Source organism: Lampris incognitus, chromosome 11 (assembly GCF_029633865.1).
Source record: "Lampris incognitus isolate fLamInc1 chromosome 11, fLamInc1.hap2, whole genome shotgun sequence".
NCBI lineage: Eukaryota > Metazoa > Chordata > Actinopteri > Lampriformes > Lampridae > Lampris > Lampris incognitus.
In genome coordinates, this window is record NC_079221.1 from 52,009,368 (window position 1) to 52,081,456 (window position 72,089).

Consider the following 72,089-nt stretch of genomic DNA (forward strand, 5'->3'; position numbering starts at 1 on the left):
CAGAGACTGTTAATGAGGCTGATGCGTTTCAATGCAGTGGCTGAATACGCACCAGGCAAAACTTTAGCTGTGGCTGATGCACTCTCCAGAGGCCCAGAGCAGTGCTACGGAGATGGTGCTTCTCATGATGATGTTGCAGCGCACATTGATGCCATCGTGTGCCAGGTGCCTGCCACACCTCAAAGGATGCAGGAGATAAAACAGAGCACGGATGGGGATCTGCAGCTCCAGACAGTGTTGGGCTTCATCAGACACGGCTGGCCTGAGTATGTCGATAAAGTGCCGGAGACAGTCAGAGACTTTTATCAGGTGAGAGGGGAGTTATCTGAGGTAGATGGTTTAGTCATCAGAGGCAGTCGTATCGTCATTCCCACAGAGATGAGGGAGGTGATCTTAGACAGAATACACGACGGGCACCAGGGGATAGTTAAGTGCAGAGAGAGAGCTAGCCAGTCAGTGTGGTGGCCCAAAATGACAGAGCACATTACAACAAAGATACAGCAATGTCAATTCTGCAGAGAACACAAGAACACACAGAGAAAAGAGCCTTTAATGTCAAGTGAGCTCCCATCCAGACCATGGCAGAAAGTTGGCATAGACCTGTGTGAGTACAAAAAGCAAAACTACTTGATAGTGTCTGACTATTATTCCAGGTTTTTGGAGATCCTAAATCTACCAACAACTACTAGCAGTCAGGTTGTAGCTAGGCTGAAGGCTACATTTGCACGTTTTGGTATCCCTGAAATTGTAGTTAGTGATAATGGGCCACAGCTAGTTTCAGAAGAGATGAGGAGGTTCAGTGAGGATTATGATTTCATCCATGTGACTTCAAGCCCACACTACCCCCAGAGTAATGGACAGGCAGAGAGGGCTGTTCAGATAGCCAAAAGCATATTAAGGCAGGAAGACCCTCTCCTCGCCCTGTTGACATACAGAGCTACACCCTCTTCTTCCACTGGAGCCAGTCCAGCGGAATTGCTCATGGGTAGGAGACTCAGAACCACCTTACCCACATTGCAGCATAACCTGAAACCGGCCTGGCCTAAAGAGGAACTGATCAAAACCGCTGACGCCGCAGCCAAATCGAGGCAGGCTTTCTACTACAACCGCAGGAACGGCGTGCGGACACTGCGCCCACTGAACTCGGGTGACGCAGTACTCACCAAACCTGATGGACAGAAAACATGGACAATGCCAGCAGTTGTTCACAGTCAGAGCTCCACTCCCAGATCCTACATAGTGGAGACAGCTCAAGGTGAACATTACAGAAGGAACAGGCGCCACCTGTTGGCTACACCCAAAACACTCACCTCTGTCAGCAGGGATCCTGACCATGTCACTCCAGGGGAGAGTGGAAACATGGATGAGTCCCGAGCAGCAGAAATGCCAACTTCCACACCATATGTTACTCGCTCTGGCAGGGTGAGCAAGCCAGCAATCCGGCTGGATTTGTGAGGCGTATGGACTTGTGTACTGTGGGGGATTTTTTATTTTTTTTGTGAAAAGGGGGGTGATATACAGCTTAGAAAATCATCTTAGAGGGGGAGATGTAATGAATGAAAGGTCACGTGTTTAACTTGACCTACTCACGGGTGTACGTGCAGTGCGCGTGACGTATACAGGAAGTTAGAAGCGCATGTTATGAAGGTTGTAACTCGGATGAACGCTAGTAAAAGCTACACAGTTAAGAACCTACGAAGTCGGCTCGTTCTTGAATTATTCTTATGTCAGTAAGACAAGGCGTCTACGGACATTACAACTACTATTACCACTACTGCCACTACCGCTACTACCACTACTGCTACTACTACTACTGCTACTACCACTACTACCACTACTGCCACTACCGCTACTACCACTACTACTACTACCACTACTACCACTACTACTACTACTACTACTACTTTCGGCTGCTCCCGTTAGGGGGCGCCACAGCGGATCATCTGTTTCCACCTCTTCCTGTCTTCTGCATCTTCCTCTGTCACACCAGCCACCTGCATGTCCTCCCTCACCACATCCATAAACCTCCTCTTTGGCCTTCCTCTTCTCCTCTTCCCTGGCAGCTCCATATTCAGCATCCTTCTCCCAGTATACCCAGCATCTCTCCTCCACACATGTCCAAACCATCCCAATCTTGTCTCTCTTGCTTTGTCTCCAAACCGTCCAACCTGAGCTGTCCCTCTAATATACTCGTTCCTAATCCTGTCCTTCTTCATCACTCCCAATGAAGATCTTTTCATCTTCACCTCTGCCACCTCCATCTCCACCTCCTGTCTTTGCTTCAGTACCACTGTCTCCAAACCATACAACATAGCTGGTCTCACTACCATCTTGTAAACCTTCCCTTTAACTCTTGCTGGTACCCTGCTGTCACACATCACTCCTGACACTCTTCTCCACCCACTCCACCGATCCACATTAATGTGTATTACAGGAACCATAATGTTACTGTCTGTTTTTAGATTTTTTTTACTCATCTGACTGTTCCTGCGACTTATATTCCAAAGCTACTTCCATCCATCCATCCACCCATCCATCCATCCATCCATCCATCCATCCATCCATCCATCCATCCATCATCCATCCACCCATCCATCGTCCATCCACCCATCCATCCATCATCCATCCACCCATCCATCATCCAAACCGCTTATCCTGCTGCCGTTTGGTCATTACTGCAAAACCTGAGAAAAAATCTGCAACTTGCCGTAAGTCGGTTTATATGGCAACAACAACAACAACAACAACAACAACAACAATAATAATAATACCAATCATAACAATATCAATAACAATAATAGGTGGCACGGTGGCGCAGTGGTTAGCACGGTCGCCTCACAGCAAGAAGGTCCTGGGTTCGAGCCCCGGGGTAGTCCAACCTTGGTGGGTCGTCCCGGGTCGTCCTCTGTGTGGAGTTTGCAGGTTCTCCCCGTGTATGTGTGGGTTTCCTCTGGAGGCTCCGGTTTCCTCCCACAGTCCGTAATAATAAGATGAAGTATAGCTACTCATCAATAAAGCCATATTGCAAGAGGTCAAATCGAAAAAAAAAGAACTTGTCAACGTTGGTCTTACAAGCATCGCTTTTTCTCATAATAATAATAATAACAGCAATACTAATAATAATAATAACAATTACAATAATAATAATAATTATAATAACAGCAATACTATTACTAATACTAATAATAATAACAATTACAATGATAACAATAACAGCAATATTATTACTAATACTAATAATAATAACAATTACAATAATAATAATAACAGCAATACTAATATTAATAATAATAATATTAACAATTACAATAATAATAACAGCAATACTAATAATAATAACAATTACAATAATAATAATAATAATAACAGCAATACTACTACTAATAATAATTATAATAATAATAATAACAGCAATAATAATAATAATAACAATTACACTAATAATAATAATAACAGCAATACTAATAATAATAATAACAACAATTACAATAATAATAATAACAGCAATACTAATGCTAATAATAATAATTACAATAATAACGATAATGATAATATTAGCTACTCCTCAATAAAACCATATTGCAAGAGGTCAAATCGAAGGAAAAGAACTTGTCAGCAGCTTGGATTGACTACAGGAAGGCATTTGACAGCATGCCACACTCCTGGAAAGAGAAGAGCCTCAAGATCCACAGAGTCTGCCCAACAACTGTCAAATTCATCACGGAGAGCATGAAGACCTGGAAGACCACCCTGAATCTCCATCATGCAGAGGGGTCGTTAACATCGAGACCGATCAACATCAGAAGTGGAATCTTCCAAGGGGACTCACTATCACCACTGCTCTTTTGCCTTGCACTAGCAACACTCAGCAGTCTACTGAACAACAGCAGCTATGGGTACAAATCACAGAAAGGCAAACTGACCCATCTGTTCTACATTGATGACCTCAAGATGTTTACCAAGGATGACAATCAGCAGAGGCGTAGGACTTGGAAGTTTGGTAGGAAGGTGTCCTACTGATGATTCAGTAACACCTCCAGCAAAAAAATATTCTAACTGATAAACGATGGTTGGGGGAAACAATACAAATACTATGACTTGTGTAATGATGACTTGGCTAACACAACACTGGCAGGCCTCATATCCACCAGCCTTTTCACTACTTCTCACTACTAACTAACACAGACCTTCTTCTTTTTGGTCCCCGCAGGACAAGAGAGGCAACACTTCTAGTCAAGACTGTGATGACAAGTGCATCCCCATGAAGTACAGATACTTTTGGTTGTTTTACACCAGGCTGGGAGGGTCACAAGCAAAGATGAGGGGTCAAGGTGAGTCTGGGAGAGGGTGAAGACCGAGACAGCAAGGCACAAAGTCAGAAAGAGACGTGACGGTAATGAAAGAGAGGAGGAGAAAAAGAGCAGTCGACAGCGTAAGGACAGAAAAGTGGAAACTCCAGAAAAAGGAAGATAAAGTGAAAAGTGAGCTGGAGACAGAAAGACACCCCCCCTCCCCCTTAGTCAGCGTAGTGCATGATGGCCTCAACGTAGCTTCCTGGAAACAGGCCTGTGGTGGCGTTCATCACACCTTCATACCAGCCATCCTCGTTTTTCTTGATTACACAGATAATGGCTCCTCTTGGAAGGACAACTCGTCCTCCTGATCAGCCATGTAGTCATAGATGGCTACCACTAGAGGGAGACAAACACGCAGTTAAGCACGCTGCTGGTTAACAGTAAACCAACAATAACATTAACAACTTGTAGTAAAAGTAATATTCACAGTGCTTATACTACCACTATTATTACTAATTATTAGTACTATTAAAGCTAAGTACTACAAACACAGCTATCACTGCTCCTACGAGAAACACTACCATTATAACTACTGCTGTGACCACTACTCCCACTAATAAATAAAATAGACTGTGATAATAATCACATCTTTAGGTCTGTTACTGCTAGTTCTACTGTGATTACTATTACCACCACCAACACTGCCACTACTATATTTATTAACAACAGCAATAATGAGAAAAAACACAATAATAACAATTCCATGTCTTCTGTGCTGGATAAGATCTAATCTCGTAATGATGACATGGTGTTGACATATTGGCTGCTTTAAGCATCGAAATTGCGATGTTCATCTTCTTTTGTTCTTTACTCTCATCCCAGCTGTTGTCTCGCTTGGTCCATATGTTGTGCAGATGGTTAGCATCTGGTTTTAGAATCAGTCTGTTCGTAAATCCTCTACCTTTCTCAAGGTAGGTTGCTGGAACCCAGGGAGGGTCCTCCTCTGTACAGGGGTCATTGTACTCAACTAAAGCGGACTCCTCCTCTTCCTCACCTTCCTCTAATGGCTGATCACGGGGCCAGACCTCATCAGGCCCCGATTGGCCCTCAACAGCTGAGGAAGGGGAAGAGGATCGTGTGAGACTGGGGAAATGGGTCGGGAGGGAGGAGGTTATTATATGGAGATTCAGATAGTACGACAGTGGCACTCAACCATGTGTCATGAAGAGCTGTGTGTACACAGGTTTTCTTTCAGACCAACACTACAGCTGCTGAGCTCACTGACCATTCCTCCTGTGTTTGGCTGAAGGTGTGTGGTCAGTGAACTCATCTGAAGTACAGTACACTCCAGACGTCTCTCTCCCCAGCAACGCCCTCCAGCTCCTCCTGGGGTTTCCAAGGCGTTCCCCAGGCCAGATTGGACATGTAGTCCCTCCAGCGAGTTCTGGGTCTCCCCCGGGATCTCCTCCCAGTTGGCCGTACCCAGTAAACCTCCAAAGGAAGGCTCCCAGGAGACATCCTAATCAGATGCCTGAACCACCTCCACTGGCTCATTTCGACGCGAAGGAGCAGCGGCTCTACTCTGAGCTCCCTCCGGATGTCCGAGCTCCTCACCCTATCTCTAAGGCTGAGCCCAGACACCCTACGGAGGAAACTCATTCTGTATCCACGATCTCACCCTTTCGGTCACTACCCAAAGCTCATGACCATAGGTGAGGGTTGGAACGAAGATTGACTGGTAAATTGAGAGCTTTGCCTTCCGGCTCAGCTCCTTCTTCACCAAAACGGTTCAGTACGACTTCTGCATTACAGCTGATTCTGCACCAATCCGCCTGTCAATCTCTCGCTCCATCCTACCCTCAGTCATGAACAAGACCCCGAGATACTTGAACTCCTTCACTTGAGGCAACAACTCATCCACAACCCGGAGGGAGCAATCCACCATTTTCCAGTAGAGGACCATGGCCTCAGACTTGGAGGTGCTGACTCTCATCCTGGCCATTTCACACTCCGCTGCAAACCGCCCCAGTGCTCGCTGGAGGTCACGTTCTGATGAAGCCAACAAAACCACATCATCTGCTAAGAGCAGAGACGAAATTCTGAGGTTCCCAAAACGGACACACTCCTCACCTTGGCTGCGCCTTGAGATCCTGTCCATGAATATCACAAACAGAATCGGAGACAAGGGACAACCTTGGCGGAGTCCGACACCCACTGAAAACGTGTTTGACTTTGTACCGAGAATGCAGACAAAGCTCTCACTTTGGTTATACAAGGACCGGATGGCTTGTAGCAACTGCCCCGGTACCCCATACCCCCATTATTTTTATTGTTATTATTGTTATTATTATTATTATTATTATTATTATTATTATTATTGTTATTGTTAATTACTTCCAATGTTTTCTGTTTCCTCCAAAAAACATTTCCCTTGGGATTGAGACTCTTTCTCACTACACATACAACCAAATATTTTTAACACCAGAAATGTTAAAATTGGACACAACATTGGCAAATGATAAAAACCAAAAGAAAAAGAAAAATTCGGTCATTCTAAAATATGACAGCTTTTATTAAACTTTAAATAAATGTCAGCATGATATTTTGAAAAGATATTTGGGCAGCAAATTCTCAATGTTGTTAAGTAAAACTTCTGATTTCAAAACTGAACAAAATATATTCTAATTTATAACTCTTCAAGGAATTATTTTAATTTTGAATTTGATCATACGTTTTATAATTAAACCTAAATAAATATATAACTTGATAGAAAAAAAATCCACTCGACATGTCAATAGGGGATTATTTTGTACACAAAACCAACGAAAATATTTTAAGTGGCAAATTCTTACTTACATACTTGTTTTGGCAGTTTTATGTTAATTTATTTAAAGAAGGTGGTAATCACACCATTAATGATCATTTGATTTAATTATTGCACCATGTAGGTGAACACATCATTAAACATGTTGGTGTATCAGGTAATATTTGGTTAAAATCATAATTGTTTACATTGCTCTCAAACAACAAGGCAACGTGACTGAAAACTCTGAAATCAGCAGTTTTCTAAACATATTGTGTGAAGCACCGACTTTTATCAATGGATGACCACATTTATTTTGTCCATTTTCTGAGGAGGCTAAACTCTGGTTTCAGAGGTTGGGGGATTCAGTAATGTTTCAAAGTAAATATCACACTTTCATGTCATGTAGGATTTACTTTCCATTTTATTGAAATGGTACTTTTTGTGTGATCATAGGATGTATACAGAGGTGAGGACAACAAAAGAGAAACACTGACAAAACTGACAAATTTGAAAAGAATGTTTAATATTTTTTTATTTGTGCATTAGTATGGAACCAGTAATACAATAACAATAATAGAATAGAAAAACAGACAATGCAACTAATACCATATATTAGAAGAAGACCAAGAACAACATATTACTACAATTATATTTTTGTTGTTGTTATTATTATTATTACTATTATTATTATTATGATTATTATTATTATTATTGTTATTATCATTCTTGTTATTAATGGTGATGTTGTTGTTATAGAGCTTACCGTATGTCCCAGCTGGCAGATCAGTCACTGTGAAACAGAGGGAGGTTTTTGTACGGCTCTCTATCACCGTGTGAACACATACTGACTATTGATATAGTGGTAACTCTGACAGTAGTAAACTGCTGTATCCTCAGCCTGGACTCCACTGATGGTCAGGGTGAAGTCAGTCCCAGACCCACTGCCACTAAACCTCGACGGAGTTCCTGACCAAAGAGTGTTTGCGTTATAAATGAGGACTTTAGGAGTTTCTCCAGGTTTCTGTTGGTACCAGGAGAAACAGGGTCTCCTGCCATTATCACAAGCAGTATAAGCAGTTTGACTCAGTTTGCATGCCAGACTGACTGATTCTCCTACATTGGCAGCTTTCATTGAAGGAGTCTGAGTCACAGTGACCTGACTGCTTGATCCTGAAAACACAAACACACAAACAGACTGAAAGTGAAGGCCTTCATTGTCTCACATGTACATCTGGAAATCTCTGTGAAAGGACAGATGTGTTACTCATTACATCACATAAACACATAGAATTCCTTTTTTCAGGTGTTGTTTTAACTGAAACTCAACAGTGTAAAACACAAACAGGGACTTGGTAGAAACAATGAGCAGGTGGGGAAACACAAACTGGTGAGATCAGAGAAAGTTCTTTCAGGAGAGGAAAAGTTGAGATGAGGAAAACAAGGAAGACAGTGAATCATCTCTGCCGGTCTTACCTTGAATAAAGGCAGCACATGTCAGGATGAAAATGCTGCTCCAACACATGGTTTTTACCTTTGCTGTCACAATGAACAAGTGTTGGTGGCTTTGCTTTGGACTTGCAGAGTTATAAAGGTTTCATGAGCACTGAAGCATGTCCTTCAAATAAGAAGGGTCCTCTCTATGCAAATGAGCTTCCTGGTGAGACTGCTGTTAGTAGCAGATGTGTATATCATGTCCTGTGAGGACACACCGTCTTGTGTGTGCTCCAGCCACTTATTACAGTAGTCACCACCACCTTCTGTGACTAATGCCAAGTTAGATGAAGAAGAAATGATCTTGGATTATTGACATGAGAAAGAGTCTAAAAACATTCCTAAAACCATAAGGAGTTGTCTCTTTAATACACCTGTTGTCATGTTGTGATGTTGTTGACTTTGAGCTCGTACCGTTCACACACATTTATAGAAATACTATTCATGATCCAACTCAAACTGCTCTCGTGGGGACTTCTTTTGTGGACAAATATGAGCTGCTCTATCTACGGTGCCATGAACAAGGATTTGCCCCTTCCTGGTTTCCTCTATTTTGGCATATTTGTCAAACTTATTTGATTCAGATCTTCATACAAAATGTAATAGGACGAAGAGAACCCGAGTAAACACACAATCCAGTTGTTAAATGCTCATTTTATCTATTTAAGGAGAACGGTTATCCAACACCAACTGACCCTGTGGGAACAAGTAATTGCCCCCTTAGTTGCTCCATCAACCAACGAAGCAAATGTCATGGATCACTGGGTTCAGGTGGAGCAGACACACCCAGGCTTGATGCCTGCAGCCCTGTTGAGGCTAAACACCACTTCTATAAAACCTGACCATCAGTGTGACGTAGCTACAAGGTGTCACCAGGCAGCACACTATGCTGCTATCAGAAGAACCTCCAGAAGAGGAGAGAAACAAAGTGGTGAGGTATCTCAGTCTGGAAAGGGCTACAAAGCCATCTGCAAGTCTCTGGGACTCCAGAGAACCACAGTGGAGCCATTCTCTCCACATGGAGAGACATTGAACAGTGGTGAATGTGGCACTGTATGTGTGTGTGCTGACCTATCAAGCTCTGCTTCTAGCTGGCAGTAGACTGCATAGGCTACAATATCCTGCTGCCCACAGCGCCCTCTGGTGGCTATTTTCCATATGGTCTGCCTATATAAGCTGCTCCAACCACCATTTTCCTTTGTCATGTAAGTTTAAAGGCCTGTTATGAATATCACTTGTTTTGCTTTATGTGTGTGTGTGTGTGTGTGTGTGTGTGTGTGTGTGTGTGTGACTATGTCTGATCCATTGTACTGCTGTAACATGGGTGTTTATGGGCTGCAGCGTTGTCGGGTGCTGTGCTGAACTGTGTCTCCATCTTTTGCCATGTGTGGAGTTCTTGATAGACACATATAAGTTGTGCGTCCTGCCTTGCTGTAGTTGTGTCCTGCAGTGTGCCGCCTGCAGAATGCCACTTTTCAAGCCCCCTGAGGGTTTTTAGGCAACTCTCCTTCACATTGTCTTTCCAATTACACATTGTGTCTTTTTAACATGTGTAAAATAAAGAAACACAGCCCACTGACGTAGAGGACAAGGTCAGGTCCTTCCCCTCCAGGGCCGTCTCCGGGCCCGATGGGGCCACAAGACTTCTCTGAGTCACTGCACACCTTACATTGCTGGGTCAAAGAAACACACCATCACACCTGAGGAGAATAAAATGACCCTTTTACCCAGAACCAAGCCCAGCTGTTTGGGCAGGCTTATACAGTAGTCCATCACAGCCCTGTAGCCTTTAACATGTCATTAGAAACAGCCCAGCTGATGGGATTATGGCTGTGATTCTTCTTCATTGGTATTATTTTTTGTAGTAGTAATGGATGGAGATACAGCAGATTTAGGCTCCACACCTGTTCTAGTTTCATTGCTTTGTCATTGACAAAATGGTCAATTCTGAAGGGTTCAGTGTGTAAAAGTCCTGCAGATACTGAATGATGAAGTTCAGACAACACGTCGCTTAATACATTTGGAAATCCTCCAAATCATTTGGGTACTGTCCTTAAAGAGACCTTTCTGTCCAGTCCTGTTGTGATATGCATTGTTCCACATGTTGTCAAGCCGTCATGGCACGCTGTAGCAAAACACTGCACAGTACTATATATATATATATATATATATATATATATATATATATATATATATATATATAGAGAGAGAGAGAGAGAGAGAGAGAGAGAGAGAGAGAGAGAGAGAGAGAGAGAGAGAGACAGAGACAGAGACAGAGACAGAGACAGAGACAGAGAGAGAGAGAGGATGCAGCTTGAAAAATGAAGCACAATTTAAAAAAAATCTCTTTCCACTCCTCACCTGTAGATGGTGGTGTTGTACTTGGCCACGGCGGGTGACCGCTGCACGTGCCTGAACGTGCGCATGCGCATTGTCTGTGACGAGACAGAGATAGTGTATAAAGTCACACTGAGGTTAGCTTAACCTTAAGTCATAACGGTTCAAGTCAGATAATGTACAAGTTAAGGAAAATGGCAGTGATGGGCAACATATGAGAGGTTTTGTTCTTGCTGCTTTATGGCCAACCTGCTCTCACAAAACAATCTCCATCTTGGCAGGAAAGGCACTTTGTATGTCCATGGAGTCTTACAGCCATGAACACAACACGCGTGTGGTTTGAATGCTACAAGTCCTACTCGAGCCATTAAGGAAATGTCACATCATTAGTCATCATGTTTTGTGTTTCTTGTCTCTTCTCCCGCGTATTTGAATGGTGTGACGTCAGACTCCCCCGTGTGCACGTGTAGTCTGTCCATCTGTCAGGTCTACATGGTGGTGGTGTGGTGGTCACGTGGCTCAAGTCCTGGGCTGTTCCGGAGGCATCTGGACACTGCTTGGAATCCTCATCATCATATTCTTCATGTATCTTATAATTCCATTGTAATTGTGTTACAATTGTGTTCATTAAAAGAGAATGACACCTTCACCCTGTGTCCACTGCAAAAGGGAAAAAGAGCAGTGGGGGAGCGTTGGGTTTTTGCTGTCAAAGAAAGCCCTGACCAACCTGAGACTTTCAAAGCTAGATATGTAGCAAAGGGGTACAGCCAGGTAGAAGGTATAGATTACAAGGAGACCTTCTCTCCGACCGCTAGCATGACCTCAGTGAGGATTCTCATACAGAAAGCCGCACAGGATGACCTTGTGCTCCACCAAATGGATGTCAAAACAGCTTATTTACACGCTCCAATAGATTGTGAGGTTTACATCGAGCAACCTGAGGGATTTGAAGTAAAGTCTAAAACTAATGAACATTTAGTATGTAAACTCAACAAGTCTTTGTATGGTCTAAAGCAATCTGGACGTAATTGGAATAAGCTATTTCATGATCACCTGGTAGAAAATGGTTTTGAACAGAACGCAGCAGACAATTGTGTCTCTGAAAAACAGTCTACTGGTGTATGGGATCATGGGTGACATTATTTTGTTTCTGTTTTTTTGTTATTTTGACACTGCTATAAAGATGAGCCTGAGTGGGGGTGTTGAACATGTGATCTAATGCAGTCTCATCCACGCATTGTCAATGACCAGCTTTTTGATCCTGTGAGGACCCGTATTGTATATATAGATCTGCGCATGTGTCAAATAACTATTCTTCTTCTCTTGTTCGAACGCAAGAGCACAGTGTGGGTGTGTGTCATTTTCCGCCTGAATGGCACACTTTATGTTTATGTCTTGGCAAGACAATTAATTCGCTGTAGGATGGCTAACGTTAATTCAGCACATTCCCAGGCCAGATTGGACATGAAGTCCCTCCAGCGAGTTCTGGGTCTACCCCGGGATCTCCTCCCAGTTGGCCGTACCCAGTAAACCTCCAAAGGAAGGCGCCCAGGAGGCATCCTAATCAGATGCCTGAACCACCTCCACTGGCTCATTTCGACGCGAAGGAGCAGCGGCTCTACTCTGAGCTCCCTCCGGATGTCCGAGCTCCTCACCCTATCTCTAAGGCTGAGCCCAGACACCCTACGGAGGAAACTCATTTCAGCTCATGACCATAGGTGAGGGTTGGAACGAAGATTGACTGGTAAATTGAGAGCTTTGCCTTCCGGCTCAGCTCCGTCCTCACCACAACAGTCCAGTACAACGTCCACATTACTGCTGATGTTGCACCAATCCGCCTGTCAATCTCCCGCTCCATCCTACCCTCACTCGTGAACAAGACCCCGAGATACTTGAACTCCTTCACTTGAGGCAACAACTCATCCACAACCCGGAGGGAGCAATCCACCATTTTCCGGTAGAGGACCATGGCCTCAGACTTGGAGGTGCTGACTCTCATCCCGGCCATTTCACACTCCGCTGCAAACCGCCCCAGTGCTCGCTGGAGGTCACGTTCTGATGAAGCCAACAAAACCACATCATCTGCTAAGAGCAGAGACGCAATTCTGAGGTTTCTAAAACGGACACACTCCTCACCTTGGCTGCGCCTTGAGATCCTGTCCATGAATATCACAAACAGAATCGGAGACAAGGGACAACCTTGGCGGAGTCCGACACCCACTGAAAACGTGTTTGACTTTGTGCCGAGAATGCAGACACAGCTCTCACTTTGGTTATACAAGGACCGGATGGCTTGTAGCAACTGTCCCGGTACCCCATACCCCCATTATTATTATTATTGTTATTATTATTATTATTATTATTATTATTATTATTATTGTTATTGTTATTGTTATTGTTAATTATTTCCAGTGTTTTCTGTTTCCTCCAAAAAACATTTCCCTTGGGATTGAGACTTTTTCTCACTACACATACAACCAAATAGTTTTAAAACCAGAAATGTTAAAATTGGACACAACATTGATAAATGATAAAAACCAAAAGAAAAAGAAAAATTAGGTCATTCTAAAATATGACTGCTTTTATTAAACTTTAAATAAATGTCAGGATGATATTTTGAAAAGATATTTGGGCAGCAAATTCTCAGTGTTGTTAAGTAAAACTTCTGCTTTCAAAACTGAACAAAACATATTCTAATTTATAACTTTTCAAGGAATTACTTTAATTTTGAATTTGATTATACGTTTTATAATTACCACTAAATACATATATAACTTGATAGAAAAAAAAATCCAGTAAATATGTCAATAGGAGATTATTTTGTACACAAAACCAATGAAAATATTTTAAGCGGCAAATTCTTACTTACATACTTGTTGTGGCAGTTTTATGTTAATTTATTTAAAGAAGGTAATAATCACACCATTAATGATCATTAACTAATTATTGCACCATGTAGGTGAACACATCATTAAACATGTTGGTGCATCAGGTTATATTTGGTTAAAATCATAACTCTTTTCTCTCAAACAACAAGGCAACGTGACTGAAAACTCTGAAATCAGCAGTTTTCTAAACATATTGTGTGAAGCACCGACTTTTATCAATGGATGACCACATTTATTTTGTCCATTTTCTGAGGAGACTAAACTCTGGTTTCAGAGGTTGGGGGATTCAGTAATTTCTCAAAGTAAATCTCACACTTTCATGTCATGTAGGATTTATTTTCCATTTTATTGAAATGGTACTTTTTGTGTGATCATAGGATGTATACAGATGTGAGGACAACAAAAGAGAAACACTGACAAAACTGACAAATTTGAAAAGAATATTTAATATTTTTTATTTGTGCATTAGTATGAAACCAGTAATACAATAACAATAATAGAATAGAAAAACAGACAATGCAACTAATACCATATATTAGAAGAAGACCAAGAACAACATAGTACTACAATTATATTTTTGTTATTATTATTATTATTATTATTATTACTATTATTATTGTTATTATTATTATTGTTATTAATGGTGATGTTGTTGTTATAGAGCTTACCGTATGTCCCAGCTGGCAGATCAGTCACTGTGAAACAGAGGGAGGTTTTTGTACGGCTCTCTATCACCGTGTGAACACAACTTGACTACTGATATAGTGGCGACTCTGACAGTAGTAAACTGCTGTATCCTCAGCCTGGACTCCACTGATGGTCAGGGTGAAGTCAGTCCCAGACCCACTGCCACTAAACCTCGATGGAGTTCCTGACTCAAGAGTGTTTGCGTAATAAATGAGGAGTTTAGGAGTTTCTCCAGGTTTCTGTTGGTACCAGGAGATAAGTATATTGCTCTGATAAGTATAAACAGTATCAGCAGGTTGACTCAGTTTGCATGCCAGACTGACTGATTCTCCTACTTTGGCAGCTTTCATTGAAGGAGTCTGAGTCACAGTGACCTGACTGCTTGATCCTGAAAACAGAAACACACAAACAGACTGAAAGTGAAGGCCTTCATTGTCTCACATGTACATCTGGAAATCTCTGTGAAAGGACAGATGTGTTACTCATTACATCACATAAACACATAGAATTCCTTTTTCCAGGTGTTGTTTTAACTGAAACTCAACAGTGTAAAACACAAACAGGGACTTGGTAGAAACAATGTGCAGGTGGGGAAACACAAACTGGTGAGATCAGAGAAAGTTCTTTCAGGAGAGGAAAAGTTGAGATGAGGAAAACAAGGAAGACAGTGAATCATCTCTGCCGGTCTTACCTTGAATAAAGGCAGCACATGTCAGGATGAAAATGCTGCTCCAACACATGGTTTTTACCTTTGCTGTCACAATGAACAAGTGTTGGTGGCTTTGCTTTGGACTTGCAGAGTTATAAAGGTTTCATGAGCACTGAAGCATGTCCTTCAAATAAGAAGTGTCCTCTCTATGCAAATGAGCTTCCTGGTGAGACTGCTGTTAGTAGCAGATGTGTATATCATGTCCTGTGAGGACACACCGTCTTGTGTGTGCTCCAGCCACTTATTACAGTAGTCACCACCACCTTCTGTGACTAATGCCAAGTTAGATGAAGAAGAAATGATCTTGGATTATTGACGTGAGAAAGAGTCTAAAAACATTCCTAAAACCATAAGGAGTTGTCTCTTTAATACACGTGTTGTCATGTTGTGGTATTGTTGACTTTGAGCTCGTACCGTTCACACACATTTATAGAAATACTTTTCATGATCCAACTCAAACTGCTCTCGTGGGGACTTCTTTTGTGGACAAATATGAGCTGCCCTATCTACGTTGCCATGAACAAGGATTTGCCCCTTCCTGGTTTCCTCTATTTTGGCATATTTGTCAAACTTATTTGATTCAGATCTTCATACAAAATGTAATAGGACGAAGAGAACCCGAGTAAACACACAATCCAGTTGTTAAATGCTCATTTTATCTATTTAAGGAGAACGGTTATCCAACACCAACTGACCCTGTGGGAACAAGTAATTGCCCCCTTAGTTGCTCCATCAACCAACGAAGCAAATGTAATGGATCACTGGGTTCAGCTGGAGCAGACACACCCAGGCTTGATGCCTGCAGCCCTGTTGAGGCTAAACACTACTTCTATAAAACCTGACCATCAATGTGACGTAGCTACAAGGTGTCACCAGGCAGCACACTATGCTGCTATCAGAAGAACCTCCAGAAGAGGAGAGAAACAAAGTGGTGAGGTATCTCAGTCTGGAAAGGGCTACAAAGCCATCTGCAAGTCTCTGGGACTCCAGAGAACCACAGTGGAGCCATTCTCTCCACATGGAGAGACATTGAACAGTGGTGAATGTGGCACTGTATGTGTGTGTGCTGACCTATCAAGCTCTGCTTCTAGCTGGCAGTAGACTGCATAGGCTACAATATCCTGCTGCCCACAGCGCCCTCTGGTGGCCATTTTCCATATGGTCTGCCTATATAAGCTGCTCCAACCACCATTTTCCTTTGTCATGTAAGTTTAAAGGCCTGTTATGAACATCACTTGTTTTGCTTTATATGTGTGTGTGTGTGTGTGTGTGTGTGTGTGTGTGTGTGTGTGTGTGTGTGTGTGTGTGTGTGTGTGTGTGTGTGTGTGTTGTGACTATGTCTGATCCATTGTACTGCTGTAACATGGGTGTTTATGGGCTGCAGCGTTGTCGGGTGCTGTGCTGAACTGTGTCTCCATCTTTTGCCATGTGTGGAGTTCTTGATAGACACATATAAATTGTGCGTCCTGCCTTGCTGTAGTTGTGTCCTGCAGTGTGCCGCCTGCAGAATGCCACTTTTCAAGCCCCCTGAGGGTTTTTAGGCAACTCTCCTTCACATTGTCTTTCCAGTTACACATTGTGTCTTTTTAACATGTGTAAAATAAAGAAACACAGCCCACTGACGTAGAGGACAAGGTCAGGTCCTTCCCCTCCAGGGCCGTCTCCGGGCCCGATGGGGCCACAAGACTTCTGAGTCACTGCACACCTTACATTGCTGGGTCAAAGAAACACACCATCACACCTGAGGAGAATAAAATGACCCTTTTACCCAGAACCAAGCCCAGCTGTTTGGACAGGCTTATACAGTAGTCCATCACAGCCCTGTAGCCTTTAACATGTCATTAGAAACAGCCCAGCTGATGGGATTATGGCTGTGATTCTTCTTCATTGGTATTATGTTTTGCAGTAGTAATGGATGGAGATACAGCAGATTTAGGCTCCACACCTGTTCTCACTTCATTGCTTTGTCATTGACAAAATGGTCAATTCTGAAGGGTTCAGTGTGTAAAAGTCTTGCAGATACTGAATGATGAAGTTCAGACAACACGTCACTTAATACATTTGGAAATCCTCCAAATCATTTGGGTACTGTCCTTAAAGAGACCTTTCTGTCCAGTCCTGTTGTGATATGCATTGTTCCACATGTTGTCAAGCCGTCATGGCACGCTGTAGCAAAACACTGCACAGTACTAAATATATATACATATATATATATATATATAGAGAGAGAGAGAGAGAGAGAGAGAGAGAGAGAGAGAGAGAGAGAGAGAGAGAGAGAGAGAGAGAGAGGATGCAGCTTGAAAAATGAAGCACAATTTAAAAAAAAATCTCTTTCCACTCCTCACCTGTAGGTGGTGGTGTTGTACAATGACTTGGCCACGGCGGGTGACCGCTGCAGGTGCCTGAACGTGCGCATGCGCATTGTCTGTGACGAGACAGAGATTGTGTATAAAGTCACACTGAGGTTAGCTTAACCTTAAGTCATAACGGCTCAAGTCAGATAATGTACAAGTTAAGGAAAATGGCAGTGATGGGCAACATATGAGAGGTTTTGTTCTTGCTGCTTTATGGCCAACCTGCTCTCACAAAACAATCTCCATCTTGGCAGGAAAGGCACTTTGTACGTCCATGGAGTCTTACAGCCATGAACACAACACGCGTGTGGTTTGAATGCTACAAGTCCTACTCGAGCCATTAAGGAAATGTCACGTCATTAGTCATCATGTGTGACTCATGTTTTGTGTTTCTTGTCTCTTCTCCCGCGTATTTGAATGGTGTGACGTCAGACTCCCCCGTGTGCACGTGTAGTCCGTCCATCTGTCAGGTCTACATGGTGGTGGTGGTGGTCACGTGGCTCAAGTCCTGGGCTGTTCCGGTGGCATCTGGACACTGCTTGGAATCCTCATCATCATATTCTTCATGTATCTTATAATTCCATTATAATTGTGTTATCCTCTTCCAGTGTTGTGTTGTGTACATTGTGTAAACACAACATCATTGCTCGTTGTCAGTCCTGGGAGAGAGATCCTCCTCTGTTGCTCTCCCTGAGGTTTCTTCCTGCTTTTTCTCCCCGTTAAAGGGATTTATTTGTTTATTTGCTTGTTTGTTTGTTTGTTTGTTAGCTTGTTTGTTTGTTTGTTTTAGGGAGGTGTTCCTTATCCTATGCCAGGGTGTAAGGACAGCATGTTGTGTTGCTGTAAAGCCCAGTGGGGCAGATTCGTGATCATGGCCTATACAAATAAACTTGACTTGACTAAGTCCGTGTTTTGGGGCCATCTCTTGTACCATTGCATCTTGCCTTCATAGGATTGTCCCATCAAGCTGCCATTGTTCTTTGTGTTGTGCAAGATAATCACGACACACAAAAGACAAAGGCGGCAGAAGGTTGACTCGTGTGTCAAGTGGGGTCATGTAAGTGGAGTCCTAATGTCCCACTGCGACAACTCCGCCCTTATTACCGCCCTGTTCTGCTGGGTGACGGTAGACAGGTGCAGCACACACCAACCCCAGGGAGACACGAAGAAGTTGTCAGTGACGTCACACAGATGAACAGTCCAATAAAACCAGAACACGTTTTACAGCCACTAAAACGTCTGACGTCATCACTGAATAACAGGACATGTTTATGACTTTAGTATGGCATGACACCACACTAGAACGACCAAGACGGTCATTATGACCGTTTCGGATTTTCAGAGTTTAATAACCATGCAGGTGGCTGGTGTGACAGAGGAAGACGCAGAAGACAGGAAAACATGGGAACGGATGATCCGCTATGGTGACCCCTACCGGGAGCAGCCGAAAGTAGTAGTAGTAGAATAACTTTGTAAAAAAAAAATAAGAAAGAAAAAGATACAGACCTGCCGCTCCCTGAATGCTCCTAAAATTACATATACATATTTGCATTAGAAAGAGTTTTAGATCATTGCACAGAAAAAGGTTACAAGACCTACCTAAAACTATGAGACGGAACTTGAACAGAAGAACTAGTTTTTAGACCAGCCGCATATACTCGCACATGCATGGAAGTCAGTATGGTGGGTGACTCCATATGATGCATTGTAGCGACTGGGGGAGGCGGTCGCTCTGAATGTAGGCGGAGCTGTGCTGGGGGAGCGCAAGGACTCATGGGACTTTTAATGTGTGAGTTGGGATTGTTGTTGATTGTGTTGAATTGTTTGCGGGTTCGGGTGTCCTGCTCATGTTGGGGTGTGTTGTTGTTGGGGGTTTGACTCGGACTGGGTAGAGGACTGTTACCCACTGACTGACCTTATGAGCGAGACTCAGACTGGTGTCCCCAGTTGCGACACCGAGGGGAAACCGGTGTGTTGTTGTCTTTGGCTGGTGTGTGAATAAAAAGCACCCCGGGGTGGTGCGGTGTAGGAGCACGGGAGGTGGGACTAAAAGAGAGCCCTGCCTCTCCACTCGTTTTTCCGTTTCAAAGGTGGCTGCAGTTTCAAGGGGTCGTTGCGTAATAGTCACTGGTCGGATGTGTAATAGTCTGGTTATTCTAGCCATCATGTACGCTCCCATTTGAAGGTCGAGTCAAGATGGCGACCCGTGCGGTCACTGGGAGAAGGGTCCAGCTGCGGCCTGGAGCCACATCCAGCCACGCCCACATTCAGCCACGCCCACTTCCAGCCACGCCCACTTCCAGCCGCGCCCACGTCCAGTCACGCCCACATTCAGTAACGCCCACCTCCACTCACGCCCGCCTCCAGCCTCGCTCCCTTCCCCGAGAAGGGTCCTGCTGCGGCCTGGAGCCACCTTCAGCCACGCCCACCCCAGCCACGCCCACCTTCAGCCACGCCCACCTCCAGACACGCCCACCTCCAGTCCCGCCCCCTTCCCCCTGCACTCGAGCCAAGAAAGGTAACGGGCATTTGAGCTCAGAAGAACGTGGAAAGATTGAGCAATGGCGCAGCAGAAGCAGCAGGTAAGTAATCATTAGATGCGTCCATGTTAGTCTTGGCGTGTGTGTGAGATGGAGAGAGGCGTTTGACGTTATTGCACAAATAAGTGAAATAATAAACATTTTAAATAGAAAAGTTCTTTATTGCAGCGGTTTAACGTTAGCTAGGTTAGGTGGTCGATGTTAGTCTTGGCGTATATGTGAGAGAGGTACCACAGTATACATAAGTTGATATTGTACAAATAGTAAACGCTATAGCGCAAGGTTCAATATTACCAGCTTTAGGATTAATGTTACTAGCTTTAGGATCAATGTTACCAGCTTTAGGATCAATGTTACCAGCTTTAGGATTAATGTTACCAGCTTTAGGATTAATGTTACCAGCTTTAGGATTAATGTTACCAGCTTTAGGATTAATGTTACCAGCTTTAGGATTAATGTTACCAGCTTTAGGATTAATGTTACCAGCTTTAGGATCAATGTTACCAGCTTTAGGATCAATGTTACCAGCTTTAGGATCAATGTTACCAGCTTTAGGATCAATGTTACCAGCTTTAGGATTAATGTTACCAGCTTTAGGATTAATGTTACCAGCTTTAGGATCAATGTTACCAGCTTTAGGTTCAATGTTACCAGCTTTAGGATTAATGTTACCAGCTTTAGGATTAATGTTACCAGCTTTAGGATTAATGTTACCAGCTTTAGGATCAATGTTACCAGCTTTAGGATCAATGTTACCAGCTTTAGGATCAATGTTACCAGCTTTAGGTTCAATGTTACCAGCTTTAGGATGAATGTTACCAGCTTTAGGATGAATGTTACCAGCTTTAGGATCAATGTTACCAGCTTTAGGATCAATGTTACCAGCTTTAGGATCAATGTTACCAGCTTTAGGATCAATGTTACCAGCTTTAGGATCAATGTTACCAGCTTTAGGATGAATGTTACCAGCTTTAGGATGAATGTTACCAGCTTTAGGATCAATGTTACCAGCTTTAGGATTAATGTTACCAGCTTTAGGATCAATGTTACCAGCTTTAGGATTAATGTTATCAGCTTTAGGATCAATGTTACCAGCTTTAGGATTAATGTTACCAGCTTTAGGATTAATGTTACCAATTTAAGGATTAATGTTACCAGCTTTAGGATCAATGTTACCAGCTCTAGCGACTAATGCTATTGAAGCTAGATTAACGCTAGTTTAGTTAATACCAGCTGCCAGTAGGAGCTGAGTGAGTGAGTGAATGAGTGTGTGACAGACGATGGCTATTATTACAATATTCTTAGTAATATTTTTTTAATTAGAGATTTAAATAACATGATGGAAATGTTTTCACTGTAAAAAATATTTTACACATTTTACGTACTTTGTTTTTAATTCTCTACTTGATTGGCTGGGCTCTTGATACAAGGACTAACTTTAAACTATAGCTTGTGGCTGTAAAAGGTTTGTTTACACTGGTAACGTTTGTAAACACTGGATTAAAATGGATCAAGCCACAGATAAATCAGTTCAAAATTGTTTGTGGATATACCCCACACTGATAGGGTCCAAAATTCACTGCTGGGGCTTTAAGGTTTACACCGTTTATGAGTTTTCCTATAACAGGAAGTTAATACATGAGGGACATTTTACATTGTTACAGAGGAAATATACACACAAGTGACTTTATTCACCTGACACCCTGATGAAGACATATTCACACCTGACACCCTGATGAAGACATATTCACACCTGACACCCTGATGAAGACATATTCACACCTGACACCCTGATGAAGACATATTCACACCTGACACCCTGATGAAGACATATTCACACCTGACACCCTGATGAAGACATATTCACACCTGACACCCTGATGAAGACATATTCACACCTGACACCCTGATGAAGACATATTCACACCTGACACCCTGATGAAGACATATTCACAGACCTAATATCCAGTGAGTCCATAGTGTTGAACTTGTTTCCTCCAATCCTCTTCCTTTGTGGATTAGGGCCTCCCAAGTCAGGAGAATTCTCATGGCTGTGGAATCTTCATGTTGATGGTATGACCAATGCATAAAATAAATTTAATATTGGAACATATTTTTATATATCTATAATTCATATTGTATGCAGGACTCAAAGTAACCATACAATGGTTTTTCCATAGTCTGTGCTGTATGTGGTCCTGGACGCCCCCCTTTGATTTTACTGAGGTATTCAATTCAATTCAATTATATTCAATTATATTGTCATTATAAACAATGTGCGGGCACATGTTAAAAATGAAATGAGGGCTGTGGCTTCACCAATCAGTGCAAGACAGACACAGACAAACACAGTATAAGATATACACACATGAAGACCAAAAGCTAAAATAAGTTAAAAGAGAGCTGGAGTACAAAATATTTAAAAATATCTACAGACATCCAGTGGGTATCCAGGTTCAGGTGGGCAGCAGCTTGTGGAAAGAAGCTGTTTTTGAGCCTGGTAGTGTGGGCTCTGAGGCTCCTGTAGCACCTCCCAGAGTGCAGGGGGGAGAACAGTCCATGGTTGGGGTGGGTGGGATCTCTGCTGATGCTCAGACCCCTTCCAAGGCAGCGTTTGTGATAAATGTCTTTTATGGCTGGGAGCTGGGTACCGGTGATGTGCTGGGCCTCCTTGACGACCCGCTGCAGAGCTTTCTGGTCTACTGAGGAGCAGTTGCCGTACCACATGGAGGTGCAGATGGTCAGGATGCTCTCTATGGTGCACTGGTAGAAGTTGGGGAGAATTTTGGGGGGTAGACGGGTGCTCCTCAGCCTCCTCAGGAAATGCAGGCGTTGTTGGGCCTTTTTCACAAGGGCCTGGGTGTTTAATGTCCAGGAAAGGTCCTCGCTGATGTGGACTCCAAGGAATTTAAAGCTGGAGACACGCTCCACTTCCACCCCATTGATGTGTATGGGGGAGTGGCTGCTGCTTCGAGACCTCCTGAAGTCCACAATCAGCTCCTTTGTCTTCTGCACATTAAGGACCAGATTGGTGGTAGTACACCATATATTTCAACTTGTGTGTTTCATGCTGTCATTATAGTGTTAGTGGTAGTGATGTGCAGGCTGACTCAGTATTTTGGGTTATACCTGTAGTTTTAGTCTGTTGGTGGGTCAATTCTTTGGCACATTTTTAAAAAATGGGTCGGGTGTGGGCTGTCCATTTAAACCATTATAAAGTTGAGTAGCTTTTATTGGCTCCACGGCTAACCTGTGCATGACTATTTTGCAGTATTATAGAAAAACCTTCCTTTCATAATTCATACATTCAAATACATGTTGATAGTGTTCTGCATTACCCAGATTATATTATAACGTGAACCCCCCCCCACACACACACACCTATTCTGTCCCAGTCTCCTGTTCATATGCAGGTTTCAGGTGCCGTGAAGTCTGGTGCCACAGATATGGGACTTTCATGGCTAGCCTACCATTTGCCTATCACATTTATGAAACATCCTACAGAGATGTCCAAGTCGTTTTAACACTATTCTATGATATACTTCAGTCACCAGATATACTTCAGCTGCCACAGTGTCACCTGGAGGAAATACTCCTTGAAGTGGTCCTGCAGGACGGCAGTGGAGCTCTCCTGACCTTGGCCCTGCTGTGCTCACACTTCAGAAATGTAGTTGATACTGACAATGTCAGGGGGCGAGCACATTTTAAGTGGCCTGATAGTAAGTGGGACAAAGTAATGATCCTGATGGTGGTTCACCCTTTGGGGTATGATGTTTATTTAAGGAAGCATAGTGCTCAGTTTTTAATGCTCACCATTTTTATATGCAGGTGTTTCTAGCTGGAGTCAATGTTCAGCAGCCTACCAGAAAGTGCTCTATACAATGTGCACCCTGGAGACCTGTTTGCAGTGCGGAGAGGTCTACAGAAACTGCACACCGGGTATGCATTCAGTACTTGTAAACATGACTGTTTCAGTAGTCACTTGTTAGTAACAAAAGTGGAAAAAACACGAATACGTGTGCACTGTATGTATTGTATTATGCTGTATCCCAAATCCAGAGTATCCCCCCCCCCCACAGGCTATGTTGGAGATGGCAGAAGGGGAAATCTGCGGGGGATCTACTCCGAGAATTCACCTACTGGGTTCTGCAGGGAATTCTGCAAATGATGTGCTGGGATGGATTAAAGCCTTTTAATCAATACTAGTCAATGTAGAGTTAAATGAGACATGTCAGACCCGTGAGGCTTTACCAGGCTTGGCTGTTACATCTCCATGATGTGTCACATACTACTTAAAAAGACACCTTCATGACACAATAGACACTGAGGCATCCAAAGCTGTTGTTGGTTGGTAGTCGGTAGTGTTTGTGATGTAACGAGCATCTACCTGCATCTGATGTGGCATGTTGTGCTCCCAAACACATCACAACCAGATTCACACGCCGTGATATATTTAATGAAACGTGCTTCAAGCAGACAGTTAATTTAACACCACATAATAGTGGAGCACTTACTAGAATGACACGACAACGCTGCGCTGTCTCATTCGCCGTGTTACCAATTATGCAGCTTTGGGAGTGACGCGAGATGAGTAATGGGACGGTGACGAGTATGTGGGCGTGGCTGGAGGTGGGCGTGACAGGAGGTGGGCGCGACTGGAGGTGGGCGTGACTGGAGGTGGGCGTGACTGGAGGTGGGCGCGACTGGAGGTGGGCGCGACTGGAGGTGGACGCGACTGGAGATGGGCGTGACTGGAGGTGGGCGTGACTGAAGGTGGGCGTGACTGGAGGTGGGCGCGACTGGAGGTGGGCGTCACTGAAGGTGGGCGTGACTGGAGGTGGACGTGACGAGGTGGACGTGACTGGAGGTGGGCGCGTCTGAAGGTGGACGCGACTGGAGGTGGGCGCGACTGGAGGTGGGCGTGTCTGGAGGAGGGCGCGACTGGAGGTGGGCGTGTCTGTAGGTGGGCGTGTCTGGAGGTGGCTCCAGGCCGCAGCTGGACCCATTGAATGATTTGCTGACCAGCGAAATGCGACTGACTTCTCCTTTACTCTCAAAACTCATACTGGCACTGCCTTTTCTAGTTCAACTGTGCGCATGCGCAGCTCAAATATACGGTTGACCGAGATCGGGCAGTGACAGAGCAGTGGCGGTCGAGTGAGCTCGAGACCGAATAAGAGAGGGAGCGAGAATTTTTTTTTTCTTTTTTTAAGATTGTGAATCACTGCAACCACGAGAGGTTATTGATCATACAGTCATAACTGTGCACAACAAATACATAAATATCAGGCTGATAGGTCCAGCAGTATGCAAGCTGAGCTGCTGACACATACACACACAAGCACACACAGACGCACGCGTATCAAACGTATCATCCTCTACAGGCTGCTGACTGGCCCAGATAATTTTTGTAAACAGGAACAAAGGTGAATTTTTCTGGACGATTTTTTTTTTTGCAAGTAGTGAATTTACAATAACGTCTCGTGGCAGTCAGAATAGCAACTATTGTTTAAAAATAGTTACTATAGTCTAATGTTTAGTGATTAGACCCTTAAAATGAATAAACGAAACGGCCTGCCATAGTCTCTCACACAAGCAGAACACAGCACAACGAAGCCTCCATGTCCAATCAGCTTCTCTTTCACAATAGAATGTTGCCTGTTGCCATGGTTTCTGATATTCACGCATGGCGTTGTAGCGACATTTTCTCCAAAAATCATTAATTTTCGCTAATATTCAATAAAAGATTAGCGTAAAAAGTGGTCGGTTAGTTAAAGCGTTATAATCTCCAAGTAATGAGCAAATAATTTAACGTTCAGGTATTTATTGCACCCTGATTGAGTTTCGTAGTGGTTTGTCGCCCCATAAATAGCCGACGGCCCCATTTGGCTGTTATGGAGAGCGGGTTGCGTCATCGCGAACGGCTCTTAGATTAGAGATTAGTGGCTCCCTCGGGTTGCGTTGTCGCGAGCGGGTCTGAGATAGAGGTGATTGGCTCCTAGACAGAGATTAGAGCGAACGAGACATGCGCGTGTGAGGACGTCCCTGCCGGAGGGGCCCTCTCCCCTCCGCGAGCGGCCCCCAGATAGCCTGTCGCACCCGGCAGCTGGTGTCTGATGAGGGAATGAGAAAACTATATATATGTGCGAATGAGTGCGTGGATGTCCCTGCCGGAGGGGCCCTCGCTGACTGACGTAGCCTCTCTCCTTTTCTTTTTCTTAATTCATTGTAGGCCAGCTGCCGGTGTGGAAAAACACTGGCTGCGCTACATGGCCGATAGAAACGGAAATGGTTCGACGTCACTTCCTCCTTCGGTGGGTTGATGCTTGTGGGTCCGTGGACGTCACTGCCAGCTGTTTCCGGCGTCCGCCTTCATGACATCTGCTGTTTATTTTTATTTTTTTATTATCTCTTCTCTATATTCTGCATGTTATGTATGCACACATCGACAGTGCTGCATTTGATTTGGTACTGTTCTATTATGCTGGGATCGATTGGTGATGCCTGCGGGCTCTGGGTTGTTTGATCGGGTCTGCCTTTGATGCTGTTTCAGTCTAAATAAAGAATGCCACGGAGAGGTTGTGTCGAGCGACAGCGCTGTGTCCTGACGTGATTTCTAAATACAATATTGGCGACGAGGATGGCTGATATCTCTCTCCCACCACCTGCCCCCTTCCTGGCATTACCTGGCGAGCCTCCGGTACCATGGACTCGCTGGCTACATAGTTTTGAAAATTACATCCTCGCCTCAGGGCTCGACGACGTGAGCCAGGCTAGGAAGACGGCTCTGTTGCTACACTGCTTGGGAGCAGAGGGTCATCGTGTGCTCGGGACTCTGGGGAACGTCACAAGCTTTGACGAAGCTGTGGGACTTATGAGCACCCATTTCGCTGCTCCACAGAGTGCCCTCCTTCGGCGATTTATATTCCGTCAGCGACACCAACTGCCTGGTGAGTCTGTGCGGCAGTACGTAGCTAATTTGCGAGGGCTAGCTAGCTCATGCAAGTTTGGCGCGCTTCAGGACGAGATGGTTCGCGACCAGCTTATCGAACACACCAACAACGCAAAGGTGCGTGAGACTCTCCTGCTGGAAAAAGACGATCTGCTGCTGTCCAGAGCAATTACCATCGCACTACAGGTTGAGGGAGCAGCTGAGTGTGCTGCTATGCTAAATACACAGCAAGTGGCCACCTCCAGTCAAGCTGCCAACGACTCCTCCCTCTACTCATGGCTGCCCCTCGGGACGCAACCCAACCAGAGCGAGGCGGGCGCCGACTCCACTGGGGACGTCTTGCAACTGCAACGACGGCGTTCTCGGCCCCGCCCTCAACAGTCCTGTGGTAACTATGGGTCTCGGTCTCATGTTTCAAGGGCTCAGAACTGCCCTGCCCGTGGCCAGACATGCCGTAGCTGCGGTAAGCACAATCACTTTGCCAACGTCTGTCGATCTTCCCCGGCTGGGTCAGAGGGCCACACCCCCCAGTCTTCAACCGCCGTCATTCACAAGGTGAGCTCTGGGCCAGTGTCATTCAAATCATGCACAGTCAACATTAATGATGTGTGCATCCCCCTGCTGTTGGACACCGGTGCAAATGTGTCTCTCCTGAATGTTGATACCTACAGTCAATTTTTCGGTTCACTGCCACTGTCCGCACCCTCAGCTGTCCTCTGTGGGTATGGTGACTCCAAAATCGATCTGGTTGGCTCTCTCCAAGTGACTGTCCGCTATGGAACTAAGCTGGTGCCCAATGCAGTTTTTCATGTGGCACGCCGTGGGGCCAACCTGATGGGCCTGGACCTGTTCTCCCTCTTAGACACAAGGGGGCCAGCAATCCTGACTGTTGCCACACCTTGGCAGCAGAAGTAGCCATCACTGTTTATGGGGCTGGGCTGCCTCTCCGCCTTCGCCCATCAACCTCTCCTCAACCCTGCTGTGAAATCTGTCATCCAACCACTGCGCCGCATCCCGTTGGCTCTCCGTGATGGGGTCTCCGCCGAGCTGCAACAACTGCTGGAAGCTGGCATCATTGAACCGGTGGACGCGTCACCTTGGGTCTCAAACCTCGTGGTGGCTAAGAAGAAGTCGGGGGGCCTGCGTGTCTGCGTCGATCTACGTGCAGTAAATAAGGCAGTGGTCCCTGATAAGTATCCACTGCCCACCTCAGAAGAACTCACTGCTCAGTTCTATGGCTCTGAGGTGTTCTCCAAGCTCGACCTCAGACAGGGGTACTTACAGGTGCCCCTCCACCCCAGCAGCCGAAACCTCACAGCCTTTGTGACACATGCAGGAGTGTTTCGCTACACCAGGATGCCTTTCGGTCTCAGCTCCGCCCCTAGCTGCTTCCAGAAAATCATGGTCTCCATGCTGGCTGGCATACTGGGCGTGGCCATTTATCTGGACGATATAGTGGTACACGGGCCCACCAGTGAAATCCACGACAAGCGCCTCAACATGGTCTTCGCAGCCCTGTCCAAGCACAAGCTAACTCTCAATGCTTAGAAATGTGTCCTCTCTGTGCCAGCCATCGAGTTCGTGGGGTTCCGGCTGTCAGCGAGCGGTGTAACTCCACTACAATCTAACGTGGATGCCATTCAGACCATCCCTGAGCCCAGCTCGGCCGCCCAGGTCGCCTCCTTCCTGGGTATGACAAGTTACTACCTCAGGTTTCTTCCCCAGTACTCTGCGACCACAGCCCCCCTGCGCCAGCTGCTGCGTAAGGACGACCCATGGGTGTGGTCAAAGGTATGCAGTGACGCTGTGCGTGATCTCAAGACTCAACTGACTTCACCACGAGTGTTGGCTCACTTCGACATCTCCAGCTCCACCTTTGTGACCTGTGATGCATCAGCCACAGCGATAGGGGCTGTGCAGTCTCAAACCCAGAACGGTGTGGAGAAGCCCATCGCCTTCGCCTCCCGTGCCCTCAACCTGACCGAGCAGCGGTACTCCGTGGGTGAGCGTGAGACGTTAGCCTGTATCTGGGCTTGTGAAAGGTGGCACCTCTAAGGCCGCTCCATCACCCTCAGGACAGATCACCAGGCCCTGACAGCGCTGCTGTCCACATCTGGGACAGGCCACAAACTCCTGGAGGCTGCACCGCTGGTCTGACCGCCTCCGCCAGTACAACTTCAGCCTGCAATTCACCCCAGGCAGATACAATGTTGTCGCCGACCTGCTCTCTCGCTCTGTCTCCACCCCAGCTCTACAGACGGACACTGACTGTGTGGAAAAGGACATTGTCCAAATGCTACACACACCCCTTCTCTCCTGCAGAGAGACAGTGGCCACTGACAACGGCCCTCAGCTGGTCTCTGCTGAGTTCCCTGCTTATCTCGAAAACAAGGGCATCCGTCATATATGCACTGCGTACTACCACCCCCAGGCCAATGGCGGCGTTGAACGTTTTCACCAGTCACTGAAGAACGGCCTTAGAGCACACATGGCTCAAGGGTGCTCTTTCACGCAGGCCATCCGTCACACTCTGCTGCACTATCGGGCCACACAGCACTCGACCACAGACGTCTCCCCAGCCTCTCTCATGCTAGGCCGGGAACTGTGCATGCCCCTTGACAGGCCCCGCCCCTCCACACCCCAGGCACCTCCCTCTGGGGTCAGAGCCTCAGTCACTCATCAGCAGACGCGGATGAAGCAACGGTTTGACCAGTCAAAACGAATCAGTGTGCCAGACATCAATGTGTCAGACTGGTTCAGGGTCCGCAGTTCCCACAGGGACAATAAAATGGCTTTATACTGGTCCTCTCCTGTCCAAGTCACCCGTCAGCTGGGCCTAGCCACTTACCTCCTCAGCGATGGCACTCGGTGGCACTCCAGTCGTCTACGGAAGGTGTCAGCTCCACCACACACAGCTGGTGACACAACCTTAGCCATTCCCTCAGCATGGCGAGACGCCCCGGGGCTTCATGCAGCTCCTACAAGGGCCCCAGACATTCCTGGGCCTCAGCTTCCCCTGCCTTCTCCCTCCCCACCTCGGCCTGCACAGCCTCAGGCCGCCCCGCGACCTGTTCGCACACGTTTACGCCCTGGCCACCTAGAGGACTTTGTGTCAACCTTTCATGTTTGAAATCCTGCCGGGGGGGGGATGTTATGTCTGCACACATCGACAGTGCTGCATTTGATGTGGTGCTGTTCTATTGTGCTGGGATCGATTGGTGATGCCTGCAGGCTCTGGGTTGTTTGATCGGGTCTGCCTGTGATGCTGTGTGAGTCTAAATAAAGAATGCAAGGTAGAGGTTGTGTCGAGCGACAGCGCTGTGTCCTGACGTGATTTCTAAATGCTGTGTCCTGACGTGATTTCTAAATACAATAACAACACTGGCAGGCCTCATATCCACCAGCCTTTTCACTACTTCTCACTACTAACTAACACAGACCTTCTTCTTTTTGGTCCCCGCAGGACAAGAGAGGCAACACTTCTAGTCAAGGCTGTGATGACAAGTGCATCCCCATGAAATACAGATACTTTTGGTTGTTTTACACCAGGCTGGGAGGGTCACAAGCAAAGATGAGGGGTCAAGGTGAGTCTGGGAGTGGGTGAAGACCGAGACAGCAAGGCACAAAGTGAGAAAGAGACGTGACGGTAATGAAAGAGAGGAGGAGAAAAAGAGCAGTCGACAGCGTGAGGACAGAAAAGTGGAAACTCCAGAAAAAGGAAGATAAAGTGAAAAGTGAGCTGGAGACAGAAAGACACCCCCCCCCCTTAGTCAGCGTAGTGCATGATGGCCTCAACGTAGTTTCCTGGAAACAGGCCTGTGGTGGCGTTCATCACACCTTCATACCAGCCATCCTCGTTTTTCTTGATCACACAGACAATGGCTCCTCTTGGAAGAACAACTCGTCCTCCTGATCAGCCATGTAGTCATAGATGGCCACCACTAGAGGGAGACAAACACACAGTTAAGCACGCTGCTGGTTAACAGTAAACCAACAATAACATTAACAACTTGTAGTACAAGTAATATTCACAGTGCTTATACTAACCACTATTATTACTAATTATTAGTACTATTAAAGCTAAGTACTACAAACACAGCTATCACTGCTCCTACGAGAGACACTAACATTATAACTACTGCTGTGACCACTACTCCCACTAATAAAGAACATGGACTGTGATAATAATCACATCTTTAGGTCTGTTACTACTAGTTCTACTGTGATTACTATTACCACCACCAACACTGCCACTACTATATTTATTAACAACAACAATAATGAGAAAAAACACAATAACAATTCGATGTCTTCTGTGCTGGATAAGATCTAATCTCGTAATGATGACATGGTGTTGACATATTGGCTGCTTTAAGCATCGAAATTGCGATGTTCATCTTCTTTTGTTCTTTACTCTCATCCCAGCTGTTGTCTCGCTTGGTCCATATGTTGTGCTGATGGTTAGCATCTGGTTTTAGAATCAGTCTCTTCGTAAATCCTCTACCTTTCTCAAGGTAGGTTGTTGGAGCCCAGGGAGGGTCCTCCTCTGTACAGAGGTCATTGTACTCAACTAAAGCGGACTCCTCCTCTTCCTCACCTTCCTCTAATGGCTGATCACGGGGCCAGACCTCATCAGGCCCTGATTGGCCCTCAACAGCTGAGGAAGGGGAAGAGGATCGTGTGAGACTGGGGAAATGGGTCGGGAGGGAGGGAGGAGGTTATTATATAGCTGGAGATTCAGATCGTACGACAGTGGCACTCAACCATGTGTCATGAAGAGCTGTGTGTACACAGGTTTTCTTTCAGACCAACACTACAGCTGCTGAGCTCACTGACCATTCCTCCTGTGTTTGGCTGAAGGTGTGTGGTCAGTGAACTCATCTGAAGTACAGTACACTCCAGACGTCTCTCTCCCCAGCAACGCCCTCCAGCTCCTCCTGGGGTTTCCAAGGCGTTCCCAGGCCAGATTGGACATGTAGTCCCTCCAGCGAGTTCTGGGTCTCCCCCGGGATCTCCTCCCAGTTGGCCGTACCCAGTAAACCTCCAAAGGAAGGCGCCCAGGAGGCATCCTAATCAGATGCCTGAACCACCTCCACTGGCTCATTTCGACGCGAAGGAACAGCGGCTCTACTCTGAGCTCCCTCCGGATGTCCGAGCTCCTCACCCTATCTCTAAGGCTGAGCCCAGACACCCTACGGAGGAAACTCATTTCAGCTCATGACCATAGGTGAGGGTCGGAACGAAGATTGACTGGTAAATTGAGAGCTTTGCCTTCCGGCTCAGCTCCGTCTTCACCACAACAGTCCGGTACGACGTCCGCATTACAGCTGATGCTGCACCAATCCGCCTGTCAATCTCCCGCTCCGTCCTACCCTCACTCGTGAACAAGACCCCGAGATACTTGAACTCCTTCACTTGAGGCAACAACTCATCCACAACCCGGAGGGAGCAATCCACCATTTTCCAGTAGAGGACCATGGCCTCAGACTTGGAGGTGCTGACTCTCATCCCGGCCATTTCACACTCCGCTGCAAACCGCCCCAGTGCTCGCTGGAGGTCACGTTCTGATGAAGCCAACAAAACCACATCATCTGCTAAGAGCAGAGACGCAATTCTGAGGTTTCTAAAACGGACACACTCCTCAACTTGGCTGCGCCTTGAGATCCTGTCCATGAATATCACAAACAGAATCGGAGACAAGGGACAACCTTGGCGGAATCCGACACCCACCGAAAACCTGTTTGACTTTGTGCCGAGAATGCAGACACAGCTCTCACTTTGGTTATACAAGGACCGGATGGCTTGTAGCAACTGTCCCGGTACCCCATACCCCCATTATTATTATTATTATTATTATTATTATTATTATTATTGTTGTTGTTATTGTTAATTATTTCCAGTGTTTTCTGTTTCTTCCAAAAAACATTTCCCTTGGGATTGAGACTCTTTCTCACTACACATACAACAAAATAGTTTTAACACCAGAAATGTTAAAATTGGAAACAACATTGACAAATGATAAAAACCAAAAGAAAAAGATAAATTCGCTCATTCTAAATTATGACTGTTTTTATTAAACATTAAATAAATTTCAGGATGATATTTTGAAAAGATATTTGGGCAGCAAATTCTCAATGTTGTTAAGTAAAACTTCTGCTTTCAAAACTGAACAAAATATATTCTAATTTGTAACTTTTCAAGGAATTATTTTAATTTTGAGTTTGATTATACGTTTTATAATTACCACTAAATAAATATATAACTTGATCGAAAAAAATCCAATAAATATGTCAACAGGAGATTATTTTGTACACAAAACCAACGAAAATATTTTAAGTGGCAAATTCTTACTTACATACTTGTTTTGGCGGTTTTATGTTAATTTATTTAAAGAAGGTGATAATCACACCATTAATGATCAATTGATTTTAATTATTGCACCGTGTAGGTGAACACATCATTAAACATGTTGGTGCATCAGGTTATATTTGGTTAAAATCATAATTCTTTTACATTGCTCTCAAACAACAAGGCAACGTGACGGAAAACTCTGAAATCAGCAGTTTTCTAAACATATTGTGTGAAGCACCGACTTTTATCAATGGATGACCACATTTATTTTGTCCATTTTCTGAGGAGTCTAAACTCTGGTTTCAGAGGTTGGGGGATTCAGTAATGTTTCAAAGTAAATCTCACACTTTCATGTCATGTAGGATTTACTTTCCATTTTATTGAAATGGTACTTTTTGTGTGATCATAGGATGTATACAGATGTGAGGACAACACAAGAGAAACACTGACAAAACTGACAAATTTGAAAAGAATATTTTTTTTTTATTTGTTCATTAGTATGAAACCAGTAATACAATAAAAATAATAGAATAGAAAAACAGACAATGCAACTAATACCTTATATTAGAAGAAGACCAAGAACAACATAGTACTACAATTATATTTTTGTTATTATTATTATTATTATTATTATTATTCATATTATTGTTATTATCATTATTGTTATTAATGGTGATGTTGTTGTTATAGAGCTTACCGTATGTCCCAGCTGGCAGATCAGTCACTGTGAAACAGAGGGAGGTTTTTGTACGGCTCTCTATCACCGTGTGAACACATCCTGACTATTGATATAGTGTTGACTTAGACAGTAGTAAACTGCTGTATCCTCAGCCTGGACTCCACTGATGGTCAGGGTGAAGTCAGTCCCAGACCCACTGCCACTAAACCTCGATGGAGTTCCTGACAGAAGAGTGTTTGCGTTATAAATGAGGAGTTTAGGAGTTTCTCCAGGTTTCTGTTGGTACCAGGAGATACGTGGATTGCTCTGATAAATATAAGGGGGTTGACTCAGTTTGCATGCCAGACTGACTGATCCTCCTACATTGGCAGCTTTCATTGAAGGAGTCTGAGTCACAGTGACCTGACTGCTTGATCCTGAAAACAGAAACACACAAACAGACTGAAAGTGAAGGCCTTCATTGTCTCACATGTACATCTGGAAATCTCTGTGAAAGGACAGATGTGTTACTCATTACATCACATAAACACATAGAATTCCTTTTTTCAGGTGTTGTTTTAACTGAAACTCAACAGTGTAAAACACAAACAGGGACTTGGTAGAAACAATGTGCAGGTGGGGAAAAACAAACTGGTGAGATCAGAGAAAGTTCTTTCAGGAGAGGAAAAGTTGAGATGAGGAAAACAAGGAAGACAGTGAATCATCTCTGCCGGTCTTACCTTGAATAAAGGCAGCACATGTCAGGATGAAAATGCTGCTCCAACACATGGTTTTTACCTTTGCTGTCACAATGAACAAGTGTTGGTGGCTTTGCTTTGGACTTGCAGAGTTATAAAGGTTTCATGAGCACTGAAGCATGTCCTTCAAATAAGAAGTGTCCTCTCTATGCAAATGAGCTTCCTGGTGAGACTGCTGTTAGTAGCAGATGTGTATATCATGTCTTGTGAGGACACACCGTCTTGTGTGTGCTACAGCCACTTATTACAGTAGTCACCACCACCTTCTGTGACTAATGCCAAGTTAGATGAAGAAGAAATGATCTTGGATTAAGAACACTCTATAACACTTCATAACACCTTGAGAAGTTATGTGAAATTGTCAAGCTTTGATTTCATGATATTCAGATTATACCGTTCACACACTCGAACACAAATCCAGTTCATGATGAAACTGGAAGAAAAAAAAACTTCTCTCAGGGTTTTTCATTTATGTCCAAATACAAGCTCCCCTACATATGCAGATCTTCTTGTTTGTCTTTCAGCTTGTTTCCTGTTTCTCAGGGGTCACCACAGTGGATTTTACAGTTTCCATCGTACTGATGGAAACTGGGCGCAGCACCAATGGAGGCCGTTGTTAATCCAGGCCTTGACAGATCCGGTCTGGTCTTGTCCTCCCCTTTAAGTCCCTTAATAACCTAGCTCCTTCATATCTTTCTGAACTCCTTCATATCCACACGCCCTCCCACACTCTCAGATCCTCTTCTGCTCTCTAACTCACTGCACCTTTGGCCCGCTTGACTACCATGGGGTCTAGAGCCTTCAGTCATTCTGCCCCCCGCCTATGGACCTCTCTCCCACAAGACAGTCACAAGACTGACTCTCTTTCAACCTTCAAATCTCATCTCAAAACGCACCTTTTCAAACTGGCATATTCAGTCTGATCCACGCTTCATTGAGTTTGGTGCAGATGATGATGTTATACTTATCTGTTGTGTTAACTTCTTATTGTCTACCTGCTTTGTTTTGATGCTCTGCTGTCTGATACAGTGCTGCTTGTTTTTTACTGTGTTCTGTAAGGTGCCCACAGATAAAATGTTTTGTTATTATTATCATCGTCATCATCATCATCATCATCATCATCATCATCATTATTTGTTTATTTATTTATGTATTTGCTTCTTTTTTTTTCATCAGCAAAACGATTTGACAAAACTCACGCTGGATACCCTTCCTGACACAACCAGTAACCCTCTGGACGGGGGCACAGGTAAAGCACAGGATGGCGCCACATATACAAATAACCTCCCTGAAATCAGTTGCTATTGTCTAACATTCCTGATTGTTGTGTCCAGAGATGAACTTAATCCCAAATCAAGTATTGTCTGAGAAGATCTGTGCACCAATAAGAAACAAACAGGCGAGAACAAGACTGGGTGCTAACTGAAGCTACAATCTACTACTACTACTACTACTACTACTACTACTACTACTACTACTGCTATTACTACTGCTACTAATACTACTGCTACTACTACTACTACTGCTACTACTACTACTACTACTACTACTACTTCTACTACTACTGCTACTACTACTACTAATAATAATACTAATACTAATACTTCTACTACTACTACTACTACTGCTACTACTACTACTACTACTACTACTACTACTACTGCTACTACTACTGCTACTACTACTAATAATAATAATACTAATACTAATACTTCTACTACTACTACTACTACTACTGCTGCTGCTACTAATACTACTGCTACTAATACTACTGCTACTACTTTTGGCTGCTCCTGTTAGGGGTCATCACAGTGGATTTATCCATTTCAGTCTAAGTCTAAGTCAGTCTAAGTCTAAGACAGGGGCATGGACACACGTGCTGTTGCATCATGGTACTTTTTTGTTTCTAAACTGTGTTGAAACAGTTAAGTTGTGTTCCACTTGATGTCTGACGTCAGAAATTCCAGCTGGTTGGCCACAAAAAGAAGTGCTGCACCTCCCAGTGGCCAGACTGTAAATAACAGGAGACAAATATGGACACCCACAAGAGACTGACGTTAATATGGCTGGCATTATGTCAGTAATATTTGGCAATGTAAACTGGCCCATTACCAAAGAAATGTATCAGCTGTGTTGTAAATTAATATTTCAAACTTGTGTTTGGCCATTTAACACACAGTTTTTATTTTTCATAAAGTTTGAGACCATTCAATGTTGAAAATCGAAATTATATGTATTTAAGAGAAGACATTGTGAATAATGCTGTGTACTATTATGCTATACAGCCTTGCTGAGCTCTAATAAGTGCATCTTGGTGACCTAGAGACTGAAAAGAAACGCTCTGAGTTTCACACTTCAACTTAAAGGACCAGACGACCCCATTTTTCCAGTAAGAAGTTGAAATTTCGGACTTTCCAGCACATCCGGAACACATAAGTGCATAGTGTAGTATATGTTTTTGTGCTCGCATTAAAATGTGTACTCACAACTCTTTTAACAGAGATACGTATGTATGTGTTTATTGAAGACGTTGATCACTTCTCCTACTTCGGCAGCCTTCTCTCCTCATAAACTGACATCGAGTCTGAGGTCAACCATCTCCTGAGTTGTGTCAGTGGTGCTTATGCCAGACTCAGTAAGAGTCTTTGAAGACCGAGACTTAAAGGCCCAAACAAAACTCCTGGTCTACAGAGGGGTGGTTCCCCCCACCCTGCTGTATGAAGCAGAGTCATGGACCACCTACAGCAGGCACCTGAGAGTCCTGGAACAATACTGCCAAAGACAGGAACATGTTATAGGAAATGTTCCATCATCTCAGCCACAATAACATCCTCAAACATGTTATGAATGTTGCAGTGAGAATGTTATTCCTTTATTTTGAAACATTGTGGCAATGTTTCATAAAATAAAATTATATAATCTGCTACCTCAACAACGTCCCCAAAACATCCTCACAATGCTGCAGACAAAACCTTCTACCTGTGTTAGAATACCACACTACAGGAAGTCTGTGAATGTTCTCATTCATCCAGGTCATGGTTGTCCAAAGGAATTGAATCGAGTGCAGCTGGATTTGGTACATATCCGTGAAGACGTTTCGCCTCTCATCCAAGAGGCTTCATCAGTTCGTGCCTTTCTGACTAGACCAAGCTAGTCTGACTGGCTGGTGATGAAACTCAGATATTTATCCTCTTTGGAGTCGTTATCAGAGCTATTGATGTCAATGGCTCTTTGTGATCCGATGTTAAGCAGCGACGGTCGTTGGAGGTGTTAGTTTTGACTTCGTTAGTGCTCCATTCAGTGGTCATGAGTCGTTGGAGCCGTTAGTGAGCGACTGTTGTTCTTGGAGGCTAGGCTTCTTGAGTCTCCTGGGTAGAGATGAAAGGACGGCATTGTAAGTGGGAGGTAGGTGGTGTGGCAGACCTCCTCCTCTGTTGAGGGATGGTTTTTCCAGTTTCACATAGATGGCTTCCTTCACCCCTCTATCAAACTATCTATCTTCCCTGTCCAAAATGTGTACGTTGCTGTCCTGGAAGGAGTGTGTCTTCTCCTTTAGGTGTAGATAGACTGCTGAGTCTTGTCCTGAGAAGTTTGGCCTTCTGTGTTGGGCCATCCGTTTGTGTAGTGGTTGTTTGGTTTCTCCTATGTATAGGTCAGTGCAGTCCTCATTGCATTGTACAGCATACACCAGACTGCTTTTCCGGGTGTGTGGTACACGGTCTTTGGGATGAACCAGTCTTTGTCGGAGTGTGTTGCTGGGTTTGAAGTATACCGGGATGCGGTGTTTGTTAAACATTCTCCTGAGTTTCTCGGAGACCCCAGAAACATACGGGATGACTATGTTATTCCTTCTGTTCCTCTTCTCCTCATCGCTCACCTGGTTGGTCTTTCTGGAACGTGTTGCAGTTTTCACAAAGGTCCAACTGGGGTAGCCACAGGTTTTTAAAGCTCCCCTCAGGTGTTTGACCGTCGCTGCTTAACACCGGATCACAAAGAACTTCTGTTTTCAAAACTGAACAAAATATATTGTAAGTTATAACTTTTCAAGGAACTGTTTTAATTTTGAATTTGATTATACGTTTTATAATTACCACTAAATAAATATATAACTTGATAGAAAAAAATCCACTCAACATGTCAATAGGAGATTATTTTGTACACAAAACCAACGAAAATATTTTAAGTGGCAAATTCTTACTTACAAACTTGTTGTGGCAGTTTTATGTTAATTTATTTAAAGAAGGTAATAATCACACTGTGGTGGACACGTATTGGGGATATAATTCACCCCATGAACTAAGGGTTAAGTCAGGGTTGCCCTGGCAGGTTAACTCAGGGTTAAGTTATGGTTGTTCAGCCAGTTTTCTGGTTATTCTTGCCGCTTCCGCTCAGTCGAGCTGTGGTTTTGTTGTCTCTCTGATTCACCGTGGATTAAACAAAGTTGCCTACACGGCTAAAGTGTGAACCTACGGTCTTCTCCGTTCCTTCGGCTCTACAGTAGAACATTTCATTCCCACTCTGGGACCGCCAGTTTTTGCGCGCGCGCGGCGCCTCGACGCGGTAAAATGGGCTACAGCTAAGGAGGAGTTCGCCATCATGGAGCGTCTGGGTATAGTGAGGCGTTCCAACAGCCCGTGGGCCTCGCCGCTTCACACGGTGCCCAAGGCGGATGGGTCGTGGCGGCCTTGCGGCGACTTTCGCCGCCTGAACAACGTCACCTCCAATGACCGCTATCCCATCCCACACATTCAGGACTTTTCCATACGCCTGGCAGGTACCACTATTTTCTCTAAGGTGGACCTGGTGCGCGGCTATCATCAGGTTCCCGTGCGCGCAGAGGACGTGCCCAAGACCGCAGTGATGACCCCGTTTGGGCTTTTTGAGTTCATGCGCATGCCTTTTGGCTTGAAGGGGGCAGCGCAAACCTTTCAGAGGCTGATGGACTCGGTGTTGCGTGACCTTGCTTTCGTGTTCGTTTATCTCGACGACATATTAGTGGCCAGTCCGTCAGCTGAAGAGCACCTGGCGCACCTGAAACAGGTTTTCCGTCGCCTGGACGAACACGGCCTGATAGTCAACCCGGCCAAGTGTCAGTTTGGACTGCCGGTGATTGACTGCTTGGGTAACCGCATTTCGCCGCAAGGCGCGGTCCCGTTGCCTTCTAAGGTGCAAGCGGTGGCGGAATTTCCCCGCCCAGTCTCTGTCAAGGCATTGCAGGAATTCTTGGGCATGGTGAATTTCTATAACCGTTTCCTCCCTCGCGCTGCCCACCTCCTTCAGCAACTTTACGAAGCCCTGCGGCTTAAGAAGGCTAACGACCCTGTCGACTGGACTCCCGAACGGGTCCAGGCCTTTGACGGAGCTAAGTGCGCCCTGGCTAATGCTGCCCTCCTCGCCCATCCCACACCCACGGCGTCCATAGCTTTAACAACCGATGCGTCTGACATAGCCGTGGGGGCTGTGGTTGAACAGCGCGTGGCGAATGCGTGGCAGCCACTCGCATTTTTTAGCCGCAAACTGCGGGACAGCGAGCGCAAGTACAGCGTTTTTGACCGGGAGTTGCTGGCACTGCACCTTGCAACCCGGTATTTCCGCTTCCTGCTGGAGGGTCGCCCATTCACGGCTTATGTGGATCATAAGCCGCTGACTTTCGCCATGTCCAAGGTGACTGAGCCGTGGTCTGCTCGTCAGCAGCGCCACCTAGCGGCAATCTCCGAGTTCACAACGGACATTCAGCATGTGGCCGGGAAGTCCAACCCTGTTGCTGATTGTCTGTCGCGTGTGCTTGTGTGTCCTGTGCACCTCGGTGTGGATTTCTCCGCTATGGCTGCCGACAGCCCAGCGACCCGGACGTCCTTGCCCTTAGGTCAACGCGTACCGGTCTCAAGCTAGAGGACGCTGTGATGCAGGAAGGCAGTCCTCCCCTCCTCTGCGATGTCTCCACCGGCCGTCCCCGCCCCGTTGTTCCAGTGGCCTGGCACCGTCGAGTTTTCAATTCGATTCACTCCCTCTCGCACCCTGGAGTTCGGGCGTCGGTGAAGTTGGTCGGTTCCAAGTTCGTTTGACCTGGCCTCCGCGAGGACATCAAGGGGTGGGCAGCTGCATGTGTAGCGTGCCAGCGCGCTAAGGTCCACCAGCACACTAAATCGCCCCTCGAACCATTTCCGATCCCGGCCAGACGTTTCGACCACGCGCATGTGGACCTGGTGGGCCCTCTACCTTCTTCACAGGTTTTACGCACCTGCTCACAATGGTAGATCAGACCACCAGGTGGCCAGAGGTTGTCCCTCTGTCCTCCACAACATCCCCGGATGTTGCACGCGCTTTTATTTCCTCCTGGGTCGCCCGTTTCGGCACTCCGTCAGATATCACCTCAGACAGGGGCCCCCAGTTCGTGTCAGAGCTCTGTTCGGCACTTGCGCGATCCTTGGATGTGCAGGTACACCGCACTACCACGTACCACCCTCAGGCTAACGGCTTGTGTGAACGTTTTCACCGGTCGCTCAAGGCAGCGCTGCGCGCTGCGCTCTCGGATGGTAACTGGGTGGATCGTTTACCTTGGGTTATGCTCGGGTTGCGTTCGGCTCCTAAGGAGGACCTCGACGCTTCCCCCGCTGAGCTTGTGCTCGGCCAGCCGCTCCGCGTCCCTGGGGAATTTTTGCCTGGGAGTTCCGCTCCTCGACCCCGTCCGGCCGTTTATCCTTTTTTGTCCAACAGCACTCGGGTTCCAGGCCCCGTTCACCACTGTTTTCCGCGGTCGTTCGTGCCTGCGGAGCTCATGTCGGCTCGTTTTGTTTTTGTACGGCATGATGCTCACCGCTCGCCCCTCCAACCCCCATACGATGGTCCATTTCGGGTTCTTGAGACGGGTCCTAAGGGTTTTGTGCTGGATATGGGTGGGCGTAGGGAACGTGGCAGGCTTGATAGGCTTAAACCGGCGCACAGGGTGGCAGGCGAAGTTGTGTTTCCGGCCCAGGTTCCCCGTCGGGGTCGTCCTCCTTCCAGGACCCCGGCAGTGTCTTCACGGGTTCAGCATTCAGCTTCTCAGCCGGCTTTGGACTGTGTTTCACCTACTGTTTCGGCTGAGGGACGGCGCAGCCGTTATGGCAGGCTGCTTAAGCCTCCAGTGAGACACTCATTTTCTTTCCAGGGGTCCCTTCTGGGTGTTCGGGGGGGGGGGGGGGGGGCTGTGTGGCGGACACTAGGGGCTATGCCTCTCACCCAGCAGGGCTGTGAGCTGGGGGCGTGGTTTACGTTCCCGGGCTCGCCGGTGCAGGGTTGTTCCTGCTGCAGTTGGTTTTTGGAGTTGAGGAATAAACATCAAACTCGCCTTGGTCTCCTGTGTTTTTCCTCATCCTGCCATAGTATTAATGTTGATTGTGTTTTATTTCTTATTACTATACTGCTATGGGCTTCTTTATTCAGCTGGTGGCATAGCTGTCCCATTTGGTACCCTACTGAGACAACTAAGTTAGCTGTCCTTTGCATCCACTTTGTTGTTGTCGTTCAACAATGCTGCACAGCACATGAGTTGTTTATTTTATGTCTTTATTTCACTGTCCTCCCATGTGACATAATAAACATGACTGATATTATTTATGAATAAAATAATAGTAAAAGCTCCATGTGTTTTGTTTCAGGGTGTAAAGGAGACACTTTACTGACCCAGACCCCAGAGTCTGTCTCAGTCCAGACAGGAGGTCCTGCCTCCATCAGCCAGTGGAGCCATTGGTAATGACTTAGCCTGGTATCATCAGCAACCAGGAGAAGCTCCCAGATTCATTATTAATTTCTATTGGGGTTTTATTTCAGGTGGTTACAGCAGCAGTGGCAACGGTTATGATTTCAGAATCACCATCAGTAACATCCAGACAGAGGACACAGGAGTTTACTACTGTCAGCAACATGAAGTCTCACCACTCACACAGTGATGAAGACCTGCACAAAGACCTTCCTCTGATGAAAGACAAGGTGTCTGTAACAGCTGAACAGGACCCATCAGAAGACATTTCTAGATGAAACAGTGACTTGTCACATTAACCAGACTGCCTGAAATGTGTCTCCACTGATTCAGGAGATGAGCTACAAATATACAAGTAGGCTAACCCGCCATATACCTTCAACGTACCCAACAATGTCAAGCCTGGTACTACCAACAACCTGGAACAGTCCGCAAAGCCTTGACTGGCACAGGGACCACTCTCCTGGCAGGAAGTCCCTTTCGGTTCAGCGCCGGCGGATCTGGGAGTGACTTCACCCTGACTGTCACAGCAGTCCAGGCTGAGGATGCAGGGATTTCCTACTGTCAGAGTGATATCTGTGTTCATGGCTGAGCAACCACACAGTGATAGAAGGCTGTACAAACATCTGCCATGTAGGCAGGACCACCTAAGGTATAAGACAACTAAGCTGCCTCTTAGACTGTGAAGTCCTACGATTAACAAAGTGCTGCTTGGACACCAGGAGGGCAAATCAAATTCTGCTTAGGACCCCAACAAGACTTGAACAGGTCCTGTTCTCAGGTGACATGTCAGTAGCACCATATGAACCCGTTCCTTTTCTTCCATACGTGGTGTCAATTTATGGACCTTTTTTGATCTTCATCTTTGGTATTTCAGACATTTATGACAGATGCATCTTGAAAGGACACAGTTAAAACACAGGGAACTCTACACAGCATTAACAGTTGATGTGTAGGGATTCACACAGGACATCTATTGCCTACAGGGGGCACACTACAGAGGACCATGCAGTCGGACAAAGGAAAAATGCAAACTCTGAATGGCCAAGAAAACAGAAATCCCTGTGGAGACTGGATCAACATTTTGGCCACAGGATGTCCATGGTGGACAATATGGCAAGCTGTTCCAGCTTTTAATGTCCTTTATTATCATCACCAATTAATTTTTTTATTTGTTAAAATATCCAATTTTCATATCAGAAATTGAATTTTAAGTAGTTATAATTCACTTTTAAGTAGTTGAAACACCAGTTGTTGATATAAGAGGTTCAGTTGTTGATGTCAGACATTTCGTTTTTGATATCAACAATTATGTTCCAAATGTTGATATTGCAAAAAAAAAAATATTTCAACGATTGGCACTTAAACTACTTAATATCCCACTAATTTAAATTCCAGTTCTCACTGAAATGAATGGGGGAAAGTTGTAATCCTCAGTAGTTAGGATTTAATTTGATGTCAAGATTTGAATTTTTGATGTGCAAAATTACATTTTAACTAGTTAAAATATCATTTAGAATATAACTTTTTATAGACAGGATACTTAATTTAGAATATAAATTTTGATAGACAGGATAGTTAATTTAGAATATAACTGTTGATAGAAAGGATAGTTAAAATATAATTTAGAATATAACTTTTGATAGACAGGATACTTAAAATATCATTTAAAATATAACTTTTGATAGACAGGATAGTTAAAATATCAATTTGAATATAACTTTTGATAGACAGGATAGTTAAAATATAATTTAGAATATAAATTTTATAGACAGGATACTTAAAATGTCATTTAAAATATAACTTTTGATAGACAGAATAGTAAAAATATCATTTAGAATATAACTTTTGATAGACAGGATAGTTAAAATATAATTTAGAATATAACTTTTGATAGACAGGATAGTTAATTTAGAATATAACTTTTGATAGACAGGATAGTTAAAATATAATTTAGAATATAACTTTTGATAGACAGGATAGTTAACATAGAATTTAGAATACAACTTTTGATAGACAGGATACTTAAAATATCATTTAAAATGTAACTTTTGATAGACAGGATAGTTAAAATATCATTTAGAATATAACTTTTGATAGACAGGATACTTAAAATATAATTTAAAATATAACTTTTGATAGGCAGGATAGTTAAAATATCATTTAGAATATAACTTTTGATAGACAGGATAGTTAAAATATCATTTAGAATATAACTTTTGATAGACAGGATAGTTAATTTAGAATATAACTTTTGATAGACAGGATAGTTAAAATATCATTTAAAATATAACTTTTGATAGACAGGATAGTTAAAATATAATTTAAAATATAACTTTTGATAGACAGGATAGTTAAAATATCATTTAAAATATAACTTAACAGACAGGATAGTTAAAATAACATTTAGAATATAACTTTTGATAGACAGGATAGTTAAAATATAATTTAGAATATAACTTTTGATAGACAGGATAGTTAATTTAGAATATAACTTTTGATTGACAGGATAGTTAAAATATAATTTAGAATATAACTTTTGATAGACAGGATACTTAAAATGTAATTTGAAATATAACTTTTGATAGACAGGATAGTTGAAATATAATTTAGAATATGGCTTTTGATAGACAGGATAGTTAAAATATAATTTAGAATATAACTTTTGATAGACAGGATAGTTAATTTAAAATATAACTTTTGATTGACAGGATAGTTAAAATATAATTTAGAATATAACTTTTGATAGACAGGATAGTTAAAATATAATTTAGAATATAAATTTTATAGACAGGATAGTTAATTTAGAATATAACTGTTGATAGACAGGATAGTTAACATAGAATTTAGAATACAACTTTTGATAGACAGGATACTTAAAATATCATTTAAAATGTAACTTTTGATAGACAGGATAGTTAAAATATCATTTAGAATATAACTTTTGATAGACAGGATACTTAAAATATAATTTAAAATATAACTTTTGATAGGCAGGATAGTTAAAATATCATTTAGACTATAACTTTTGATAGACAGGATAGTTAAAATATCATTTAAAATATAACTTTTGATAGACAGGATAGTTAAAATATCATTTAAAATATAACTTTTGATAGACAGGATAGTTAAAATATCATTTAAAATATAACTTAACAGACAGGATAGTTAAAATAACATTTAGAATATAACTTTTGATAGACAGGATAGTTAAAATATCATTTAAAATATAACTTTTGATAGACAGGATAGTTAAAATATCATCTAGAATATAACTTTTGATAGACAGGATACTTAAAATATCATTTAAATATAACTTTTGATAGACAGGATAGTTGAAATATAATTTAGAATATAACTTTTGATAGACAGGATAGTTAATTTAGAATATAACTTTTGATTGACAGGATAGTTAAAATATCATTTAGAATATAACTTTTGATAGACAGGATAGTTAAAATATCATTTAGAATATGACTTTTGATAGACAGGATAGTTAAAATATCATTTAGAATATAACTTTTGATAGACAGGATAGTTAAAATGTAATTTAAAATATAACTTTTGATAGACAGGATAGTTGAAATATAATTTAGAATATGGCTTTTGATAGACAGGATAGTTAAAATATAATTTAGAATATAACTTTTGATAGACAGGATATTTAATTTAAAATATAACTTTTGATTGACAGGATAGTTAAAATATAATTTAGAATATAACTTTTGATTGACAGGATACTTAAAATATCATTTAGAATATGACTTTTGATAGACAGGATAGTTAAAATATCATCTATAATATAACTTTTGATAGACAGGATACTTAAAATATCATTTAAATATAACTTTTGATAGACAGGATAGTTGAAATATAATTTAGAATATAACTTTTGATAGACAGGATAGTTAATTTAGAATATAACTTTTGATTGACAGGATAGTTAAAATATCATTTAGAATATAACTTTTGATAGACAGGATAGTTAAAATATCATTTAGAATATGACTTTTGATAGACAGGATAGTTAAAATATCATTTAGAATATAACTTTTGATAGACAGGATAGTTAAAATAGAATGTGGATATCATGAGTTTGGTATTTTGCCTGGATACTTGTGATGTACAGTGGGATTATAAGTAGGCTGGTTGTCATCCAGTTTCTGATATGGAAATGGCTAAGTGGTGGAGCTGGAGTAAAAACAGAGGGGTTAAAAGCTAAAACTTTCTGCCATATACACTAATAAGGCTGAACTGCGGCACGTGAGCGTGTTGAGCAGCAGCCATCGAGGTGTGTCAAGTGGAAAGGAGGTTTTTGTACGGCGTCTTAACCAGGCTCTATCACTGTGGTACACTTTTGGTGGCGGCACTGAGGTCATCGTCTCATGTAAGTGATTTCTCTTGTACATTTGTGTGTCCATAGTCATTTTCTACATTAGCTGCTTCTCACAACCTGTTGCTACGTATGTCGAGTGTTGGTTTGGGAAAACAAAACTAGATTTTGATTTGTTTAATGATTCATTTGGAGTCAGTCGTGACATTTAACAGGACTCCAGGGTGGAAAGGCAGTGGCTGAATATTGTAAAGTAGTCCATGTTATTCTAACAACATCAGTATGCCGTAGCATCGTCACATAACTTGACATTACAGCTTTAGTCGACCATTGGTTAAAGCCTGAACAATGCTGTCAGTTTGGAAATCTTACAAGACAAACTGAAATCACAATCTTCAACACTGAGCTATTTATTCGACGTTTGGTCTCTAACCCGTGTATATTTTAGGTGTCTTGTATCAGTAAAAGCTGCAGAAATTGTTGCATGAGGATTGCACCGCAGCAGTGTAAATCAGCTGCAGGTACAACGGTGGTTAAATGAGCTTTAATCACACTGAACATGTTGAATAGAGGCTGCACACAGTGTACAGTCCCATGTAAAGCCGTGTTTAATTTACACATTTATAATCTGCTAAATCACTGGCAGTCTGAGAAATGAGCTCATTCATATTCACTTTATGTGCCACACACATTCATATACGCACACCTGAAAACTGCTTTTAAAACTAATTTTATTGTAAACTTGCAGAATATTTAACTGGTGATTTACAGCCTATGGCATATTGTTTATTTCATCCTTTATTTACTGTTAAGGTTGTAAAAAGTCATGTAAATTGTGAGTATTAGTTTAGTTTGTTGCCTTTAGTTACACACAGACGGGGCACATTGATACACATTTGTGTAAATGTGGCAGTTTAGCAGCATCACTCATTTTCAACTGTGGTCCTGCAGGTACAGTAGAGACGGCAGATTAAAGGAAACACACATAGACTACTGTACAAATAGATTATGAAAACACACTGCACACATAAACACATGGAAACAAAGACTACAACATGACACACTGATGCTGCATGTGCTTATTCACACAGCACAGTAGCATTAACATGGTCCTGGTGAGTAGTGGTGGTGCTGCAGTGCTCTCAGTAACACATAGTTCAGCAAGTCGGTGTATTCAGTTGTGTCTCTCTTTACAGCGGGGGTCTCAGTCAAACCCACCCTCTCCCTGCTCCCCCCCTCTTCTGAGGAGTTGTCCAAGGGCTCGGCCACGCTGTCCTGTCTGCTGAGCAGCTACTCCCCAAAAGGAGCGCTGGTGACTTGGCAGAAGGATGGGAGGGAGGTGACGGCGGGCGTCCTGACGGGACAAGAGGTGTGGAGCAGCACTGGGTACAGCCGCAGCAGCATCCTGACCCTCAGCAAAGCCAGCTGGGATGAAGGAGACCTCTACACCTGCTTGGTGGCCCACGATGGCCGCAGGCAGTCCACCGAGCTCAGGAGGACACAGTGCAGCGGCTAGAGAAACGCCCCCTACTGGCTGGAAGCAACCTTCCCTCAAATGCATGGGTTTATAAAAAGAGATGAATAAAAATGAGGCAGGGATGTGAACACAAAAGCCCCCTTGCAGCAGTTTCTAACATGTGTGTGCTTAGGTGTGTTGTAGTTAAGTGTGTAGGGGTGAGTTTGGGGAGAGGGGCACTTTGGTTAAGTTCATCTGTTGCTTCTACTGTTGGTTTCTGTTGCTGAATGTATTCCTGCTTGTCTGCTGCTCAGAACTTAATAAAGTTTTTGTCAAATGATCCAGTTTTGTATTTGTTGGTTTGTCATGAATTTACAAACTGTGGCACCAGCTAAAGCCGAAATAAAACCCCTTTAAATAATTTACAAATCCTGGCCAGCCCACAGCAGGCAGACATGTAATGTGGGTTTATAATCTGCTGTAGTAACAAGATAGGGACTCTAACCTGCGCTGTAGAGAGTTCATCCCAGTAATGACAATAAAGTGAGATGAGCTTTTACACTTGTGTCATAGCTGACATGTTTATCCAGAGTGCCTCACTATGAGTACAGCCCTGACCAACTAGTCCCATCAGCATGTGCTCACCATATATACCCACAAGCCCTTGCTGGAGTTGGAAACAAGAGAAGTGCAGCAGCAAAAGTCCTGAAGGGAAGCTAATACTTCAGAGCAGCAGCAGCAGCAGGACTAGGTTGGTCTGGAAAACACAATTAGAAATGGACTGGGACATTACAGAGCACATATTGTTGACCATGAGCTGAAACAGAAGGGTTAGAAACCTGGTGTAGAGTCCCTCTGAGACGTGGACATGTGTTGACAGGGCTTATTCTGGCCCCAGCAGGGAGCAGTGAAGCTTGACTATGCAAACCACAGGGTGGAGGCAGCACACCACCCATTTGAGGAAGTCCCACAAGTCCTTCCTGTAGTCTACAGCAGAGTTTGAATATGGAGCATGAAACAAACACCTTCTGAAGTGCATCTCTATTCTTGGACCGGGGGAACCAGTGAACCTCGACTATGGAAATTACAGCTTTCAGACACGTTTCACCAAAGAACTGAGAAGTTTATTTCCAACCTGATATAAAATCCTGTTTGGGAGAGAAACAAACAGTTGACAGGTGCTAATTGTTTGGTGTGTGTGAGGTTTAGAGCGGAGCATCTGTAAAAGTGTTGTCCTTCTGTCAGACAGACTTAAGCTGTCCTTTAAAATGAGCTTGACCCACTTAAATGTTGAGCAGCTTTTCTAACAGAGCTCTTATTTCAGATGGTCTTATGGTGATCCAGTAATAAACCAGTTTATCATCTTGCTGTGCTCTTGCTCCTGCTCATCTGTCATGTGACAAAGGAACATGTCTCTTCTAAGGTCTCTCTATATAATCTGACAGCAGTCAAAACCAGGAAGTGCTGAGTATGTACATTACACACTAATATTCCCCGCCAGCTGGCCATCATATTGACTTTCAGTCCTCTTATGAAATAACCGCCACTATTTAAATAATCCACCTGCTGTGATGTCATCTGGTAGACTATTGGTGATATTTCACTCTGAAGGTTCACCTGAGCAGGAAATGGTATTCTCCTTGGTAGAAGTATGAAAGTCCCAGGACATGTGTTAACCCTTTTAACTGTAAATGTGTGTGTAGTAACAATGTGCTGCAACATGGCTGAGTAATGCAATGACAGTAAAACCCACTGCTGTAACTGTGGATAAGAGACTGATATAGACAGTCAGCAGCCTGCACCCGGACCACTCAGACAGTAGGACACACATTCATGTGTATTACTACTACCACTTACACTAGCACTACCACTACTACTACTACTGCTACTGCTACTGCTACTGCTACTACCACTACCACTACCACTACCACTACCACTACTACTACTACTGCTACTGCTACTGCTACTGCTACTGCTACTGCTACTACCACTACCACTACCACTACCACTACCACTACCACTACTACTACTACTGCTACTGCTACTGCCACTGCTACTGCTACTACTACCACTACCACTACCACTACCACTACCACTACTACTACCACTACCACTGCTACTGCTACTACTGCTACTACTGCTACTGCTACTACTGCTACTACTGCTACTGCTACTACTGCTACTACTGCTACTGCTACTACTGCTACTACTGCTACTGCTACTACTGCTACTACTGCTACTACTGCTACTGCTACTGCTACTGCTACTACTGCTACTACTGCTACTGCTACTACTGCTACTACTACTGCTACTACTGCTACTACCACTACCACTACTACTGCTACTGCTACTACTGCTACTACTGCTACTACTGCTACCACTACCACTACCACTGCTACTGCTACTACTGCTACTGCTACTACCACTACTACTACTGCTACTGCTACTACTGCTACTACTGCTACTGCTACTACTGCTACTACTGCTACTACTGCTACCACTACTAGTACTGCTACTACTACTACTGCTACTGCTACTACCACTACTACTACTACTACTACTGCTACTACTACTACTACTACTACTGCTACTACTGCTACTACCACTACTACTACTACTACTGCTACTGCTACTACTACTACTGCTACTACTACTACCACTACCACTACTACTACTACCACTACTACTACTACTGCTACTACCACTACTACTACTACTACTACTGCTACTGCTACTACTGCTACTACCACTACTACTACTGCTACTACTACTACTACTACTGCTACTACTGCTACTACCACTACTACTACTACTACTGCTACTGCTACTACTACTACTGCTACTATCACTACTACTACTGTTACCGGCCTAGACCTAGGGGAATCTGGGTGGTAGCAAGGATCCACAGACAGTGGGTACTGTGGACCGGTGAGGTGAGCAGGGTAGATAAACTGTGGATCACAGAAGAGAAACGCATGAGTCCATGTTCACTCCAGCTCCAACCAGTTTATTCTGAGCTGCTTAGGAAGCTGGGAGTAGCTTGACTCCGGGGATCCACAGAAGCACTACAGCGCGCTCTACTGGCTTGGTGGAGAAACACCCTTACTGCATGGCAATCACGTATCTAAGTTAGAACTAAATCTAAAAAATAGGGGGGGGTATAGTTTTTAAGATAAACTTTTCATTGAGGCTATTTTCAACCCCTTACACACTACCACTACCACTACTACTGTTACTGCTACTACCACTACTACCACTACCACTACTACTGCCACTATTACTACTACTACTGCTACTACTGCTACTGGTACTACCACTACTACTACTACTGCTACTGCTACTACCACCACTACTATTACTACTGTTACTGCTACTACCACTACCACTACTACCACTACCACTACTACCACTACTACTACTACTGCTACTGCTACTACCACCACTACTATTACTACTGTTACTGCTACTACCACTACTACTACTACCACTACCACTACTACCACTACTACTACTACTACCACTACTACTGCTACTACTGCAACTACTATTTTCGTCTGCTCCCGTTAGGGGGCACCACAGCGGATCATCTGTTTCCACCTCTTCCTGTCTTCTACATCTTCCTCTGTCACACCAGCCACCTGCATGTCCTCCCTCACCACATCCATAAACCTCCTCTTTGGTCTTCCTCTTCTCCTCTTCCCTGGCACCTCCATATTCAGCATCCTTCTGCCAATATACCCAGCATCTCTCCTCCACACATGTCCAAACCATCTCAATCTTGTCTCTCTTGCTTTGTTTCCAAACCGTCCAACCTGAGCGGTCCCTCTAATATACTCGTTCCTAATCCTGTCCTTCTTCATCACTCCCAATGAAGATCTTTTCATCTTCACCTCTGCCACCTCCAGCTCCACCTCCTGTCTTTGCTTCAGTACCACTGTCTCCAAACCATACAACATAGCTGGTCTCACTACCATCTTGTAAACCTTCCCTTTAACTCTTGCTGGTACCCTGCTGTCACACATCACTCCTGACACTCTTCTCCACCCACTCCACCCATCCACATTAATGTGTATTACAGGAACCATAATGTTACTGTCTGTTTTTAGATTTTTGTTACTCATCTAACTGTTCCTGCGACTTATATTCCAAAGCTACTTCCATCCACCCACCCATCCATCCATCCATCCATCCATCCATCCATCCATCCATCCATACATACATACATCCACCCATCCATCGTCCATCCACCCATCCATCCATCATCCATCCACCCATCCATCATCCATACCGCTTATCCTGCTACTGTTTGGTCATTACTGCAAAATCTGAGAAAAAATCTGCAACTTGCCGTAAGTCGGTTTATATGGCAACAACAACAACAACAACAACAACAACAATAATACCAATCATAACAATATCAATAACAATAATAGGTGGCACGTGGCGCAGTGGTTAGCACGGTCCCCTCACAGCAAGAAGGTCCTGGGTTCGAGCCCCGGGGTAGTCCAACCGTGGTGGGTCGTCCCGGGTCGTCCTCTGTGTGGAATTTGCATGTTCTCCCCCTGTCTCTGTGGGTTTCCTCTGGAGGCTCCGGTTTCCTCCCACAGTCCATAATAATAAGACGAAGATGAAGTATAGCTACTCATCAATAAAGCCATATTGCAAGAGGTCAAATCGAAAAAAAAAAAGAACTTGTCAACGTTGGTCTTACAAGCATCGCTTTTTCTCATAATAATAATAATAACAACAGCAATACTACTACTAATAATAATAATAATAATAATTACAATAATAATAACAATTATAATAACAGCAATACTATTACTAATACTAATAATAATAACAATTACAATAATAATAATAACAGAAATACTAATATTAATAATAATAATATTAACAATTACAATAATAATAATAACAGCAAAACTAATACTAATAATAATAACAATTGCAATAATAATAATAATAATAATAATAACAGCAATAATAATAATAAAAACAATTACACTAATATTAATAATAACAGCAATACTAATACTAATAATAACAATAACAGCAATTACAATAATAATAATAACAGCAATACTAATGTAGCACACTTGATAAGAATGACACTTACAAGGGCTGGTGTTTTTGTTGTTTTACTCCATCTGTCAAATAGACATTACAGAGGACACGTTTTCAGAGCACGGCTCACTATACGAACGGCAACACTCATCTCCAATTTATACACAATAAGAGCACCAAATATATTCTTCCATAAATTCACATTAGTCTAGCCTACCGCTAGCAAAGCTAAACAGTATATAACGTTACGGAACATGGGGGGATCAAAATAGCAACAAACATAGGCCTACCTTCATATTTACACAGTGTGGAGACACTAAACATAGTAAAGGGACAGACTAATCACACCTACAGACAATGTCAAAGCCAAGCTACAGAACAATGGGTTCAGACCGCGGGAGCTATGGCTATGCTAACGTTAGCAACTCGCTAGCAATCTAGCTAACGTTAGCCAGTGATATGATGTTATCAAAATAAATATGAAAGTCCCTTCGTGGGTATTTCTAATAGGCATCCATATCCCACCTACACATCATATTTAATCACCATCCTAATTCCATATGTCTAACTAGTCTGCTTACCTGTCAAATAGACATTACAGAGGACACGTTTTCAGAGCATGGCTAACTATACGAACGGCAACACTCATCTGACGACTCTACCCGAATGCCCCAGAGTGCACCGCGGGAGCCAGCACTACGTCACACAGGCTAGAAGCAATTAACCTGCAGTGCCCTCCTGTGGCGAGAACCGGCTATCACAACAACACAGCAGACAATTCTCCTCTTTACTAGTAGTGAGTGGTCAATGAAGGTAAGTATATAAAATAAAAAATAGATGGGGGGCTACTAAATCCCAAGTACCCCACACTCTCCCCTCAAAAAGATAATGGCGTCCCGACATAACAAATCTACCAGTCCACATTGCATAACTTTTCATTGAAAAGATAGGTTATTACTAAGCAGGAGTCAATCTGGATACTGTACTGTAATCAGTCATAACATATAACACACATCTCCTATTAATGGTATATGTTTGCAGTAAATAATGTGCACTTGAATCCACTGCTTCGTCCGTCTTGAGGCCGGGGAGCTATAGTATCCGACTAAAAGCAAATAACTTTGTAATAGTAATATCCCTGGTGGTAACAGGTGTGTTCTAAAACACCAATGCTACAGTAACTCTATGTCTGGTGATCACAGGACAACTAAAATCACATAGCTATAACAATTGTAACATGTCAAAAGTTTTTTTTTGGTTTTTAAAAAAAAAAAAAAATTTTTTTTCATTTATTTATTTATACTGACTTGTCTGATTTGCTTATCTACCAGACACACTAGGCTGCCCTAGTCTGTGATAAGTAAACACTGGTGTAGGTTTTCTATTTCTCAAAGGATATGCTTTTTCTCTGGCAGGCTGCACAGCTTCCCCTGGAGGAGGCTGCAAGGCATCTTCTGGTGGAGGCTGCAAGGCATCTTCCGGGCTCTTGTCGTCATCGGGCTCATCCTCTTCTTCAGCTCCAGATGTCTCGCCATTCTCTGACACTGTCCCATTGTCCTCTATTGTTGCAGGCTGCTCCGCAAAATCCTCTTCATCTTGACCGTCTCTTTCCTCCGGTAGAACTCCAAGGCGTCTGGGCTCAGCTGACTCTGGATCCGCTCACTGGCTCTGACTGTTGGTCGTCCCATGATGCATCTCCAGTTATCCTCATCATCTGAGTCACTGTCCTGTTCCTGGTTCCACTGCATTTGTCTGTCTGTCTTCTTTCTCTCCCGTCTAGGTTTCACAGGTAAGTCCTCTTCTCTTGGTTCCACCGGCAGGAAGTCGCATGGCAGAAGAAGGTTCCTATGCATGATTCTGGTTCGTCCTTTTCCATTCTCCGGCTTCAGCTCATACACAGGGCTGTCGGCGTGCTTCCTCTGTGTTACTACATGCACCTGGTCCTCCCAGAATGGTCTTAATTTCCCCGGTCCTCCTTTCTCGTTCAGGTTGCGGATGAGAACCCTGCATCCGGGATACAGCTCTGTCCCGTGGGCCTTTTTGTCGTATAGTGTTTTGTTTCTGGCCCCCTCCTTCCGTGCTGTCTCTGATGCTAGGCGATAGGCGTCATTCATGCGGGCCTTCCACTTCTCTGCATATTCTTGATGGGATAGTGCCTGGTCCTTTGCTCTAGGGCCAAACATCAGGTCAATGGGAAGTCTTGGATTTCTGCCGAACAACAGATAGTAAGGTGCAAATCCGGTCGCTTCATTTCGGGTGCAGTTGTATGCATGTATCACCTTTGGGAGTGACGCTTTTCAATCCGTTTTCGCAACCGCTGGCAGGTTTCTCAGCATCGCCAGAACCGTTCTGTTGAAACGCTCGACCTGACCATTTCCTTGCGGGTGATACGGTGTTGTGTGAGAACCCCTGACTCCACTGTACTCCTGCAGCTTGGCGAAGAGCTTATTGTCAAACTCCTTCCCTTGGTCATGGTGCAGGGTCGCCGGGAAACCAAATCTCAGCACAAAGTCCCCGAATACCTTCTCTGTGGCGGTCTTGGCTTCTTTGTTTCTGCATGCATAGGCTTGAACAAAACGGGTAAAGTGGTCCATAACCACCAGTATATACTCGTACCCTCCCTTACACTTCTCTAAGTGTAAGAAGTCAATGGAGACCATCTCAAATGGGTGTGTGGTCACGATGTTGGTGAGAGGGGCTCTGGTTGGTTTGTTGGGGCGCTTGGTCTTCAGGCAGCTACACACCTGTGTGATGTAATGTTCCACATCTTTCTGCATGTGAGGCCAATAGAAACGGTCCCTCAACAGGTGCAACACCCTCTCCACGCCTAGATGGCCCAGGTCTCTGTGCAGTTCTTTATACACCAGCTCATGGAACTTTTTCGGCAGGACTAGCTGAGTTCGGGTAGCTGTTTTCCGGCGCAGGATGCCATCATCATCAAGGCACAGCCGATGCTTCTCTCTCATGAGTGTCGCAAGACCCCTGCTCGCACAGTGTTTTTCCCCGAGGCCACTGATTGGAGGTTATGTACTTCAGCACCTCACCAATGACAGCGTCCTCCCTCTGGGCGTCTCTCACCGTCTGACTGGGTATCTCTGCCACAGGTGATGTATGTTCCTTCTCAAACTCGGCTAGTGCTGTGGCTATGGTTACCGGACACATCCAAGGCTCAGCTCTCTCCAGCTGTACTGACAGCGCCTGGGTCACACTGTTCATGACCTCGGGGTGTACTTCTTGTGAACAGGTCTGCATGTACTGCTCCATCGGCATGCGTGAGAGGCCATCTGCGTCCCCATTGGCTCGTCCAGGCCGGTACTTGATAGAGAACTGGAAATCGGCTAACTCTGCTACCCACCTGTGGGTGGTCGCATTCAGTTTGGCTGTCGTGAGCACATAGGTGAGGGGATTATTGTCTGTGTAGACAGTGAATGATGGAGCGTGGTAGAGGTAATCTCTAAATCTCTCACATATGGCCCATTTCATCGCGAGGAACTCCAACTTCCCTGAGTGGAGATGGTAGTTCTTCTCAGGAGTTGTCAGTGTCCTAGACCCGTACGCGATGACTGCCAGCCCACCCTGTGACTGTCTTTGATACAATACTGCCCCGAGGCCCTCTCGTGACGCGTCGCAGTGAAGGATAAAGGGCTGTTCAAAGTCTGGGTAGCCCAACACTGGTGGCTGGATGAGGAATTCAATCAACTGACAGAGGACCTGTTGGTGTTCAGCTGTCCACTTAACTGGGTGGGAGGAGGGCAGATGGTCTCGGGAGCCCTTCCTCCCCTTGTCCTTTCTCTTTTGTTTGAGCTTCCCCGCTGCTGTCTTCTCTGGGGTGAGGAGGTCATAGAGAGGCCTTGCGATTCGGGAGAAGTTAGGTATGTAGGGCCGGTAATACGAGATGAATCCCAGCATCTTCCTGAGCTCTCCGATGGTCGTAGGTTCTCTCTCCTTCAGTGCCTGGACCGGGGCCACATCAGCGGGGTCCATTGTGTATCCATCCTTGGTCACAAGCCTTCCCAGGAACCTTACTTGGTTTTTGAAGAGTTCACATTTTCTTGCCGTCAGCTTGATTCCATGGCTTCTGTAGCGGTGCAGTACTCTTCTCAGGTGCTGGAGGTGGGCGTCGACTGTGGTTGAGTGGACCAGGTTGTCATCTAAATACGGCTGACAAATGTCGTCCCTCAGCCCAATCAAACATTCCTCCATGGACCTCTGGAACTCTGCTGGTGCTGAGGACAGTCCGAAGGGAATTCTCACCCATTCATATAATCCCCACGGGGTGATGAATGCAGTCAGTGGGCGGCTGGACTCCTCAAGAAACCCCTGGTGATATGCCTTCCCCTGATCCAAGACAGAAAACCAGGCACTCCCCTTCAGGCTGTCGAGCATATCCTGGATGCGTGGTATTGGATGGCGGTCTGGGATGGACCTCTTGTTCAACTCACGGTAGTCACAGCAGAGGCGGAGGCTCCCATCCTTTTTCCGCACACACACGATTGGGCTTGAGTAGGGTGATTTTGACTTAGTTATCCAGCCTCTGTTCAGTAAATCCTCGAGGTATTCCTTCACTTCTTTATGAAGAGGCTTTGGGACTGATGTGTATGTCCGCTTCACCGGTGTGGTGTCACTCAGGCGGATCTTGAGCTGGAGTGATGGAATAGTCCCCACATCATGGTCATCGCGTGCGAACACACTACTCTCCTCCCGCAGTAGCTCTCTCACCTGCAGTTGTTGTTCAGGTGTCAGGTGGTTCAGAGGGACAGGCGGGTCCCATAGATCTTCCTCCTGGTGTTCCGTCTTGACATCACCTGGCCCTTTCAGCTTTGTTGTGTCTCTAATCACAGGTCTTCGTTCTGTACCTGTTGTGGAGGTCCCTGGGATGACTGGGTTCACTGTACTAGTCCCATCCACATCCAACGGCTTCACGGCGGTAGGGTAGATGGCTCTAGTTCTTTGGGTCTGCCCCAGGGGAGTCCGTGGCGGCAGTGTGATGTCATGAGCTGTGACGTTAGTCACTGGGACAGCGATGCGTGACCAGGTTCCCTTCTGTAAACATACAATGTTTTCATCCACCTTCAGGCCCTCTGGCCACTTTGGGTTCACATTAGGCTCAAAGAGGACGTTCTGGTCTGCTTGGAGGGGCCCTGCTCTAACACCACACTTAACAGTCTTTGTCTGGCCCGCCGGAATAGTCATGCTTTCTCGGCCCACTTTAACCATCCCCTCACCTTCCATATCATCTCGGCTCTTTATCAGCTTCACGAGGACTTCAGCCTTCTTGTAGTCAACCGCGAACGCAATGCTTAGTGCCTTTGTGATTACACTTGATGGCTGTCCAGCTCCAGACTCTAACAGGTGTTCAATTACATTGTAACTGATGATCGGTTCTTCTGCGGTGCCCTGGTGTGTGGTTACTAGTATTGGCACAGTGAGTTCCATTGGTGGGGTCTGAGTGGTGCTATTCGGTGCTAACTGGACAGTCACTTCCACCCATCCAGAGAAAGGAATGGTTGTCTGGTTTGCTGCTTTACCAGTAAGGGTGCCAGGGCCAAGGATCTCTTCTGTGCTTCTCACCTTGGTGTGTGGGAGATGTTTTCTCCTCCATTCTTCACTGATTAGGCAGACCTGCGACCCGGTATCCCACAATGCCTGTGTGGCTACACCATCAATGTAACAGTTTATCATGTATTTCTTTCCAATTAGGTTCAGCAGCTGTGACTGGCGTTTTGAGGAGATATGACTCACTGTGGGTGCTTGCTGTTCCCGCCCTGCCTCGTCTCGCTGTCGGGCAGACACTCTGGCTTCTAGTAGCTGAATACTGTCGTCGATGAGCTTGCTGGTGACAGTACAGCTAGATGTGTCTACCTGCTCCGATTTTTCAGGCCTCTGAGCTCTACACCCTCTTGAAAGATGGCCACGCTGTCCGCATTTGAAACAGTGGTTGCACTGGTCGCCCCTTTCACTGTCTTGACAGGCTTTGCATCCACGCTTCCTCACAGGCTGCTGCTGACGAGAAGGTCTTTGGCCAGAGGAGTGGTTCATGGCTTTTCTCATCTGTTCCATTTCTCCTTTCAGCTGTTGGATTATCTCGTAGAACGCAGACTCCTTTTGGTTCCTTGCCTGTGTCTTAAGGGCTTTCACACTCGCGGATGTTGATGGCGACAACTCCTGACCCCCGACCACTGCAGCTTCCGCTCCTAGATACTGATGTGCCTCAGCTCGCACTTCCCGCACTCTGGTTTCCTTACTGTGGGAGCTCTTCTTGAATTTCCGCTGTCTCTCTGACTCGAAACTTGCGGCCTCTATCATCTTAACAATGAGAACATCATCAGTAGTTGCTTGATCATCGAGATAGCTCTTGAGCTGATATTTTACCTGGTCATTCACTAGCCCAGTTCCCACAGCTCTTAGGAACTTCTTCTGTATCAGTTCAGGGCTGTATTGTTCATCAGAGCCAGGCTCTCTCGCTGCTGCTAAGAGTCTCTCTTTACATGCTATGGCTCGGAACAGGAAGTTCTGTGGTGACTCCTGACTGTCCTGTGTGATGTTGATTAGTCGGTGATATAGGTCCACAGAGCTATCCTCTTTGAAATGGCCTTTCAGAATGGTCCTCAGCTGAGGGAGTGTGAGTTCAGTTTTGATCTCTAACAAGTCACGGAGAGTCAGCCCAGGGCTGATGGCTCGGATTACAGCCTCTATTATCTCCAACTCGCTGTGGCCTTTTCTCACCCCCATATCAATCTGATGCGTAAGATTTATATAAGACAACTTGTCTATCTGCCCCCGTTCTCCTATTTGGCCATTTATCTTAAAGTCTCTGCGTATGGTCACTTCAGGGGGTTGGATTACTGACGGGATTGGGTTTGAAGGTTGACTAGGTCTACTGGGTTCTTTAAGACTTAGTTTTTCACTGAGGCGTGATATCTCTTCCTCAAGCGCTTTTGTGGATGCAGTAAAGCTGGACTGTAAGGCCTGATATTGTTCATGTAAGCTTGCCAATTCAGCAGCATCCTTGTTAGTACTGTCTGCACCTGCACCAGTATGTGACTCCGCCCCTCTCTGCTTCATTTCACTAGAGAGGTCCACTAGTCTGGACAGAAACTGACGTGCTACCTCTTCATCCTCCTTCTCAATTGCTTCATCCACAGTTTCACTAATAAGTCTGATCAGCGCATGCCTCTTTGTCTGGTTTTCAGTGGGGACTTTAGCAATAACACACACCTCTTTTAACTGGTCCAGCCCTAACTGCAGGAGGGTCTCACTCAGCCTGTCTTGCAGTTGCTCAAGCTCCAGTTCCATTGTTGGTCACGTGTTCTCACTCCGCTCCCCACTTCTTCTCCTGACAATGGTGGCAATGGCGCTGATCCCGGGTTTCGGCACCAATATTTGTAGCACACTTGATAAGAATGACACTTACAAGGGCTGGTGTTTTTGTTGTTTTACTCCATCTGTCAAATAGACATTACAGAGGACACGTTTTCAGAGCACGGCTCACTATACGAACGGCAACACTCATCTCCAATTTATACACAATAAGAGCACCAAATATATTCTTCCATAAATTCACATTAGTCTAGCCTACCGCTAGCAAAGCTAAACAGTATATAACGTTACGGAACATGGGGGGATCAAAATAGCAACAAACATAGGCCTACCTTCATATTTACACAGTGTGGAGACACTAAACATAGTAAAGGGAGACTAATCACACATACAGACAATGTCAAAGCCAAGCTACAGAACAATGGGTTCAGACCGCGGGAGCTATGGCTATGCTAACGTTAGCAACTCGCTAGCAATCTAGCTAACGTTAGCCAGTGATATGATGTTATCAAAATAAATATGAAATTCCCTTCGTGGGTATTTCTAATAGGCATCCATATCCCACCTACACATCATATTTAATCACCATCCTAATTCCATATGTCTAACTAGCCTGCTTACCTGTCAAATAGACATTACAGAGGACACGTTTTCAGAGCATGGCTCACTATACGAACGGCAACACTCATCTGACGACTCTACCCGAATGCCCCAGAGTGCACCGCGGGAGCCAGCACTACGTCACACAGGCTAGAAGCAATTAACCTGCAGTGCCCTCCTGTGGCGAGAACCGGCTATCACAACAACACAGCAGACAATTCTCCTCTTTACTAGTAGTGAGTGGTCAATGAAGGTAAGTATATAAAATAAAAAATAGATGGGGGGCTACTAAATCCCAAGTACCCCACACTAATGCTAATAATAATAATTACAATAATAACGATAATGATAATATTAGCTACTCCTCAATAAAGCCATATTGCAAGAGGTCAAATCGAAGGAAAAGAACTTGTCAGCAGCTTGGTTTGACTACAGGAAGGCATTTGACAGCATGCCACACTCCTGGATAGAGAAGAGCCTCAAGATCCACAGAGTCTGCCCAACAACTGTCAAATTCATCACGAAGAGCATGAAGACCTGGAAGACCACCCTGAATCTCAATCATGCAGAGGGGTCGTTAACATCGAGACCGATCAACATCAGAAGTGGAATCTTCCAAGGGGACTCACTATCACCACTGCCCTTTTGCCTTGCACTAGCAACACTCAGCAGTCTACTGAACAACAGCAGCTATGGGTACAAATCACAGAAAGGCAAACTGACCCATCTGTTCTACATTGATGACCTCAAGATGTTTACCAAGGATGACAATCAGCAGAGGTGTAGGGCTTGGAAGTTTGGTAGGAAGGTGTCCTACTGATGATTTAGTAACACCTCCAGCAAAAAAATAATCTAACTGATAAACGATGGTTGGGGGAAACAATACAAATACTATGACTTGTGTAATGATGGCTTGGCTAACACAACACTGGCAGGCCTCATATCCACCAGCCTTTTCACTACTTCTCACTACTAACACAGACCTTCTTCTTTTTGGTCCCCGCAGGACAAGAGAGGCAACACTTCTAGTCAAGGCTGTGATGACAAGTGCATCCCCATGAAATACAGATACTTTTGGTTGTTTTACACCAGGCTGGGAGGGTCACAAGCAAAGATGAGGGGTCAAGGTGAGTCTGGGAGTGGGTGAAGACCGAGACAGCAAGGCACAAAGTCAGAAAGAGACGTGACAGTAATGAAAGAGAGGAGGAGAAAAAGAGCAGTCGACAGCGTGAGGACAGAAAAGTGGAAACTCCAGAAAAAGGAAGATAAAGTGAAAAGTGAGCTGGAGACAGAAGACACCCCCCCTCCCCCTTAGTCAGCGTAGTGCATGATGGCCTCAACGTAGTTTCCTGGAAACAGGCCTGTGGTGGTGTTCATCACACCTTCATACCAGCCATCCTCGTTTTTCTTGATTACACAGATAATGGCTCCCAACCCAGCCACTGAGGATGCACAAGCCAGTACATCCTTAGTGCCGGTCCCAAGCCCGGACAAATGGGGAGGGTTGCGTCAGGAAGGGCATCCGGCGTAAAATCTTTGCCAAATCAAATATGCGGATCATAAATAAGACTTACATACCGGATCGGTCGAGGCCCGGGTTACCAACGACCGCCACCGGTACTGTTAACCAGCAGGGTGTCGGTGGAAACTATGCTACTGTTGGGCGAAGGAGAAGGAGAGGAGGAAAGCATGCTCAGAGGCAGCTAGAGAGGAGGAAGGGTAGGCATGTGGAGGTGAGAGTTGGAACTTTGAATGTTGGCACTATGACTGGTAAAGGGAGAGAGCTGGCTGACATGATGGAAAGAAGAAAGGTAGGCATACTGTGTGTGCAAGAGACCAGGTGGAAGGGGAGTAAGGCCAGGAGTATCGGAGGTGGGTTCAAACTCTTCTACCATGGTGTGAATGGGAGGAGAAATGGGGTAGGGGTAATTCTGAAGGAAGAGTATGTCAAGAGCGTGCTGGAGGTGAAGAGAGTGTCAGACAGAGTGATGAGTATGAAGCTGGAAATTGAAGGTTTATTGCTGAATGTTATCAGCGCATATGCCCCGCAAGTTGGGTGTGAGATGGATGAAAAAGAAGAATTCTGGAATGAGTTGGACGACATGGTGGAGAGGGTACCCAAGGAGGAGAGAGTGGTGATTGGAGCGGACTTCAATGGACATGTTGGTGAAGGGAACAGAGGTGATGAGGAGGTGATGGGAAGGTATGGAGTCAAGAAGAGAAATGTGGAAGGACAGATGGTGGTCGATTTTGCGAAAAGGATGGAAATGGCTGTGGTGAATACATATTTCAAGAAGAGGGAGGAACACAGGGTGATGTACTAGAGTGGAGGAAAGTGCACACAGGTGGACTATATCTTATGTAGAAGGCACCATCTAAAAGGGATTGGAGACTGCAAGGTGGTGACAGGGGAGAGCGTAGCTAGGCAGCATCGGATGGTGGTCTGTAGGATGACTTTGGAGACCAAGAAGAGGAAGCGAGTGAAGACACAGCCGAAGATCAAATGGTGGAAGTTGAAGAAGGAAGACTGTTGTGTGGAGTTCAGGCAGGAGTTAAGACAGGCACTGGGTGGTAGTGAAGGGTTGCCAGATGGCTGGAAAACCACTGCAGAAATAGTGAGGGAGACAGCTAGGAAGGTACTTGGTGTGTCATCAGGACAGAGGAAGGAAGACAAGGAGACTTGGTGGTGGAATGAGGAAGTACAGCAAAGTATACAGAGGAAGAGGTAGGCAAAGAAGAAGTGGGATAGTCAGAGAGATGAAGAAAGTAGACAGGAGTACAAGGAGATGCAGCGTAAAGCAAAGAGAGAGGTGGCAAAGGCAAAGGAAAAGGCGTATGGTGAGTTGTATGACAGATTAGACACTAAGGAAGGAGAAAAGGACTTGTACCGATTGGCTAGACAGAGGGACCAAGCTGCAAAGGATGTGCAGCAAGTTAGGGCGATCAAGGATAGAGATGGAAATGTGCTGACAAGCGAGGAGAGTGTGCTAAGAAGGTGGAAGGAATACTTTGAGGGGCTGATGAATGAAGAAAATGAGAGAGAGAGAAGGTTGGATGATGTAGGGATAGTGAATCAGGAAGTTCAGCGGATTAGCAAGGAGGAAGTGAGGGCAGCTATGAAGAGGATGAAGAATGGAAAGGCAGTTGGTCCTGATGACATACCTGTGGAGGCATGGAGATGTTTAGGAGAGATGGCAGTGGAGTTTCTAACTAGATTGTTTAACACAATCCTGGAAAGTGAGAGGATGCCTGAGGAGTGGAGAAGAAGCATACTGGTACTGATTTTCAAGAACAAGGGCGATGTGCAGAACTGTAACAACTACAGAGGTATAAAGTGGATCAGCCGCAGCATGAAGATATGGGAAAGAGTAATAGAAGCTAGGTTAAGAGGAGAGGTTACGATCAGCGAGCAGCAGTATGGTTTCATGCCACGAAAGAGCACCACAGATGCGATGTTTGCTTTGAGAATGTTGATTGAGAAGTATAGAGAAGGCCAGAAAGAGTTGCATTGTGTCTTTGTAGATTTAGAGAAAGCTTATGACAGAGTACCGAGAGAGGAGGTGTGGTATTGTATGAGGAAGTCAGGAGTTGCAGAGAAGTATGTAGGAGTGGTGCAGGATACGTATGAGGGAAGTGTGACAATGGTGAGGTGTGCGGTTGGAATGACGGATGGGTTCAAGGTGGAAGTGGGATTACATCAAGGATCGGCTCTTAGCCCTTTCTTGTTTGCAATGGTGATGGACAGGTTGACGGACAAGATCAGGCAGGAGTCTCCATGGACGATGATGTTCGCGGATGACATTGTGATCTGTAGTGAGAGTAGGGTGCAGGTTGAGGAGAGCCTGGAGAGGTGGAGGTATGCACTAGAGAGAAGAGGAATGAAAGTCAGTAGGAGCAAGACGGAATACCTATGCGTGAATGAGAGAGATGACAGTGGAATAGTCAGGATGCAAGGAGTGGAGGTGACAAAGACATCTGAGTTTAAATACTTGGGGTCAACTGTCCAAAGTAACGGGGAGTGCAGTAGAGAGGTGAAAAAGAGAGTGCAGGCAGGTTGGAGTGGGTGGAGAAGTGTGTCAGGAGTGATTTGCGACAGAAGGGTACCAGCAAGAGTTAAAGGGAAAGTTTACAAGATGGTTGTGAGACCAGCTATGTTATATGGTTTGGAGACAGTGGCACTGACGAAAAGACAGGAGGCGGAGCTGGAGGTGGCAGAGTTGAAGATGCTAAGATTTTCACTGGGAGTAACGAAGAAGGACAGGATTAGGAACGATTATATTAGAGGGACCGCTCAGGTTGGACGGTTTGGAGACAAAGCAAGAGAGGCAAGATTGAGATGGCTTGGACATGTGTGGAGGAGAGATGCTGAGTATATTGGGAGAAGGATGCTGAATATGGAGCTGCCAGGGAAGAGGAGAAGAGGAAGGCCAAAGAGGAGGTTTATGGATGTGGTGAGGGAAGACATGCAGGTGGCTGGTGTGACAGAGGAAGACGCAGAAGACAGGAAGAAATGGAAACGGATGATCCGCTGTGGCGACCCCTAACGGGAGCAGCCGAAAGTAGTAGTAGACAGGAACCATAATGTTACTGTCTGTTTTTAGTTTATTTTTTTACTCATCTGACTGTTCCTGCGACTTATATTCCAAAGCTACTTCCATCCATCCATCCACCCACCCATCCATCATCCATCCACCCATCCATCATCCAAACCACTTATCCTGCTGCCGTTTGGTCATTACTGCAAAACCTGAGAAAAAATCTGCAACTTGCCGTAAGTCGGTTTATATGGCAACAACAACAACAACAACAACAACAGCAACAACAATAATACCAATCATAACAATATCAATAACAATAATAGGCGGCACGGTGTCGCAGTGGTTAGCACGGTCGCCTCACAGCAAGAAGGTCCTGGGTTCGAGCCCCGGGGTAGTCCAACCTTGGTTGGTCGTCCCGGGTCGTCCTCTGTGTGGAGTTTGCATGTTCTCCCCGTGTCTGCGTGGGTTTCCTCTGGAGGCTCCGGTTTCCTCCCACAGTCCATAATAATAATAATAAGAAGAACAAGAAAAACAAGACGTAGACGAAGATGAAGTATAGCTACTCATCAATAAAGCCATATAGCAAGAGGTCAAATCGAAAAAAAAGAACTTGTCAACGTTGGTCTTACAAGCATCGCTTTTTCTCATAATAATACTAATAACAGCAATACTAACACTACTAATAATAATAATAACAATTACAATAATAATAATAACAGCAATACTAATACTAATAATAATAATAATAACAGCAATACTAATAATAATAATAATAACAATTACAATAATAATAATAATAACAGCAATACTAATACTAATAATAATAACAAAAATTACAATAATAGTAATAACAGCAATAATAATACTAATAATAATAATTACAATAATAATAATGATAATGATAATATTAGCTACTCCTCAATAAAGCCATATTGCAAGAGGTCAAATCGAACGAAAAGAACTTGTCAGCAGCTTGGTTTGACTACAGGAAGGCATTTGAAAGCATGCCACACTCCTGGATAGAGAAGAGCCTCAAGATCCACAGAGTCTGCCCAACAACTGTCAAATTCATCACGGAGAGCATGAAGACCTGGAAGACCACCCTGAATCTCCATCATGCAGAGGGGTCGTTAACATCGAGACCGATCAACATCAGAAGTGGAATCTTCCAAGGGGACTCACTATCACCACTGCTCTTTTGCCTTGCACTAGCAACACTCAGCAGTCTACTGAACAACAGCAGCTATGGGTACAAATCACAGAAAGGCAAACTGACCCATCTGTTCTACATTGATGACCTCAAGATGTTTACCAAGGATGACAATCAGCAGAGGCGTAGGGCTTGGAAGTTTGGTAGGAAGGTGTCCTATTGATGATTCAGTAACACCTCCAGAAAAAAAATAATCTAACTGATAAACGATGGTTGGGGGAAACAATACAAATACTAATACTTGTGTAATGATGACTTGGCTAACACAACACTGGCAGGCCTCATATCCACCAGCCTTTTCACTACTTCTCACTACTAACTAACACAGACCTTCTTCTTTTTGGTCCCCGCAGGACAAGAGAGGCAACACTTCTAGTCAAGGCTGTGATGACAAGTGCATCCCCATGAAATACAGATACTTTTGGTTGTTTTACACCAGGCTGGGAGGGTCACAAGCAAAGATGAGGGGTCAAGGTGAGTCTGGGAGCGGGTAAAGACCGAGACAGCAAGGCACAAAGTGAGAAAGAGACGTGACGGTAATGAAAGAGGGGAGGAGAAAAAGAGCAGTCGACAGCGTGAGGACAGAAAAGTGGAAACTCCAGAAAAAGGAAGATAAAGTGAAAAGTGAGCTGGAGACAGAAAGACACCCCCCCTCCCCCTTAGTCAGCGTAGTGCATGATGGCCTCAACGTAGTTTCCTGGAAACAGGCCTGTGGTGGCGTTCATCACACCTTCATACCAGCCATCCTCGTTTTTCTTGATTACACAGATAATGGCTCCTCTTGGAAGAACAACTCGTCCTCCTGATCAGCCATGTAGTCATAGATGGCCACCACTAGAGGGAGACAAACACCCAGTTAAGCACGCTGCTGGTTAACAGTAAACCAACAATAACATTAACAACTTGTAGTAAAAGTAATATTCACAGGGCTTATACTACCACTATTATTACTAATTATTAGTACTATTAAATCTAAGTACTACAAACACAGCTATCACTGCTCCTACGAGAGACACTACCATTATAACTACTGCTGTGACCACTACTCCCACTAATAAAGAAAATAAACCGTGATAATAATCACATCTTTAGGTCTGTTACTACTAGTTCTACTGTGATTACTATTACCACCACCAACACTGCCACTACTATATTTATTAACAACAACAATAATAATGAGAAAAAACACAATAATAACAATTCCATGTCTTTTGTGCTGCATAAGATCTAATCTCGTAATGATGACATGGTGTTGACATATTGGCTGCTTTATGCATCGAAATTGCGATGTTCATCTTCTTTTGTTCTTTACTCTCATCCCAGCTGTTGTCTCGCTTGGTCCATATGTTGTGCTGATGGTTAGCATCTGGTTTTAGAATCAGTCTCTTCGTAAATCCTCTACCTTTCTCAAGGTAGGTTGCTGGAGCCCAGGGAGGGTCCTCCTCTGTACAGGGGTCATTGTACTCAACTAAAGCGGACTCCTCCTCTTCCTCACCCTCCTCTAATGGCTGATCACGGGGCCAGACCTCATCAGGCCCTGATTGGCCCTCAACAGCTGAGGAAGGGGAAGAGGATCGTGTGAGACTGGGGAAATGGGTCGGGAGGGAGGGAGGAGGTTATTATATAGCTGGAGATTCAGATCGTACGACAGTGGCACCCAACCATGTGTCATGAAGAGCTGTGTGTACACAGGTTTTCTTTCAGACCAACACTTCAGCTGCTGAGCTCACTGACCATTCCTCCTGTGTTTGGCTGAAGGTGTGTGGTCAGTGAACTCATCTGAAGTACAGTAGTGTTGGGTTGGGGAGAAAAACCTGCACGCACATGGCACTCCATGGCACATGGCTGGTATCACCCATGTGCCATGGAGTGCCATGATTTCCAACTGATTGTCATGATGCCCAAACAAATCAACTCTGATTGGTGTGATTATCAGAAACACCCCAATCAAGGTTACTCAGGCAAATGGGGCGCAGGTGAACAGAAACACCAATCAGGGGATGGAGAAGAGTCGAGCCCCGATGGTCCAGACCACACAACCATGACCGTTATGGAGTGTACATGAGTTAGAATATTACATTAACATGCCAGAACATACACTGTGAATATTTACATACATGGGAAATAAGCTGAGTTTCATATATGACCTGTGTTGGTAGTTTATGGATGATAAGAGAGATAACTCACATTGTCTTAACAAGACAGCTATCAACACAGACAATGAACCAGCAGAATGAAATACAGATTTAAAAGTTACATTTCACGAACTCCAAAATGGCTGAGAGGGTTATTGCATTGTGACGTCATCCACAATAGCTCGCTGGAAAAAAGAAAAACGATGGAGGTGCATTCCCCGTGCCAATCCCGGACAATATGACCCCCTGTGGTCATATGTCCTCCCACCGACCCCGTATTGGCACGCCCACCGGAAGCGCTATTCCTCTTTCCATCTCCAACTAAATGAGATCGGTCGATGGCTGTTTCTCTCTCGCTGGGACTAAGAGTAAACCTGCAAATACGCAAGTAATCTAGTGATATACTGGTATATTAGATACTAACTTATAGTTAGCTTACCTTTTATCGCCAAAATGTTCGTTAATCCGGTCGATGTGGCCGGATTCTACGCTTGGTGCGGGTGTGTTAAACCGGCGACGCTCCGATGGGACCCCCATCCTGACTGTGTCTCCCATATCGTGTGTGTGTACATACACACAGGGTGTTGTGATGCGTCTAGTGCAGCAGTGTGTAGTTGGAGGGAAGGTGCATGTGTTCTTCCAACCCGCTTGTGTCTTCCTGCCCTTAGCTTGCTGCCGCTGGCTAGCCTCTGTGGCGAATAGGGAAGCATCCTAGCGTGTAAGCCTTCCCTTGCCAGTACATAGCCTCTCCTTCACCAAGACTCCTGCCAGGCCTCCCCGTGGCCACACATGGTAACTGGGGTCTTGCGGCCCCAGGCTAACTTGGCAGGGGATCTCGGAGCAGCAGTGGGCCCCAGAGATATGGTGTGCAGGCCCACCCTGGTGGACACGCCCTGGCACCTATCAACCGCTGTCCCGCTGCCTTGTGGGTGAGTCTGGAAGACATAAGGCTAAGGGAGCTCACCCCAACAGAAAAGCAAGCTGTGGCGGCACGCTTCGAGGCGGTTTCCGAAAAACTGGATTTCCGGCAGCCCCCTGCAGTTGTGTGGAGGTGCCGGTCGTCTAGGGATCCCCCTTGCCATCGGAACCATCTCCTCTACAATCAAGTCATGTGGCGTTGGGAGAAGCGCACCCCCCATGCCACTTTAAAAACCATCTCTGCGCAGGTATCTTCTGCTATCTGAGTCCTCAAAGGACCCACAAATAGAAGAAGATGGTCATCATCGGGCACGATGGACAACCAGCAAGCAAGCAAGCAAGTCTCCCATATCCCGCATGTTCACTACACGGGCTACTTGAGGGATGTAGACCGTAATGAGATCGACTGCAATTTCTGTAAAACCATCAGAGGATCGGGGCGCCAAAGGTGGGCTGCCCTGTACCGTCAAAGATGGGGACTTGCAGATCCCTTCGCACCTGCTAACGAGGCGGCTAGCATGGTGCTACCTAGCTCTAGCCATGGGGCGGAGGCTAGCAACATCCCTCCGATGCTTCTTAGCTACAGTCACGGGACGGCGGCTAGCATTAGCATCCCTCCGGAGCCAGATGCTATCCCACCATCCGGGGTAGTTAGAGAGGACTGGACCAATGAGATCCTATCTCTCCCTGGTGAATCCGTGGCATGTTATTCGGCGGGTGCGGAACCCGAGGATTCACTGCCTGAGGAAGTAGACGATCAGGGCGTGGAAGACGACCAGCCAAGTTCGTCTCAACCAAACAAAGATGGCGACGCCATGCAACGTGGGTCCGAAACATTCCTCGCCAGTTTCCGCGATCTGTTCGCGTGAGCGGTCAAGTCTGCCGACATCGTTACCGAGCCGGGCAATCCTCAAGATCCGGTGGTAGCCGATTTTCCATGAATGGCAGAGAGGCTCAGGGACTCCACTCTACCACCTTATCCTCATATCGAACGAGCGTTTAAGCGGGCGGAGGCGGATCCGCTACTTAAATCGTCCTCAAAGTTCAGTCAGAAGGGGGTTGACGTCTTAGCAGTCCAGGTTAGGAACCTGAACTACAAAGACTGGAAAATTCCGCAACCAGAGAGGGACGTTTTATCGTTCAACCCTAACACCAAGGTGGGGTCTCGCGATACTCCCAAACACCCTTCGCAGTGGGGCCAACAGGTGGATCGTTACGCGTGTGATGCATGGCACGCCAGTACACGCGCAGCTGGACTCGTCTCAACGGCTGGGATGATAACGGCGTACATGCGCAAGCTCTGCAGCCTATCAAACGTCGAGCAAAGCAAAGCCGCCATCGCTACAGCAGGTATCGACGGGGCCGAGTTCGGTGACGTAGTGGCCAGCGAAGCAGGTTGTGAGTACGTCTTGGAAATGGAACGCATAGCTGACTCCCTGGGATCGCTGCTGTATGCCATCGCTCTAGAGTGCGGTTCTAGCGCAGCTGCCTCCACCCTTTTCGCGCAGACGTCTCTGGCTAGAGACAGCCGGGGTAAAAGAGGAATTCTGCAAGGAGTGGATGGCCCACTCCTGCGCAGGGAACCAGGGCCTGTTTGGAACGACCCCGGACATTATCAGCAAATACAAGGCCGCCCAGGCCGAGCGCGAAACCTTACACAAGGAGCTTCTCCCGATGATGAAGAACCCGCCTATCCCTAAACCCGCGGTGGGCAAAGGGCAGGGGGACAAGCCTGCGCGCAAGCAGAAATGGAGAGAGACTTATCCAAAAAGAGGTGGTAAAGCGGGGCGCGGGCGTGGACAGGGCTCACGTCCAAACTCCCAGTCTTCCACAGAACCAGCGGCCAAGGCGGCCAAGCCGGACAGCACAGACACTTCCAAGAAGGGAGCTGCCAAGTGACGTGTTTCGGCAGGATGTTACGACCCACACCAACAGACTGATTCCA

At 44.9% G+C, this 72,089-nt stretch overlaps 1 protein-coding gene across 1 annotated transcript; it reads left to right on the forward strand.

Moving 5' to 3' along the window:
- The first annotated feature begins 19,763 nt into the window (after positions 1 to 19,763).
- LOC130120412 (immunoglobulin lambda-1 light chain-like) lies at positions 19,764 to 48,690 on the forward strand. Its single transcript, XM_056288950.1, has 5 exons — positions 19,764 to 20,085; positions 42,639 to 42,722; positions 42,969 to 43,141; positions 46,900 to 46,954; positions 48,097 to 48,690. The coding sequence occupies exons 1-5, from the start codon at positions 19,764 to 19,766 to the stop codon at positions 48,414 to 48,416; spliced, it is 954 nt and encodes a 317-aa protein (XP_056144925.1). The 3' UTR covers positions 48,417 to 48,690.
- The last annotated feature ends 23,399 nt before the right edge of the window (positions 48,691 to 72,089 follow it).

Excerpts from the sequence above, each read along its gene's own strand:
- LOC130120412 (XM_056288950.1), top strand. The coding sequence starts at position 19,764 with ATGGCGACCCGTGCGGTCACTGGGAGAAGGGTCCAGCTGCGGCCTGGA. Across the intron at positions 42,723-42,968 it reads GGACACAGGAGTTTACTACT|CCTGGTACTACCAACAACCT; the intron begins GTCAGCAACATG and ends AACAATGTCAAG. Across the intron at positions 43,142-46,899 it reads TTTCCTACTGTCAGAGTGAT|CAGGCTCTATCACTGTGGTA; the intron begins ATCTGTGTTCAT and ends CGGCGTCTTAAC.